At 40.9% G+C, this 72,089-nt stretch overlaps 1 protein-coding gene, 2 long non-coding RNA genes and 1 pseudogene across 5 annotated transcripts; 1 reads left to right on the forward strand and 3 right to left on the reverse strand.

The window, feature by feature from the left end:
- Nucleotides 1-8,011: 8,011 nt before the first annotated feature.
- On the reverse strand, nt 8,012-18,560 carry LOC311082120 (tripartite motif-containing protein 16-like; annotated as a pseudogene). The gene is made up of 8 exons (XR_014609580.1): nt 18,049-18,560; nt 16,202-16,420; nt 14,989-15,084; nt 14,669-14,890; nt 9,291-9,509; nt 9,147-9,194; nt 9,021-9,028; nt 8,012-8,903 (listed from the first exon to the last, which is right to left on the reverse strand). The product of XR_014609580.1 is annotated as a tripartite motif-containing protein 16-like (transcript).
- Nucleotides 18,561-22,513: 3,953 nt separating this feature from the next.
- On the reverse strand, nt 22,514-29,842 carry LOC311080531 (uncharacterized protein). Its single transcript, XM_084110524.1, has 4 exons — nt 29,783-29,842; nt 23,825-24,177; nt 23,242-23,295; nt 22,514-23,154 (listed from the first exon to the last, which is right to left on the reverse strand). The coding sequence occupies exons 2-4, from the start codon at nt 24,063-24,065 to the stop codon at nt 22,604-22,606; spliced, it is 846 nt and encodes a 281-aa protein (XP_083966650.1). The 5' UTR covers nt 24,066-24,177; nt 29,783-29,842; the 3' UTR covers nt 22,514-22,603.
- On the forward strand, nt 26,148-28,058 carry LOC311080538. Of its 2 annotated transcripts, XR_014605632.1 has the most exons (5): nt 26,148-26,402; nt 26,791-26,924; nt 27,107-27,169; nt 27,336-27,430; nt 27,801-28,058. It is a non-coding gene; the product is annotated as an uncharacterized lncRNA (long non-coding RNA). The 2 variants fall into 2 exon arrangements; XR_014605631.1 differs by having other exon boundaries at nt 26,148-26,924.
- An 11,959-nt stretch (nt 29,843-41,801) lies between the features above and the next one.
- On the reverse strand, nt 41,802-42,425 carry LOC311080539. Its single transcript, XR_014605633.1, has 3 exons — nt 42,351-42,425; nt 42,125-42,205; nt 41,802-42,013 (listed from the first exon to the last, which is right to left on the reverse strand). It is a non-coding gene; the product is annotated as an uncharacterized lncRNA (long non-coding RNA).
- Nucleotides 42,426-72,089: the final 29,664 nt, after the last annotated feature.

Raw genomic sequence — 72,089 nt, forward strand, 5'->3', positions numbered from 1 at the left:
CAGACTGCAAGGCACTGCAAGGCAATTGTGTCAACACACATCACACACTGTGAAGCACACGCCTCTAGATAAAGGCAGCCGGCCTCCCCCGTTCCACATCGAATCCCTACCGGCTCCTGGAGACACAGAAAGAGGATTAGCTACTAATTATATGAGAAAATTATACTACTCAAAAACCACCAACCCAAATAAAATATACAAACACAAAGATGGCACGTCAAGGGCGTCCCAGCCTCCTGACCAGGTATGGCCAAGCAGAGAGCAGTGCCTGAATGGTCACCAACAGAATCCAACTCAAAAACGGTTACAATATTAACATAATAAGTTGCACAAAAGAAAACCATAAATTAATATGTAGTGATGTTGAAAAAATAACCCAAAAACCATAATAAAACAACAACTAATAACAAATAACCAACGAGCAGTAGTTGCAAAGGAAATCCAACACGACAAAACAAGGGAAAAGACAGCTGAAATCCCAAAAACCAAAGAAAACCCCAAAGAATACACACTTAGACAATCGAGTCAACCATAATACGCCGCATAACAGTAGCACGAAGCGCGTATTGGTTGACCCCAAAAGAAACCAACCTGCTAAGCTTTAAGCTCAGCACAGGTTTTTGTCCGGTGGCAGGGGGAAGGGACCTCAACATCAGTCTCTCCCCTTCTTCGAGGACCTTCATGATGAGCTATCCAAGTCATGGAGAAAACCATATACTTGTGTCTTTGTGCCCTCGACGTCGACTTTTTCGACTATCGTGGGTGCGAAGGCGCAAGGGTATGTGGAGATGCCCCAGGTTGAAGAGACGCTCGCGAGCTATCTCTCGCCTGGGTCTGCATCTTCGCTTAAAAAACCTCCCCTCCCCTCGAAGCCGTGTAGAATAACATCTTTGCTCGTGGGTAAAGCTTACCAAGCTGCAGGTCAGGCTGGTGCTGCGCTGCACACAATGGCTGTGTTACAGGCGTACCAGGCTGACCTCTTGACCTCTGAAGGACCTGAGTGCAGGTACTACAATAGACGAGGAAGCGTTCTCTGAACTGCGCCGAGCCACGGACCTGTCTCTCCGTGCCACTAAGCAAACGGCCCGTGCCATTGGCCGTTCTATGTCCGCTTTGGTTAGCACGGAGAGGCATCTGTGGCTCAACCTCACGGGGATAAAGGATAAGGACCGTGTCTTTCTTCTGGATTCCCCGGTTTCTCCCTCTGGCCTATTTGGCGACTCGGTCAACACAGTCGTCACCAGGTTCAGGGAGGTTAAGAAACATGAGGAGGCGTTTGTTCAGTTCCTTCCTTGCCGCACTCAAGGGGAGGGGCCATCAGCCACCCACCGGTCCTTCAAGACCTTGGGAGGTTAAAAAGCAGAGCGTGGCGAGCAGTGCTCCACCTAGTAAAAACTGGAGACAGGCTCGTCAAGCTCAGCAACCTCCCAAGCCAGACCTCAGGACTATCATCAACAGAAAGAGGAAGTCCTGATGGTCTGGCACCCAGTCTTGTGGGGGTAGCCCCCCACGGGACGGGGCACGTATTACATCTGACCACCCCTTCTCGTTACCCCCACAAAACCTCTCCATCCCCGCCACCTCTGGTGCTTCGGGGGGCAGCGGTTTCCAGTGAATTGTTAGATGTTCCGTTGCTTCCTGCTGTCATCCAGGACACAGAACATCTAACATCCCCTCAAAAGGAAGTGTTAAAATTAATACCACTCTCAGAGAGTCTGGCAGCGTGGAAACTTCTGCCAGGCATTTCTGTGTGGGTATTAAGCACAGTAAAGATAGGATACAGAATCCAATTTATTCATCGTCCTCCGCATTTCAACGGCGTGGTATCCACTTCCATGAGACCGGAGCTGATGCATGTACTGTCGCAAGAGCTACAAACTCTTATGAGCAAAGAGGCCATAGAACATGTTCCTCTTCCAGAGAGGGAGTTGGGCTATTACAGCAGATACTTCCTGGTTCCCAAGAAGGACGGGGGGTTACATCCAATCTTAGATCTTCGAGGCTTAAACCGTACAGTCAAAGCACTCAAGTTCAAGCATACCTATTTCGGGTTCTTCCATTCGGCCTAGCCTTGTCACCCCGCACGTACACAAAATGCATGGATGCAGCACTGGCTCCATTAACCTGTTAACCGTTGCCAGTGCGCCTGGGCACTGAAGCGTTTTTTTTATTTTTATTATTTAGTTCAAAGTTACTATCACATTTAATGTTATACCTTGACAAACTATACATCATTAAAAAGATATAAGACTCAAGTTTCAGTATTTGACCACTATTGTATTTTGAGAAACTTATAGCGACAGTTATTTCTTAATTTGTGTCAGGAGTTATGAAATGAACAAATGAGTCAATACCTTTAATATGAATTATGAGCGTCAGTCGCTTTCATTCATAAAAAAAACTCAGTGCTGTCGCCATGACAGTGCTTCACAAAACAACATCCCTCAGGGCTTTTAGCTCAAAAATGTGCAGATTTGGAGAAATATTGATAGATTCTCATAGGTTTACATCAGATTTCTATAGACAGGAATAATATTTATTGAATTTATACCCAAATGCGTCGATGTAATCATTATGAGCACTGGATACTGATGTAATGTGTTTTCAATCCATACCAACAGCCTGAGGGCGCTATATGCACAATAATAGTCCATATATGGAACACATGAAGAAGAGCCATAATCATGTGACATTCCAGGACGTCACTGATACACACACAGCTAACAGAGATCGTTGTAATGGATGTAACATGCAGATAAAGATGTTTTGAAGACAATAAACATGATTGCAATGATATTTGAGTTACCTGTGTTCTTCAAGCCATGTCAGGTATTTTCATAATAATAGATTATATTTATAATGTAATGCTAATCGATATAGACTTTATCATCGTGCAGAATACTATAAAATAATATATTTTCTGTCTGATTTTTGTATCTGAAGCAAAATTAGATCACAGAAGATTATTTAAAACACTCGACTTGCGTTATAAAGTAAGTTTGGAGCACAAACATGGTTTTAATCTCATAAATGGTCGTGTATTGATGGTGTGCTAAGCTAACATGCTAGCTAGCCCCAGATGCACCTGCCACCTAACAGTTATTCTTTTATGATTTTTTTCTAAATAGGAATGCTTACTGAAATGATTCTTTATTCCAGAAGGGCATTTGATACAGTTTCAAATGTAAGTGAGAACTTTGATAAAAGAAATTAGGGATTGAAACCCTATGAATAGCCTGTGAATAGTCAGACGTTAGTAACTATAATGCAGACAAAAAAAATGCATATTTAGAGCCATAACCAGGCTGGAGAGGTGTGAATGTGTGCAGGGGGGGACTGAGACTGAATGGGGCTCGTTTGCACCACAAAACAATAGAGACAAAAGACTGAATGGATGCTTAGATGATTACTAAACATCAGTAGCATTTTAGAGTCTAATCAAAATAAAGTCATATGACATGATCTTGAAAAACATTTAACTAAATACAGAGTTTTAGACTTACCATCTTCAGATTTTAAATATAACATGGTCACACATATGGCTTTAGCTGCAGTGCATTTCTAGATTGCTACAGTGCCAACTTCAATTTTATTTTCATGAAGATGTTTCATAAAAATAAATTTCTAATAACTTTACAAAACTTTGAAGCTATTTATAACAATTTTTTTCATTATGACAATAATTAATTCTACATTTACAATGAACTGCCAGGTGTCAGCTTTCAAATGAGATCATACTTGTGTTTTTAGTGCAAAGGGTTCATGAACTGTATCTGTTTCAGTTTGGGTATGTCATTTCTGGGGATTTTTCAAAAGTGGTATTGCAGCTTAACAGGTTAAGACTCCAGGGCATTCGCATTTTGAATTATATAGATGACTGGCTAATACTAGCACAATCGCAAAAGGTGGCGCTTCAACACAGAGACATTGTGTTAGCTCATCTAGTTTCTCTAGGGTTGAGACTCAACATCAAGAAAAGTGTTCTTTCTCCTGCCCAGAGAATGACTTATTTCAGGATCGTTTGGGATTCGATCACGATGCGGGCACAATTGTTTCCCGCTCGAATCGAGACCATTCGGCTAACCATGAGCAAAGTCAGGCTAGGCCAAGACCACACTGTTCGTCAGTACCAAAAAATGTTAGGTTTCATGGCCTCAGCATCCACGATAATTCCTCTGGGGCTGTTGCACATGAGACCGTTTCAGTTGTGGCTAAAAGCCAGGGGATTTCATCCAAGGGCCAATCCTCAAAGGCAAATAAAAGTGACGCGCCGAGGGCTTCGTACACTATCTCTGTGGCTCTGAATGTGGGAGCGGATTTACTGTCCAGACAGAAACTTCAGATGGGGGAATGGAAACTCCACCCAGAAGTAGTAAAACAGATCTGGACCAGATTTTACGAAGCGGAGGTGGACCTCTTCACCTCCCAACAGACAGCTCAATGTCCCCTCTACTTCTCTCTGAGTCACCCAGCCCCCCTAGGTCTGGATGCGATGGCACACACATGGCCCAAAATGCGCCTGTATGCATTTCCTCCAGTATCTCTGCTCCCGGGAGTTCTAGCCAGAGTTCGCCAACAAGGGTCTTGCCTCTTACTGATAGCGCCGCGTTGGCCGAACAGAGTATGGTTCTCGGAGATAATATCTCTCCTCGACGGCTCGCCATGGGCGATTCCAGAGAGGAGGAACCTTCTGTCCCAGGCCCAACCTGTGGAACCTTCATGTTTGGCCCCTGATGGGTACCAACTGAGGAACACTGGGCTTTCGCCTGCCGTTATTGAGACCATTCTAAGTGCTAGGGCCTCCTCCACTAGAAAGAGTTATGCCAACAAATGGGGTGTCTTTGAAAGGTGGTGTGTCATAAATAATGCAGATCCGGTCAACTGCCAGACTGCTTAAGTTCCGGAATTCCTGCAGGAAAAATTATCAACTCTCAAGGTTTATGTGGCCGCTCTTTCGGCTTGCCACGCCTTGGTTGACGGGGTGCCACTCGGGAGACATCCTCTGCTCGCTCGCTTCATTCGTGGGGCCAGACGACTGAGGCCTCCCGTAAGAACCAAGATCCCTTCATGGGACTTAGCTATCCACGACTTTCCCGAACTCTGACCTTTCCCGTGATCGCTATGGCAACGTAGAACAAGCCGGTAACGAACTTCCGGTTTACGTTAGCCTGAAGATACCGCTATCAGAGAGCCTCAACAAGCCCAAACAATTTGCTTGGATAATGAGGAGTAGAGCTTAGATCGGGCCCAAAAAATCAAGCCCGATCCTACCTGAGCCCGTTGTGTCCGAGCCCAGCCCGACACATTAACTGTAATTATGAGCCCGAGCCCAATTTAGACCCAATCATTTTTAATACGTGGGCCGTTATAACCAGGGGTGGCGCCAGATAATTTTTTAACGTGTGCTGAGGGGGTGCTATATATATTATATATATAAATACTTTTAATAAATGAGCAAAATTGGCCACTTAATATTTAATATTCAATTATTTTAATGATCACAATTAAAGTATTAATTTTATTAAATTGAACAAGCACAACATTCGGCATTCAATCAAATATTATTAAAGATTTATTATTATTAATAATGTTATTTCAACACAATATCTCGTTATTTCGACATCATATGTGTGCCGAGTGTGTGTGCAACAAGCAAGATGTGCATTTGTAAATCCAGTGACACTCGTGCATTGATTTTTATTAATAAACTAGAGTTTTCTGTCAGTGTCTGCTGCAAAGATGAAGATGATCATGGTGTTCACTTTTCATAATCAACATAGATGGAAAAAATTACATTATAATATTTGAACATATGAAACTAAATGCTCTTATTTAATGGCTACAACAAATATAGTAGGCCAACATACTCTCTATTTGTACAAATTGCTGCACATTCAAGTTAATTCTCGAATTAATTTTCAAATTATTGAGAACAATAAACATACCACTGAAAAATATATATAAGGTACCTTTCTCGGCTGTACATCCAGCCTTCTGCCCTCCACCGTTCACAATGCCGGAGCAGGAGAGATCTCACAGACTGTGTCCAGTCCGTGCTCTTCAGACCTACGTCCACCGCACTAGCCAGTGGCGTAAGTCAGAGCAACTGTTCGTTTGTTATGGGGCAGCAACAGGGGTGTTGCCACCACCAAACAGACTATGTCACATGATATTGCTCTTGCCTATGAGGCGTGCGGCCAAGCTTCCCAACGGGTCTAAGGGCTCACTCCACCAGAGGGGTCGCTTCCTCTGCTGCCTTGGCAAGAGGTGCCCCCTTGCAATTTGTTTGTGATGTGGCAGGCTGCTCCTCTCCACACACATTCGTAAGATTTTATAGCTTGGATGTTCATGCCACTCCGGGCTCTCATGTCCTTGAGTCAACGTCACAAGCTAATGTCTAGGGCTTTTTTGCGTTCTTGTGAGCACACCTACACAACCGTAAGGAGTCCAGACACCTTCAAGCACGGCGGCGTGGGCATTCTCGTTCCCAATGCGCTAAGCAGCGCAGCATCGATTGTAGCTTTTGAAAGGGAACGTTCCGGGTTACTTGACTGTAACCCTGATCCCTGAAAAAGTGGAACGAGATGCTGCGCTGCATTGCCGTGCTGATGATGTCCCAGGACTGCTCTTCAGACAAAATATCCTGACGATGCACCTGTGGCTCATCTAATTATAGCCTTGTGTCGCGGGTGCGCGCCGATTGACCGACCGATCACCGACTGAGGCTATATTACTTCTGGTTGATTCCATCGACGTGTTTACACACTATATTCACAGCAGGTCACGATTAAAGACGTTCCCAATGCGCTAAGCAGCACAGCATCTCGTTCCGCTTTTTCAGGGAACAGGGTTACAGTCAAGTAATCAGGAACGTTTCTCTGCCTTGTTATTTATGAAGGATGGCATTGGCTTACAGTAGCTTACATTATTTTATTTTTTGGATCTGATGTAGTTGGTTCCTCAACTACATCAGACGTTCATAATAATAACAACAACAAAAAAAAACTTGCCATAGTTTTGTCCTTTTGTCCTTTGTGGCAGTAGCCAGTTTTGGTGTAACAAGTTTTACATGTTGCTGCCAATTATTAAATGTAGTCAGTGTATTAAGAGGCTACAATTTCCAAGTATGCCTAAGTGTAACTTGATCCCATCTCATTAAGCTGATCTAATGTGTGTTGGTCTGCCTGACCCCTCTTTGTTTGGAATAATTTTATGTTACTCTGCCTTATTTGGGAAAGATGGCCTACAGTAGCCTTAAGTTATCTCATTTTCTAAATACAATTAATTAAACACTTGGTGGTTCTTCAAGATCTTGACTGTAGCCTATTTCTACTGTTTTTTCCCCCCCAATACAGTTAATTCATAGTTTGTTTAATTTCTACAAATGGTGCAAACTCTGCTAGATTATAGATAAAAGATTCCCATTCACCTGCCATTCTGTGATCAGCAGTGATCAGCAAACGGCATATCATGATTTTGGTGATCGGTAATCAGTGATCGGCCCCAAAAATGCTGATCGGAGCATCTCTAGTTACCGTTTCGGTCTTACCTTGTTACTTCAACTGTAGCTACTGTTAAAATTATTTTTTTTTGCAGCACACACGAAGACAAACGATTGAGCCTGTTTGGGGTGAATATGGAGCAGGTGGGGGGATGGTGACGTCATCGTCTAAAATTCAAGGGATTGGCTCATCTTTCAGGAAGGTCAAATGTCATCATATAGATCACATTGGTCAGGTTACAGTTTTCTTTTTTTCAAACTTCATATTGGATATAATATCTGGATTTAACTGATGATGATTCGACTCAATCCTTGTTGTTTTTATCTCATCTCAGTTTTGTCAGTCTCAGGTCTGTAAATTCAAGTTTATTCAGTTTATTCATATGTAAACTGGATTAGATTAGAATAATTATGCTCATACTTTTACTGATCAAAGGTTTACAGTATGATCAGATGATCTGGGTTTATATATTTTACATTTATTAATAAACTTACATTTATAAATTTTACAACAAATTACTTTTTTATTGAATGATACATTTTAATAAATCATATGTGTGATAATTTCAATTCAAAATTAATTTTGATAGTAATATAAAATGATTTATGTGACACTACAATAAGAACTGAATGAATACACAAATAGAGTTTGAGAAAAGCACAGATACACACCGTCACTCATCATGACTCACAATCACACACTGATCTTGCTGTCTATATAAGGATTCATTACACACATTTATTCTGAAATGTTATTTCACTGACAGAAGTTCAGCTGTAGAATTAATGTAATGAAGAGAAACTAAAGAGACTCTATAACATCTCACTGATAATGATTTATCATGCAGCTCAAAGCATTATGGGTAGAATCTCTCTACAGTCTGTTCTGATTCATCAACACAGTTTCACTGATGATCTAGTATAAACCCCAAACCCAGAATAGAGCGGTTGAGTGAATGTGGTCTGGACTGTGTGGATGAGGCTCATTGTGTCAGAGACGCTGTAGAAGGACAGAGTTCCTGCACTGTGATCCACATACACTCCTATTCTACGTCTGATGGACTTTACAGGCAGTTCAATCTGGATGCGACTGTGTCTGAATGAGTATCTGGAGGAAGAGCAGAACAAACTCCAGGACTGATCATTAGATCCAAACACACTCTCATTACTCCGTCCCGTCCTGCTGATGCTCTTATATGACACTGATATTTCCACACTACCACTCCATTCAATCTCCCAGTAACAGCATCCACACACTCTCTCTACACAACACCTGACGATAACTATCAAATCTGTCTGGATGATCAGGATACGGCTGCTCTGTGTAAGTGTTATTAATCACTCTGTTCCTTTCAGACAGACGGAGGCGTTTATTCACTGTGTTCAGATCCAGAGTGAACTGATGGGAATCTGATGGAGAGAAAACACATCAGAATCAGGAATTATGAATCTGTCTGATCTTTTATTATAGCTGAACTCTTCATGTTCAATATATCAGCAGTGTCTCAGTACAGTTTACCAGATATCCTGTGCAATCATCATTTACATGATCAACTCTAAAACTATTCTATCATGTTTTCTTTCACCTTCTACAGGAAGAACATGAAGACAGTGAGTTTTTCTGCTTGTTTTCTTAGTGACTTACTTTGTAGGAAGTCTTTCCTGGTTCTGGGAACAATGTTGGTGAAAGTGACTGTGGAAATCAACAGACATGAAGAGTGTGATTATCATGTCGAGAGAAAATGATCCCTGCATCCGTTCCTAAGACATTTCTAATATGATCTTCTACATGATATGAGATGATGGAGGATCATTTGTGAGAGCTGATGAATCTCCAGGACTTTACCTCTGTCAGAGATCTTTTCTTCAGCTCCTCTTTGCAGAAATCCTCCAGTTTGTCTCTCAGCTGACGGACAGATTCTCTCACAACATCAAAAGAGGAGAGAGAACTGAAGGGATTGTCATTTACGTCTGTAGATTCAGGAGGAGCTGAGAGAGACTGGAAACTCTACAGAAAACAGAAATCAAAGCTCATCACCTCCACACTTCATCAATAACACTTCCTGCACTACTGTAAGATTTCAGCGGCTCTTGTTGATCTTGACATCTTTAGTAACTGAACTAAATCCAGCTCTTTCACAGCATCAGATACATTTTTCTTCATATTCATTATATGACATTGGAGCAACAAATTATAGAATGTTTTGGATGATAAAACATTTGCTATGAACATAAATGTTGAGTAGTTTGAGGGTTGAGTAGATTTGCTCAGGAAAAGCAGTTCAAAGGCTACGAGTTACCTTTTCCAGGGTAAACTACAGGAGCTGCGTGGTCAAAAATCAGAGCTACAGAAAACTGCTACGGTGAATGAGAGGCTCTTCACGCTTCGTTCATTGTCTCATTAGATTGCCACAACTGGGAAGCCACACAATTTAGCCAAGGCTTTTTTCCTACCCTGTGCTAAAGAGACTGTTTCTGTTATGTGTGGACGAAGCGCTGCTGATCAGTTACCATTGATATCAGTCTTAAATGATGCAGGTTAAACATTTTATTCTCGTGGTGATGCGCTGTTCTAACATGCGCTTTTCTGAGCGCGTACACCCAAAGCTCACAGGCACTAAAAGCCTGTCAACAGCACCTGGTTACAGGACTAAGTTATCTTTCGAGTCTTATTGAGCTAATACTGTCAGATATATACTCACAAGGTTTACATAAACGCAGTTGGTTATGTCTAAAGTGAAAGCAAACATTTGAGAGAAAATCAGGTGCATGTCATATGCGTGTATATTATATGCGTGTCTTATGACAATAGCCTAATAGTAAACATGCTGCCGCTTGTCCTTAAATGGACAGTTCACCCAAAAATGAAAATTAGGTTCTTATTTACTCTCTAATGTTGTTCTCAAATTTCTTTCTTGTGCTGAACAAAACAAAAAAAAGATATTTTGACGAATGTGGCTAACCAGACAGTTGCTGGTCCCCATTGACTTCCACATTAGGAAAATATATACTATAGAAGTCACAGGGGACCAGCAACTGTTTGGATACTTACATTCATCAAAATAACCTTTATTTTCAACAGAAGAAATTTCAGTTTTATAAATTTTGTGGCATCTTCATTTTTAGATAAAAGTGTTCATTGACACAATATGCACTTCATATATTTCAGTGTGTTCACTGTTCAGTGACACTGTGCAATACAAATAGCTTTGCTAATAAATTGGAATGGAAGTTTTATTTTTTTTTGCTGAGTTATCAATATAATGTGATACACATACCAGAATACCTCAACTGGTACAAGTTGTATTTTCACCTCTATTCACAAGTTCACACTTACATGTAATTAAGTGGAGTAAAGGTTATGTGTATTTGGCCCGAACCCAGAGTCCTCCCCCCGGTTGTTGCAAGTGAGGAGAAGGTGTGGTGGAGGGATGCTGTTAAACTGTCAACGAACCGAGGTAAGTCTGCTGTATATATACACCTCTTATTTTGGCAATTGGTTGATTAACTGAGTGCGCTCCTCGTGTGTTGATTTAGGTTAATTATCTGAACTTGCTCCTCCTGAACTTTGTTAATAAAACATAATTTCACAAGTTCACACTTACATGTAATTAAGTGGAGTAAAGGTTATGTTTATTTGGCGTGCTGTCGGGGGGGAGGGCTCCAAGCTCGAAATTTGGCCCGAACCCAGAGTACTCCCCCAAAAGCAAAAAGAGCAAATGACAGCCGCCAGACTAAAGACCCCCCAAAAGTAAAAAGAGCAAATGACAGCCGCCAGACTAAAGACCCCCAAAAGCTCTGAGATTTGGCGGGCTGGCGTTTTGAGAAGAAGCCTGGTTGCTTGACAAGTAGGGCAGCTCACAGTGCTGGGCGGACGGTCCCTGCTGGCCCATGAACGGGGAGCAGCCATAATTTGGGACAACCAGTCTAGAGGGCTTGCGCCGTTTCTTGACGGAAGCCGCTCACGACGTCGGACGGGCGAGCCCTACCGGCTGATGAATGAAGAGCAGCGCGATTTAAGCCACCTGACCAGGAGGGCCCATGTTGCCTCTGACGGGAACAGCTCACAGCGTTAGGGCCCTACTGGCTGTCGAATGAGGAGCAGCACAATTTAGAAATGCTCGATCGGGATGGCTCATGCCGCTTCTTGACAGGAGCAGCTCACAGCATTCGACGGCAGAGTGATAAATTTTGGAAACCGGGCTGGGAGAATTCTCTTGCTGTACGGAGAAAGAGGAAACAGATGCCAGCTACATCCGCTGGGAGATCAATACTCGCTGGACGGAAAGAGAAAACATGGGTACTCGACCGGGAGAGTTCTCGTTGCGTCCGCTGGGAGACCAATGCTTGCTGGACAGAGAAAGAAAACATAGGTGCTCAACCGGGAGAGTTCTCGCTGTGTCCGCTGGGAGACCAATGCTCGCTGGACAGAAAAGAGAAAAACATAGGTGCTTGACCAGGAGAGTTCTCGCTGCGTCCGCTGGGGGATCAACACTCGCTGGACGGAGAAAGAAAATCCAGGTGGACGTCAAGGAGGGTTTTAATCAATGAGGGTTTGGTGGGCTTTTTTAATGTGGAACCGGTTGGTCCTGATGTAGCTTTGGAAAGCATCTGAGGACTATCTTTTCCGAGAGCTTAGATCTGCTGCTGGGAAAGGCCTTTTGGGCTGCTGAGGTTGCTGCCCCGATGCGAAAAGAGTAACTGGAGAATTATTATTTTTTGCTGGGATGCTTGACTTTTGGAGAATGGATTTGAAGTGTTTCTTTAAGGTTTTAACCTGCGTATATTCACCTCTGATGCATCAATTTGATACTGTAGCCGTTGTTTGATGTTGGGTAATCATCAAACAGCAAAGTATAATCTGATTTAGATGATCGTTTGTTCCTTTCTGTTGCTGGTTTGAGTGGCACACACACTTTCATTTAAAGAAGTTCAAAAGAGACTAATTTATGGTGAAATACAAAGAGCTTTTCATAGAATTTTGCACCTTGAATTTATGCAATTGTGTTTGACAATCACTAAGGATTACTACACTTTGCCGTAAAAACACTACTTGTATGAATTATTTTTAATTTTTTCCCAACCTGGAAATTATGTGAAGGAACGCTCAACATAGTTTATTTTCATAATTTCTATGTCAATGGGTCACATTACTTTACGATTTTGTTCGTTCTGAATCAGATTTGGATGAAGTAGAACGATAAGATTACATTTATTTGAATGCATGAGGGAGGACGATTGCGAATGAATTTGTCCTACCAGTCTGTGCTGCATCTCTTTACCAATAGGTAAGCCGTGGGTTTAAACTACTTAAAAAATAAAACATACCTCTATGCCATTTTTTAGATAAATTGCAGCGTTAATGAAAGGTACTTAATGATTCTGTGCCTGATTGTGCGTGCAATCTGCACGTAATGTGCAAGATACTGGGTGTTTCTCAATATGCGTTCTTCAGCGATCTTGTGTCCTTGTGTTCTCGTTTTACGTCATCATTAACCGTCGAAGTTCAGACCCAATTCTCAAGAACGCAAGTACAGAGGACGCATGAAAGAACCCGGATGTGTTCTTGATACCGAGGAAGCATCGAATGCAGACTTGAGCTAGTACTCGCCTGGTGTCCCAGAAGTCATTGCGGCCGGTTCCGAGTTCGTTCTTCCAAGGAAGCTTGGCAAGACCGGTCTCCACGAGAACACAAGTCCGTTCTCTGCATTCTTGGAATTGAGAAACAGCCACTGTTTATACATGCGAGTTTAAGCCAAAAGCAGCGGGTTAATGACGGCAAATGATTTGTACAGAAACCATTTAAAACGCGTATTACCTCGTTCAAAATGAGTATGCCATAAACTGTGCTCGTGGTTCAACGACTGAAGCGATGCGAAATTCAACCAGGGACAGAAAACAAGAAGGTTTTGAGCTGTGCTTTTACAGAATTCAGCCGACAGGGGTTGAGAGTGTGAGCTGGTGAGAATTTGCTCACTGAGGGCCTGCTGCGGCAGCCTGACGCTGGAGGAAGGCCTCTTCATTCGTGGGAAGAGGGTGGCATTGCCCGAGACGCGAGTGTGGTGCTCAGCAGGCCTCATTGTCCATTTCTCTATGGCAGGATAGAGTTTTTGAATGGTCCGGTTTAGAGAAGTACGCGGAGAGATTGCAGATGTTTTGTCTGCGGTGGCAAAGACCCGTTTGTTTGGCCTGACGCCCGCGAGATAATGCCAGAGGATTGTGGCAAAGATTCCTCAAGGACGGTAGATTCTTCATCGGATGATCGGACGGGAAGAGCTGGATTCAGACATGTTAGGGCGGGGCCAAATGCTGTTAAACTGTCAACGAACGGAGGTAAGTCTGCTGTATATATACACCTCTTATTTTGGCAATTGGTTGATTAACTGAGTGCGCTCCTCTTATGTTGATTTAGGTTAATTATCTGAATGTGCTCCTCCCGAACATAGTTAATAAAACATCATTTATTTAAAAAAATTTTTTTTTTTTTAAAGGATTGCAATATATATCAATATGTTTCGAATCGTGAGGCCCTTGCGATACCCAGCCCTAATAAAAACGAGTGCAACACACAAGTGGATTGTTTCCTTATACTCAAAAGTGTTGGGCACCACAGCCATAGACAGTTTGCCAATGTACATTTTATGTTATTTTGACAACTAAATAAAATGTCTCTCAAAAGTTACAGTTTGGTCTGGTTCTGTCTTAGAAGTAAACACATGATTTTAATTTTCTTTTTTTTTCTGTGTTACATTAATTACAAATTATTTCATGTTACATTACCTAATTGCAACCAAAATACAGCATTGTGAAAAGTTGTAAAAACGTTTTGTGTTTGTTGGATGGTACCATTAAGTTCATGGATTTCACATTGTTGTAAAAAAAAAAAAAGAGTTTAAATATTAGTGAAGTTTTGAGATGTTGCTGTTTCGAAGCTCAATATATCTTTCAGAAAAAAGTTTCCTAAGAGATTTCCAGAGCTGAACTGCATTTATAAGTGCGTCTCTTTCAATAGAAGAAGATCAGATGAGAGTCTGACTGATGATGATATAATAATCGAACACACAGATCAACACTTCAGTCGACGGCTCATTCTGCTCTCATTAAATGTTTCTCTGTGAGTCTCTCGCTCAAGTCCACTATGACCCTGTTCTTCTAGATCTCTGTTACCTGCAGGAAATGGATGTGATCCTGTGTGTGTGAAAGCTGCTCCAGCTCAGCGTCTCTCCTCCTCAGATCATTGATCTCCTGCTCCAGTCGCTCCAGTCGTCCTTCAGCTCGACTCACTGTAGTCTTTTCCTGATCTCTGATCCGCTGTGTTGCCTCAGAGCGGCTTCTCTCAATGGAGCGGATGAGCTCAGTGAAGATCCTCTCACTGTCCTCCACTGCTGTCTGTGCAGAGCGCGGTTAGGACACACATCACAATCACACAGTGGCTTCAGTGAGTCCTGACTGAGACATCTCAAACTTCTCTTCTTCTCCAGACTCACCTTATGAGACGCCACAGCCTCTCTCAGCTGCTGAAGATCTTTCTCTCTCTGCTGGATCCTCTGCTGGAACGACCTCTGCGTCTCCTTCAGCTGGTGCTAAAGGACAAACCAATGACAGTGACAGTAATACTACCACAAAATCATCATGTGAACAGCTGATATGAAGCAAATATTGATGTGAGATCTAGTATGGAAATGTTCAAAGGCTCAAACTAGGAATGTACCGATAGCACTTTTTCCAGAACGAGTCCGATACTTTCATTTTTTGTTATTGCCGATGCTGAGTACAGATAGCTGTATATTCATTGCATTTGAATTTTTTTTAAATATTGTGTAGAGAAACCAAAAGAACATGAATCAAATTAGTTGCCTTGCTTTAGCAAATATTTTCTTATAAAAGTTATTTTCACTCTTAATTATGCCTGTTAAAATGTTTTGTAGGAGCTTCTGTTACTTTCACTGTTCATTCTATTGCTTGTATATTTTATCTCGGTCATTTTCACTCTTACATTCTTTATTCTGACAAACAAGAATATTTTTTGACAGTCTGCTTAAAACAATATCAGTAATCTCTCTGGCCTCAGATTCACATGTCAGGGTGACGTTCGGATGTTTGCACTCAGATAACATCATGTGATTATTGTACTGCCTTCCTGTAATATTGTAGGGAACCACTCATTATACATAAATCATGTAACAGTTCATATATGACAGTGAACATACAATTTCGTTTTAATCCAAATGACACATGAATGCAGAAGTGCTCTCTCTCTCTCTCTCTCTCTCTCTCTCTCTCTCTCTCTCTCTCTCTCTCTCTCTCTCTCCCCCTCTCTTTACCGTCAATTAACATTAGTTACCTAATATGTTCCTCGTTTTGCTTTCTTACTCTACTTATTGACATATCCAACTGAATTACAAACTTTCCATCAATGTCTTCTCTCGCGAACAGCAGAAATGTGTGAACATTAACATGGTCTCATCATTGTCTTTTCTTAAGGTATGTTTACACAACAGTGATGTACCAAAAACAGACAACAACGTTGTCAAAATTATCTGTGAGAATTTTTTAAGTTGAAAATGGTGTTGTATAAATATTCTCTTAGACATAGAAAAAAAGGTCATCTATGAACACTTTTCGTCATAGATTTCTTTAATTAAATTAACACTACATAAGTGTGTCTACATTATTTCATCAGTAGCTGTAAGTTCATACCTGTTTCTCTGTCCTCTGTGCTGCCGCTGATACAGTGTCATGGTTTTTATGTTCATCCATACACAGCACACATATACACTTCTGATCAGTGCGGCAGAAAACCTCGAGGAGCTTGTCGTGTTTCTGGCAGATCATCTCCTGCAGTCGTCCAGTGGCATCAGTCAGATTGTGTCTCTTTCCTTTAAACCCCTTACCCGTCACCCCCAATTTTGGCAAGGGCTGCATACATGACATACCCAAAATAAAAAGGTTGCTGCTCATAAGTCATTCTGAATAGACACATAACCAACATATATTTAGAAAGCCAACCCTTGAGAGTTTACAGTTCAAGACTCAAAATTAACCAGACTGTTATTAATATTGAGATATATAAGCTCAAACATAAAACAAAAACAACAAATATTAAGAATATATTTATTAAATGTATAAAAATATTATGTGAATTTAGGATAGCAACTTATAACCACAACTAAAGTGTAGCCACAACTGTGGTCATGCTTCATTTCAAGTCTGAGAATGATATCTCTAAAATTATGCATTTTATGAAGCCTATTGTGAGACCATGTCAGGGGAGAATTTGGAGAATTCTCAGAGAAAGCAAACAAGTTTCTCAACAAATAGTTTATTGCCCTCTAAACACCTATTTACTGTCTCTGACTATGTCTGGCAATGAGAACTGGCCCCATTCATGTTCTTTTCATTTAAATCGACCAAGCTTTCACACCTGTGATGGTCTTCATCATTCTTTTATTCTTGTTCTTTTGTTTGAATGCAGCCATTATAGCCTTTCTTCTAGCATAATGCTTAGCCATTGACACATAATGTGTAACCCCCATAGACAAATAATCCACCTATTAACGTAAGCCTGGTTAAAAAACAAACAACTAAAAAATATTCTTGGAACTTTTAATTGCGAATTATTTAAAAAAAATGATTGTATGGAATAGACAGCTCCTGCAGCAGGTGCATTAGCACAACAGTTAGCCTCAAGCTACATGACACAATTTAATTTATTAATATTACACTTTTATTTAAAGCTCACTTTAAAACACCATCGAGTGTTTGTATCATATTCCGGTCGCGGTTTACAATGGTTTCAAGTCAGAAAACGATTTTGAAATATGTTATTTTTAGCATTTTATATGAAGCTATGGGCTATGCTTATCCTTACCTTTATTTTTTATTCATATAAAAATACCCCAAATCGCACGAAAATAACACACAAAACACACATACTTAAATCGTGCATTTATTAGAACTTGTTTCGGTGAAGAAATGTCACGTTCGCTTTGTTTATCATGAATGTGCAGAATCAGGAAGTATACACAGGACACGTCATGCAGAAGAGGTCACGTTGAATCACATGTGATGATTGACAGCTGGACAGCCGAATCATATTTCTTCGAGGTCAGATCTCACGCAAACCAGGAAGGGGAGATACACAACAAGCTCCGTGCGCTGTTTCAGCTGTTCAGATCGCATTATTCAGTGGAAAATGAATAGAAATTGTATTCTGTATTGGCAAAATATTTTACTAACATATGATAATTAATCAATATTTCTCCAAATATGCGCACCATTGTAATAATTGCCCTGGCGGATTCTGTTTATTATATGTATTTGAGCACAAATAAACCGGAGAAGACGAGAATGGATGTTGTGTGAGTGATTAATTCTATTCAAAATAACGAACGTTACAGATGAATTATTTTGCACTCCTGTCATAAATTAAGAAATTAATGTCACTGCAAACCAGTTTAATCATAAACAGTGGTCAAATATCGAAGCTGGAGTCTTAAACCTTCCTTATGATGCTGATTTTGTCCAGATCAAGTAAGAGTGTGATGTTTTAAAAGAGTAATGCATTTTGAACAACTATGATTTGGGATCACCAGTGATCCCTGCCAGGCAAGGGTAAACCAACTCTCATGTTGCTCAAGGTGATTCTGACAGTAAGAGTTCAGACACACCAGACAGGACTTGACGGCTTTGCGTTTTCTTCCAGTACAGACGTCACACTGCACATCTCCAGCTCCAGCGTAACAGTCAGCAGCAAGTCTTCTTCAGTTTCTCCACCATTTCAGCCAGAATGGTGTTTTTAGCTAAAGCAGGTCTTGGCCTGAAGGTCTGTCTGCACTGAGGACAGCTGTAGACTCTCTTCTCATCCTCCTGATCCCAGCAGTCTGTAATACAGCTCTTACAGTAACTGTGTCCACAGTGGATAGTCACTGGATCCTTCAGGAGATCCAGACACACTGAACACATAAACTCGTCCTGCGAGATTCTGGCTTCTGCCATTTTACTGCATGAAGACAGAGACAAAAACACACAACAGCTCAACTACACTTCAGTTTCAGTTTCCCTGAACTCATGTGTTTCCTGTTTCCTGGTTCTGTGCTTGAATGACATGTGTAAAAGATAATAAAACTTTGGACAGTTGGTGGCGCTAGAGGGATTGAGTTAGAGACTCTTAATTTGCTATGGTGACTGTTCAGACTGTCCTCTATCAGTGTGCCAAATTTCATAACTTTCCTGCAAGTGGTTCTATGGGCTTGGCCCCTAAAAAGCAGAAAGACTAAGAAAGAAAGATGCATAACTAAATCAAGAGGCAGAAAGAGTCCGAGCTTGAGCTTTGTGAGAGAAAGACAGGAAAAGGCATTTTCTGAAGAAGTAACAGGATTACAGAATTCAATTTCCCCCACAGAATTCACCTTTTAAATCAAGACAGTCTCTAGGCAAGGCAGTAAACAGTAAACTCCAAACTTTACAAAGCAGCTCTTGAGAAAAATATACAGTTATAAAATATAAGTAAAAATCACAACATCACTGTCCCTTTTTAAAGAGAAAAAGAAAATGAATAATATGACTGCCACAACTACTACATATGATCAAGTCAAGGAGTTCTATGAGAAATGACATATCAAGGCAAGCACCAGGGATGAGGGATGTGCTTTAGAAAATCCAGAAATGGTATTGAACAATGTCTATTCTAGAGGCCTAGCGCTGCTTCAAGAGTGAACATCTGCAGTCTAAAATTGGGAATTCCTAATTTGCTGAGCTTCGACCATCTCATGTACTCCGGTGTTCAGATACTCCAAGAAATGCGTGTCTTTGCCGTTATCATGAAAATATTAAGTTATCCATGGACAAAGGATTTTGTTGAAGCTGTGGCCTGAAATACAGCCAGTTCCCACTGCATGTTTGGTCCGTGTGCTGAATGCAGGAGTGGCAAGCTCTTGGAAATGCATGTCCTTAGTAACATCCCAGAGGAAGACAAACAAATTAAGGTGACCTGGTACACATGGGAAGCAAAAGGAGGACTGCCGAATAAGGTCCAGAAGAGTGGCACACTAGGAGATGTTCTGATGCACTTCAGAAATTTCTGCATCACCATTTTGTGAAGAGAAAACAAAGCACATTTTTCAAGGCCAAAAAATAGCAAACAAAAACAGACAAGGAAACTGTGGTGCTGCTGGTAGACTTTGCCGAAAACTACAGGGCTGCTTGCCAAAATCAGATCCGGTCGGAAACAGGTGACAGTGTTTCCCTCTGTTCTGTGGTTTGAAGGAGAACCAGAGTCATATGCCATAGAGATCGTAACAGACCTCTTGTCATGTTTCAAGCTGTGAAAAAGTTCCTCACCAGGATTGAGGAGGACATTCAAGAGAAACATCCTGCAATGAGAGCGATGCACATATTTAGTGATGGATCTGCCTCTCAGTTTAAAATCAAGTTTGTCTGGTGTTTCATGTCATCCACATTCAAGGAGCTGTTTCCAACTATAAAAGTACAGTGGCACTTCCTTGCCACAAGCCACGTGACGTGGTCGTGGGGGGGCTATATGGTCATTTTTGAGGGCCTCTGTAGCGCACCGCTTTTCACATACACTAACTAATTTTCATATACTTATAGATCTCATCAAACTGAACAACCACCAGCCTCGTCTGAGCGAGAGAATCCTGCGGCTTTGCTTCCGACCTCTGATCCTTTCTCTCCACTTCGGCCCACCAGCCTATTGGCTCAGCCTTGGCTCCTCCCACCTTCGGCTCCACTAGTGACCCTCTGCCTTGTGGCTCCACCATGTTCCCTTATCCCACCGGCTCCCCCTTGGTCAGTAGTCACTCTTCTTCCCCCACGGACTTGCACACCGGAAAGACAACTATGCGTTCATCCTACCTAGTATAAGTTTAGATGTGTGTCTAGCGATCCACAGACTCTTTTGAATGTCTTTCAGAACTTTTCAAATTAAAAGCTTTCAATTCATCTCAAAATAAAACATTGCTGCAAAACATTCTCATACTTTTATTTTGAAGGCAAAATCACTAAAGACGAAGTGATTGTGAGTAACTGTTGCTGTCATGACAGATCTATTTCAGAACCAGTCGCTATCAAAATAATCTGGCTGCGGGCGCAGGCCAGATATTATTGCTGGCGTGCCAGTTTTAGCTCTCCGTCTGCGCCCTCGTATCTGCTTTGCCTCCGTCAGTCGTCCCCTGGATGTCATCAGCCACATCTACACCTTTGCTCCTCCCTCGACTCGCCGGAGTCTCGTCGTTCCACCATCACCATCCCTTCTCCATCTCCCTGTCCTCCATCTAAGCCCCCTCCCTCATCTTCGCTGTCACAAGGTCGCACCTTTCCGGAGTGGAGTGTAATGTCTCATTAATGTTCTGTTAGTTCCATTATTCTGGGACTTTTTAGTTTGTATTCATTAGCTCATGTGTTCCTTCCTTTATTTTCCCCACTTCTCCTTGGTTTTACTTTACTTCACTTTACTTGAAGGGGTGTTTATAAGACTGACATGACACCTTCATAACCATGACATGACACATGTCATGAATATGAAGGAGGTTTTATACATGTTTATGACAACTGTCATTAAGTGTCATTCGCTCAATTATGACATTTTTTATGCAAATATGACATTGTTTGAGATGTCTTTGTCATGACAACTTGACATAAACCAATACATCATAACCTGTCATACATGTGTCATAAACCTGACATAGCAGATTAATTATCAAATTTAAGAAACTACTTAGCTTTATGGGTTAACATTACATTAAGCTGTCATGTGGTTGGTTTTGACATTGGCTGTCATGAGGCCATTATAACTGTGTCATGAATATATTTCAAACCACTTTTTTTTTTTTTTTTACAGTATTCCAGTATTAGTTATAAAATAATTTGACAGTATTAACACTTAATGACATTTTAATGACAAATTCAATTTGTACCACTGCAAAAAAGGTGGTCAGTAATATAATGTAATGTTAACACACAAAGCTTAGTAGTTTCTTAAGTTTGATGATTAATCTGCAATGTCATGTTTATGACATATTTATGACAAGGTTATGTTGTCTTGGTAATGTCAAGTTGTCATGACAAAGACACTGACAGGATATGATGTATGGGTTTATGTCAAGTTGTCATAACAAAGACATCTCAAACAATGTCATCTTTGCATTAAAAATGATATTATTGAGCAAATAACACTTAATGACAGTTGTCATTAACTTGCATGTCATGTGTCATGTCATGATTATGAAGGTGTCATGTCAGTCTTATGCACACCCCTTCACTTCAAGTAAAGTGTTACCGTTTTTCCTTCAGCTGTGACATAAATTACCCAATTTTCTTTACTATTTAATGGGCTGTTTACACGACATCGTTTTCAACTAAGAACTTTTTATGCATTTTGGCCTTTCGTTTACACGACAACAGCGTTTTGGGTGCCTGAAAATGCAAAGTTTTGAAAATGGGTTTCAAAGTGCACGTTTTTTAAAATGGTCTCCGTGCAAACAAAAAAAACGTGAATTTCTGAAGATGATGACATCATGCACATCCGTATTACGAGTTCAGTCTATAGTGTTTCATCTCTATCTAGCTGGCAGCAGAATACAGTGTTTTTAGTCGTTTTTCGCGGATCCGTGTAAAAAGTGGATTGTTTTGACAATGGTGTCGCCTGTACGCAGAAAACTCAAAGAAAAAACTTCTCCGTTTTATGCATATCATTGTTGGGTAAACGTACCCTAAGTTCTTGTGTTTTCAGTGTTCAGTTGTCCTGTCTCGTTTAAGTTATGCACTGTGTAGGTTGCATTAGACAGTAGATAGATAGTATATATCTATCAATCTGTGAATAATGTGAATCGTGTAAAGAATTAAAACACCCAGAACTCTAGTTAAAATAAAAATATAGTTTTATTATGTGTACAGTTGATATTCATAACATTAATGTTGAAATTAACCAAAATAAACTAACTCATCACTGTTGTCATTTTTGTGTTGGTAAAGATGAAGTTCAGGAATATATGTGAGGTTTTGTTAAATGAACTTTATTTAATTGCTTCACAAATCTTTTGAACAAGTCAAGTTTTTGTTGAAAGATTTTCATGAGATGTTTTAAGTACGTTTTGCACGCGGTGGAAACTGGCAAAAATGCCAGAGGAAACGCTGAAAGTATGAAAAAAGTTTGTGTTTTCCCTCTTGATTGAGGTGAAGTCCGTCGTCTTTGTACAGGTTTTGGATTATTTTTCCATTTTTGAGAAATGCTTTTGAAGTGTTTAGAAATAGAATATTTCTTGTTTGTGAAGTCCAGTGTTGAATCAAGCTGTTGCTCTGTTTGATTGTAGTTTTCAGTGTGGAGTCGTCATTCAATCGTGGTAAAATAGCGCTGATTGCGAAATACAGAGCGTGTGGATTGACCAGTGAGATTCTTGCTATGAGAGTTTTCATTCGCTGGACGACAGTCGATGCAGACGCTCCACTTGCGATGTCGTTTGTTCCTATGTGGAGAATCACTATTGTGTAGTTGTGTAGTTTCTCAAAGTGTTTTATGTGTTGTTGAACGGATCTTAGGAGAGTTGTTTCTGGATGAACCCAGCATTGAGCGTTTGGAAAGTAGTCCTCAATATCCCGACACATTGAGTCTGTGAGGAAGCAGACCTGAAGACCTGTGAGAGAGAAGACATACTTGCTTTTACTGTGTTCACTATATGAATTATGATTATATTTTTTTTTATTAATATTGCATGTGTTACCTTGTGGTATGACGAATGTTCTTCTGTTGATTGTAGTTGTTATTGTGCCTTTTTCTAAAAAACAAAAGTAGTAATGAATGATTTTGCAAAGTTATTGTAATCTTCCATATGGTTTTTTAAATTAAATTAAGAGGATTTGTACAGAAGAGCTTAGCGACAACTGTAACATTGATTGCTCAAATTTAACGGATTATGCAAAATGTTTCTTAGATACTGTTGCATAAATAAAAAATAAAAAAATTATATATATATATATATTAGTTTTAATTACTTCAAACCCAAATCAACATCTGAGTGAAATGTTGCACATAATATTTAGTTTGGGTTACTTCTGTATTATTTTTCTTAATGTGTCGTAAGCGAATGTCCATCTTGGAAGTGGGATCTTCTCAGGTTAAAGGCAGCATTAGTATTTATCATGTGATGATAAACATGTCTGTCCATATGAGGCAACCCAAATAAATAAAACCACTTTAATTAGGACACTTGTATGACATTATTCAAAAATATCATTCATTTCTGTAGAGCTGGACATTTTATTAAGGATCAAATGACAGAGTTCAGCTTTGAGAAAGAAACCAACCTGTTTGTTCCTCAGTATCTTCATGTTTCACTCTGAATGTTTCTTCAATCTTCACATCTTCATGTTTCACTCTGAATGGTTCTTCAATCTTCACATCTTCATGTTTCACTCTGAATGGTGATTCAATCTTCACGTCTTCATGTTTCACTCTGAATGTTTCTTCAATCTTCACATCTTCATGTTTCACTCTGAATGGTTCTTCAATCTTCATGTTTTCACTCTCCTCTTTAATAAATGCCATCTTTATAAAAGTGTCACGTTGATCTCAGTTGCTTCACCAGTAGCGCTGCAGTCTTCAAGTGTGACTAAAGCAGTGAAACATTGTGGTTTTATACAGATTTCAGGGGGCCGTCCTTACAGGTGAAGATAAAGCAAACAAAGCATGTAAATTATTTAAGCAGTTTTAGGAACTTTCACCAGCTCTAATCCAATCAGCTCAACTATAGCAGTGATTATCATAGACATCAGGAAGAGTCACACCTTCATCCATTCATTCACACTAAACTCAGCTATTGATCAGCATCAACAACGACACCAATTACAGTAATGAGACAGAAGCAGCAAGAGCCATTAAAGACAAAAGCTGAAAAGCCTCACAATTTACATTAGTATTCACACACACCTAAAACGTGTGACTTGTCGCTGTAAAATCATGGTAAGTGTCGTTTTTGTCTCTGATGCTCTTGATGCTTCTGCATCATTACTTTAATTGTTGCAATTATTCTTGCTAATAAATCTGTAAACTACAACAATCTGAAGGGTGCGTACCATATTTGCCCTCTACAGTTGTGTAAATTAGTTGATTTTGAAGTTAATTTAATTTGGTTACTTTGCAATATTTCTTGAATAGTATAGAAACAACCACACTGGTTTAAGAGTTTAACAGGTATTAAGATCTTGAATTATATTTTACTGACTATTTTTTTACTAGTGATGGACACAATGTTTCATGAACCCAGCTGGCATTCGACTGACCTTAAACGTTTAAATGTGGTTGAAATAATGTCAGTTTATGGAAAAACATTAATTCAACGTCAAAACAATGTTAAACACCAAATGGTTGAAATGGTGTTGTTAACTCACTGTGGATTCAACATAGAAATATAAATAAAATTTGAGTTGTACGTCAAATCAACATTATTTTTACAACCATGACTTTTAAACATTTTGTTGAAATATATCAGTAGAAAAATAACGTTGTTCCAACATCCAAACAATGCTGATCAATTAACTGTTGAAAAAGTGTTGATGCATGAATAATGATACAACGTTGAAAGATCAACTCTGAATTAAACGTTTGTTAAGTAACATTAATTCAACGTCAAAACAACGTTGAACACTAAATGGTTGAAGTGGTGTTGTTAACTCACTACGGATTCAACATAGAAATAAAAATAATTTTTTTAGTTGTACGTCAAATCAACATTATTTTTTTACAACCATGACTTTTAAACATTTTGTTGAAATATATCAATAGAAAAATAACGTTGTTCCAACATCCAAACAATGCTGATCAATTAACTGTTGAAAAAGTGTTGATGCATGAATAATGATACAACGTTGAAAGATCAACTCTGAATTAAACGTTTGTTAAGTAACATTAATTCAACGTCAAAACAACGTTGAACACTAAATGGTTGAAGTGGTGTTGTTAACTCACTACGGATTCAACATAGAAATAAAAATTTTTTTTTTAGTTGTACTTCAAATCAACATTATTTTTTTTACAACCATGACTTTTAAACATTTTGTTGAAATATATCAATAGAAAAATAACGTTGTTCCAACATCCAAACAATGCTGATCAATTAACTGTTGAAAAAGTGTTGATACATGAATAATGATACAACGTTGAAAGATCAACTCTGAATTAAACGTTTGTTGAGTCGTGATAAAAGCGCTTTCTAACGTTACATCTTTTATTTTTCTTTTTTTTTATTGCATAACACATTTGTTACAATTTGCCGAAAAAAGAAATTGATCTTGTAATACATCATTTAGATACAATTCATGTTTTCATAAGGAATAAAAAATAAAAATAAATACACATCAGCCAAAAGAGAATTGAGACGCTTTCTACATCTCCTGGCGTACTTTGAGAGCAACTCCAGTCTGATTGATCATTTTGGAATATCGTTCAACACAAGAGCTTGATTGGAGGACGGCGGTTGTCCATCACACAACTGTGATTCTATTGGCTCTGACGGTTCCAGACAACACCCGATTGCTCATGCGCGAAGTGGGTCTGTGTTGTCATCGTCAGGCAGATTCTGACCTGGACGGGTTCGGAATGAATTTGGTGGTAACATCTCAAACGGTAAGCAAAGTTTTTGAAGTCACATTTTATAACTAGAAAATTCCTAAATAAATGTTGTGTGTGCCTGACTCTGTCACATATGGGCGTCGTGACGTCATACTTGGCGTGGCGGCCATGTTGATGGCCTCGCGAATGTAAACATACAGCAAGTCGAACGAGGAGAAACAGAGTAGGGAGAAGAAAAGAAAGAAAAAAGATGCTAGAATCCCGAAAAGGATGTGGAATTTACCGGGATACGTTAAATGGGGAAACCAGGGACCAGTATGTGGACAAATTTTCCTGTAAAATATCCCGTATTTTAATACCTTACTCTCATAACATTAATGTTAGCCCTTCCATCGGACCTGTCAGTCTCTGCACTGTTGTCCTGTTTCTACCCCCTTGCCCTTTCAGCGAAACAGATGTTTTCAAAGCATCGTTTTGCTTACTTGAAGTCAACCTTAGCGTGATATTGGCCTTTTTAAGATAACAGCGTGGTTGTTGTGAGAGCACGATTTCATGCCAATCTGTAAGCAAAGTCACGTTAGACCTAGCTTCACAACTCGCATAGTTAATGCTGCAGTTTTGTAGTACGAATTTTTGCTGTCAGCAGAGGGATAGCAACAGAAAGATGAATGTTGAAATTTTCATTTTTCGGGATATTTTATAGGAAAATACTATACGGGAAGACAGCGGGAAAAGAGCTCTGCTGGAACAAGTTATGAAGTGAAGCCGGCAAACACTAAAGAAGAGCTTGAAGCTTTAGAGAATCACTTGGAGGACAAGAATGAGGGAGTAGAACTGGTAAGTTTTAAATAATTAATCTTGTAAAGTGCTGGCAAAGTTTCATTATGACAATTGGCTTGTTCACTTTGGTGACCACTACAAACTCCTCGTCCTCATCATGTGCCTGCTTTGTGGAGGTCTGACTCTGACCACATTTTCTGGTTATAATTTTAATTTCTTGTTTCTTGTTCTTTTCCGAGTAAACAACTGAAGATGTTGGGAGGCGTTGATGCTGCAGACCATGTGAAGAAGTCAATGGCTGCGTAAGTAACTTTATGTTCCTTTTTTGCATTAGTTTACAGTGATGTTCCCTGTCATATACTGTCATGCACTCCCCCCACACACCCACTTACTCACTCTCTGCTACATTTTCATAATGAACTTGATTGCAATATAATATTCTAATATAAATCTGTTTAACCATGGCAGAACTATGACAAATAAAATGATGGCCATAATGAGCCTCAGAGGAAGAAGTGGGAAGGTTGCCTTCATGAAGACCCGTCTCTACAAGATAATCTGTGGTGAGTTTGCTTTAACATAGTAGTTTTGTAACAGTGTTTTAAATAATTGAATATAGTAAGCAGAATAATAATTCATAAGAAATGAAGAAATCATTTTAGTTGGAGAACTCTACAGAGCATGGTCTAATATTATATACAGTACTCCATTCTGGGCTCTAGACTAACTTCTCTACCGGCAGCACTGGTTACTACCAACTGCCTTTTGTTGCTTGCCCAAGCACATGATTATCAATGACCTTGCACATTGATCAATACTAATTTATATACTTGAAACATTGGCAATTCCACAAAAGTTGATATTTGCAAAATATTTTAATTTGAGAGGTTAACGTTTGCTAATACTGATCTGTTTCCCCCCCCCCCTCATCAGACGCTGTCTTGAGCTCATTTGATACAACTACAACAAAAGCAGACGAATACATGGCCAAATACTTGAAATATGCACCAGAGAGGATAGGTGGCGGTGGCAGAAAGAAGTAACAAGAAGGGAAGATTTAACCAGCCGTGTTCAATGTTGCCCAATGTTTGGGCCGTTTTTCTAAAGGTTAAAGTTCGACACGTGTAAAATGATGTTGTGTGAAATGTTGGCACACTTGCAGCCATGCAATAAAGCATGTTTCTTACGTCAGTGAAATGTCTTTATTAATCTTCTTCCTGGTCTTGCTTTGACCAATTGGCTTCTTCCTAGCTGACTGTTCAACGTTGATTAGATTGACGTTGTAATGACATTGCTATTTCAACGTTGATTAGATTTGCAAAATCTAAACTAAAATCAATATTGATTCAACGTTGGCGAATTCACCTATGTTGAGAAACGTGACATTGGAATGACATTGCTATTTCAACGTTGATTAGATTTGCAAAATCTAAACTAAAATCAATATTGATTCAACGTTGGCGAATTCACCTATGTTGAGAAACGTGACGTTGGAATGACATTGCTATTTCAACGTTGATTAGATTGACGTTGGAATGACGTTTCTATTTCAACGTTGATTATATTGACGTTGGAATGACGTTGCTATTTCAACGTTGATTAGATTGACGTTGGAATGACATTGCTATTTCAACGTTGATTAGATTGACGTTGGAATGACGTTGCTATTTCAACGTTGATTAGATTGACGTTGGAATGACGTTTCTATTTCAACGTTGATTAGATTGACGTTGGAATGACGTTTCTATTTCAACGTTGATTATATTGACGTTGGAATGACGTTTCTATTTCAACGTTGATTATATTGACGTTGGAATGATGTTTCTATTTCAACGTTGATTATATTGACGTTGGAATGACGTTTCTATTTCAACGTTGATTATATTGACGTTGGAATGATGTTTCTATTTCAACGTTGATTATATTGACGTTGGAATGACGTTTCTATTTCAACGTTGATTATATTGACGTTGGAATGACGTTGCTATTTCAACGTTGATTAGATTTGCAAAATCTAAACAAAATCCAACGGTTATCCAACACTGACACCTGACGTTGATTCAACGCTGACTCTACGTTAAAATGCCAGCTGGGAAGCTTCAAAACTTTTACAAACCTTTTATTTCAAATCATTGGTTCTGAGCATGCATCAAACTTTCCATCAACAGCTTCAACACTCACAGGGAGTTTGTAGATCGTTCTCATATATAATCAATACAGCAGCAAATATACTCTTAACACAATCACTAAGCTATGTCATAACATCAGGTTGGATGATTCTGATTGGTTCAGACACAGATAAATGTAGAAAATGTCAACATATAGATGCATATCTAACTATTCATCTCCCCTGCCACTTGCTCACCTCACACTCCTGTAGCATTTCTCAATACTCAGGTCACAAGTGTTAGTCTTTCAATTCATTACCATCCATTCAAAATGGAAACTTGGGAATTGTGTACTGTAATGTAAACATGGACCATATAACTGCAGTGAATTATAAGCAGTCAATCGTGTTTTATAAAGAAATTTTACACACACAAAACATTGTATAATGCTGCCTGATGTTAGTGTTTTTTTGGTCTGTGTTTTATGATTGATAAAGTGTTTTTGTTGGGAGAAAACCTTTGCTAGTGTTCTGGAAGAATGAGTTGATTTGAGACATGAATGAGTGTTTTGGTACTTTTAGTGCATTATGAATGTGAAATTACTGATGTGAAGCTGAAAGATGGTTTGGAGAACTGTGTGAAGAGTTTTGAAAAAGTGACCTAAATATTGAGAAATGTGTCCTAGCGATTGTTAAAATCTTGTATTCCATTAAAAAAAAAACTTACGATGGACATGAAATGAAAAGATTATTCCTTCCAACATAATTACAGCAAAAGATCATTATTTTGGTGAAAATTAAATCGTACCGTAGAAAGTCAGCAGAAGGGTAAATGTTTAAAATGAATCTCCTTTGCTTTAGGTGTGTGGGAATACTAATGTAAATTGTGAGGCTTTTCAGCTTTTGTCTTTAATGGCTCTTGCTGCTTCTGCCTCATTACTGTAATTGGTGTCGTTGTTGATGCTGATCAATAGCTGAGTTTAGTGTGAATGAATGGATGAAGGTGTGACTCTTCCTGATGTCTATGATAATCACTGCTATAGTTGAGCTGATTGGATTAGAGCTGGTGAAAGTTCCTATACCTGCTTACATCATTTACATGAAGAAACATGATTATGTTAAGATTGAAGAAACATTCGGAGTGAAAAATCAAGACGAGAAGATTAAAGAAATACTCATATGGCCGGTGATCGTACAAACTAGGGCTGGGAATCACTGGGTACTTCACGATACGATACGCGATACATTGTTCACGATACCGATAATATCACGATATGGCGATACTGCGATAATCTATATATTATCAGTAATAACTCACAATACATCATGTTTTAAGAAATATATATATATTTTTTTTAATTAGGAAAATTAATCTCCATTTATTTTTTTGGATGAAACACAATAACAAAAACAACTTGTGTCTTATCAGTTGCAACAAAACAGTCACAGACAGTAACATTGCTGCAATCAGTAGTAATACTATGTCTTCGACAAACGGTGACACCATTTTGGTGCAAAATAGCTGTAAGGCTGATAGGGCTGTCACTTTTGAGAAAAATCAAATTCGAACGGATATCGATTATCAAGCAATGTATTCGAATATCTACTAGTAAAATGTAAAATGAAGTTAACGAATAACCTCGATCCATCAGGAAACGCCACATGGTCGGAATTTCATTGCGCTTCATGAAGAGTTTTTCTTTTGCGTGAAAAAGCTGTTCGCCGGAGATGTGTTAAAAGATAGCGGAGTGCATTCATGATTAGGCTACCCGTATAATAATCCTCCTGGCGCCAGGTCTAAGTGAGTAATTTACTCTGTCTTTGTTCTTTGATTAACATTAATGACACTTTAAGACCAGCCGCTGCGGACAGAGACGCGATCTGACACGCGTCGCATTTTCTAACAAATCTCTTCGTTCATTTAAGACTTTATTTAAATAATTTAAGACTGCTCTTATGAGGACACTCGACAAAACGGACATTTGGCATAATTTGTGTTGTGGTTTGTTCAAGCCTGAAAGAGAACTCGATACTGACACGCGTCTTTTCTGTGGGTCGTGTGTGTGTGTGTGTGTAATAGGCAGGAATTACAGCGCAGTCTTGTCGTTATCTTCCATTTTCAAAACAAGCTAAAAATATTATTCTATTATTATGCTATAATTCGGTTGATTTGGTCATGGGCCTACGCTACAATACGTTTAGAGCGGCCGCTACTGGATGAGATGGCAAACAATAAAATAAAAAGCAAACGGTCTAATCATTTACTGTAAAAAAAATGTGCAAAACATGGCACTTTAAAAACCGGATAGTTTATTTATAGTTCGATTTCGGATATTTCACGTCATGTTCGAATGCATATTCGAATATCGAATAAAAAGTGACAGCCCTAAAGGCTGAGGACAGATTCAGTGTAAACAATACTATATGACTGTAAAAAGGTGTTTACGCCGGGGTGTGTCGGCTTTGAGCCAGCACCAACCACGGCTTTCTCACAGAGCTCCGGGTCCGCCATTTTCAAGTGTGTGTACATCTTCAAAAGCTCACAACAGCCAAACTCGCAACGCGCGCACCTATCTACTTCTGGAGAAGGGTCTCATCAAGGGATAATGAATAGAGCGTTTTATAACGGCTTTTAAGATCAATACTTGGCAAGAGCGCATCGAGAATCGATCGCGGGAGTAAATATCGCGAGATATCACCATATCAATATTTTGGCGCACACCTAGTACAAACAGAGGAGAACTCCTCAACTGGGTTCAGAAAAGGCTTCATTCACAAGGCAAGAGTGGTGGAAGGCAAGAGTGGTGGAAGGCAACATTGTCCCAAATTATGACATTCAGAGTCATGCCAGGCCTCAATAGCCCTCTCTCTTCTTCAGGTGGAACCAGCCTTTCATTCAGTGCATCAAGAAATGTGACGAGGCGTTATATAATGAATGGGCCAATAGTTGGTATGTGGCAAAGGACAGACTGTCTCTCCTGTTGTTCAATGTCTTTTTTGCTTTCAAGTTTGCTCTTCTCTTCAGATTTAGAAGATGAATCTGAAACAAATATACACCAAAGGTGTCACAGTTGTGTTCTGTTTGTGTTAGTCACATGTCTTTTGTTCTGTTTTCCCGCCACTCATCCGTTTCCATGTCAACCTTTATTAGTTCTTCTGTATCACCTGTTCAGTTAATCGTCGTCATCTGTGTCACCTGTTTCCAGTTAATCATGTTCATCAGTGTTTGTATTCAGGCCACATCCACACGAAGCCAGAGCTTTCACTATCCAATGTTTTTTTTCCCGTTAAAAAAAAAAATTCCATAAACACGGCGTCGTCTCAAGAAATATCTGCGTACACACAAAACCACTGAAACGACTCAAAACGATGTAGTATACATACCAGACCAGTATGTGGCGCTGTAATTCTGTGACAGACATACACTAAAAACAGAGAAGAAGACTTAGAGCATGCATAAACCTTGCGCGCTGTATACAATAATATTAGGCACAGTAGCTTATTTTTTTCTTTTCTTTTTTACCAAGAACTTTATTGAACAATATGAACAACCATAAATGGCCTGGTACAAAATATGAGTCACGATATTCGATAGTTAGCAGACGCATAAAGCTTGCCACAAAGAACCGGCAAAAGTAATCATTATGAATGTGTCAAATATAGCAAGGAGACATTTTAAATGTTAATTAATAAACTAGTGTTTTCTGTGTCAGTCTCGGCTAAAGATGTTGACGATGCTGACTCGCCACCTTCGCAGTATTGTGAACGTGCCTATAGAGAGAAATGCACACTTCATACGGATTACATAAGAGAGTTGTCAGTTTCTTTTCGTTTTGAATTGTTTTGTTTAAAAGTAGACATTTCAAGCTTTCTATATTTCTGAGTTTCGGTTCATTTATGAGACGAGCTCCAGTTCACGAGCAATGCAAGTTATATCGCGCCGGTGCCTCCATGTCCTGGTTAAATCGTCTGCTATATTTGCTTCTTATTTATTAAATCCAGGCAATTAGTTGATGCAACATTGATTAAAATTAAGATACAATTTATACAAAACGAAATTCACTTTAAAGAAAGGCTTTATACAAACAAAACTTAATGTGGTCAAAATTATGTCTCCCGATATATTGCACATCTTATGATTAGGCCTACTCATGCTGTTCACTTTTCATATAATTAACAGATGAAATTAAAAAAGAACATATTATTTACACATAAATATGAAACTAAATACATTTTCTTTAATGGCTACAACATGTAGGCCTACAGTAGGCTACAGAGAAATTTAATGTCAGAATGGAATTTGAGCGAACGCCGTTTTACCGGTTATCATGTGGGGCAGGGGTGCGTTTTTTGAATAATAATCAAATAATTCTCAGCAATCGTCGAATATTATTTTTGCTTGAAACGCTACAAAACCCTACAAAATACGAAATGTCTTAATCAGACAACAGACAAGCATCATAGCATAAGAAAGAAAATATAAATAGGCCTAAATAAAGAAGTAAAAAAAATAAATGAAAAAAAAATACATTCAAGTAAATAATAAATAAAGAAATAAAAGAGGCTCAGTAGCTTCTGCAGCACGAACACAAGCATGTAGTCGGCAATTGCTGCTGTGACTTAGCGGTGTCTGACTAGTTGACACTTGGTGTGATGACATCATCGTTTCACAAAATGTACGGATTGGCCGTACACACAAAAACGCAAGGGTGGCGTTTTCAGATTTATCCACCTTGGGACCCGGTTTCAAAAAATAGCGGTTTCAGTCTCCGAAAACGCCGGATCCGTCTGGACGAAACGCCAATACGATACAAAATTTGTACGGATACAACTAAACGCGTCGCCGTGTGGACAGGGCCTTAGTTCCTTCAGTTCAGTCAGTCCTTGTCCGTAGTTAGTCATATTAGTCCTATTTTGGTGTATGTAACCTTCTGCCTGTCTGTACCCGTTGGATATTATTATAAGTAAAAGTTTGTATTGGAACTTTTGTCTCCTCATCTTCTTCTGCCTGCACTGGGGATGGGAAAATGAAGCCTCATGAAGCAATGAGGCTTTCCCCTGATTGTTCCGGGAAAAGATTTGAGGCATCAAGAGTGTCGAAAACAGCGCCATCTTGTGGCAGGTCAAATTTGTGGCAGGTCAAATTTATAGCAGCCAACCCGAGTGCGTATTTCTCCTCCGTTGTTTTATCCATTAAACACAAATAAAAGACTGACTACGCTAAATGTTCAGTTCTCTGATAATTTAATTCACATATTAAAGTGTGTCAATAAATTAAATGTAACAATTATATTAATACTAATTATAAAAAAAATCAGAGTTGCTTGATGCAAGTAAATGATGGTTATTATTAATGGTTTCTATGCTGTTTATGTCAGAATATGATCATGTAACATAGGCTATAGGCTTATTTATAAAAAATAAAAATAAAATGTTAGTAAATGGACTTAAACTTCCAAAAACCTGTAGAGTAGTGGTCAACATCCCGACACGCAAAGTGAAGCATTCACGTGACTGGAAAGAAAATGAGGCTTCATTTTTCGTTGACCACGTGTTTCTCTGAAAGCAATCCACGCTCCGGCACGGATCTTCTTGAGAAATTGCGCTGCGAACTCGATACGTGCTTTGAAGCTTCAGTGTCAAATGTAACATCACTAGCCTGTACCACACCGTGACAGAACTACGGACCGCCCAAAATGGATGAGAGAGCTCAGTTTATTTCGGTGGCTCAGGAGAGCACCGAATTTTTGAGCTTCACTAAGAACTTCTGTCATCTTGCATATACCAGCCTGCTCGACGACGAGACCCTAATGACCATGTTCTGGATCAGGGGAAACTTCCACAAACCCATCAACCTTCCAGACACCTCCGGGTTTGTCTTGGAGAGACGCTGTGGTGAGGTGTCTGGAGAGCGTATGGCCCCGATCCAGAACCTGGCCAGACCCAGAGCCCAGCCCGTCGTCATCCCTATCAATGAAGCCATCATTTGTCATTTGTACAGAGCCTGAGAATCTTCACCTCATGTCCACCGAGTCTGAGAATCTTCACGTCATGTTTTTCGAGCCTGAGGATCTTCACGTCATGCCCGACCAGCCCGATCTTCACGTCATGCCCGACCAGCCCGATCTTCACGTCTTCACGTCATGCCCGACCAGCCCGGTCTTCACGTCGTGGTGCCCGACCAGCCTATTCACGTCGTGCCCGTCAGGCCAGAGACTGTTCACGTCGTGCCCGCCGAGCCAGAGCCTGCACTCCACGTTGTGCTCGCCGAGCCAGAGCCTGCGCTTCACGTCAGTCTGGTTGAGTCTGAATCTTCTGTCCCCGAGCCTGAATCTGAATTCCCACCCAGCCTCCCTCTCTCACCTCCTCCCATCTGCCTCCTCTCAACCCTTCTTCCACCAGTGCCAGTCAGCCCCTCTGCTCATCTAACAACCTTCGAGGAGGTGGAGTCGCCGTGGGTCTGCCTGTCACCCACTCCATCAGGGTCGGTGGATCCCCGGTCTCCGCCTCCGACCTCCTCGACCCGGACTCCGCTGCAGCCTGTCGGACCATTGGCTTCGCCGTGGCTCCAGCCTCCATCTCCGCCATGGCCCATAAGTCCACCAGCTCCGCCGGACTCCCTCATCCCCTCGGTTCCGCCTTGGTCTTTCCTCGCCTCGGGACTACCCTCCTCTGGCTTCGCCTCGTCCCTCTGGCTCCGTTGAGCTCCTCTTTCCCTCCAGCTCCACCTTGGTCCTCGGTCCCTCCGGCTCCACCGTGGCCTTCTGGATCCCAGCCTGCGCTTCAGTCGCAAGAGCCATCTGCGTCGCCAAGTCCCTCCAGATCCTCTGCATTGCCCTGTCTCATTGGTTCTCCGGCTCCACCCTGGTCCCCTCTCCCACCTGCCTCGGCCCCGTCAGTCGGCCCCTTGGAGTCGTCAGCCCTGCCTCCATCATGGCTCCTCCATCCGTCGGCTCCGCCCTGGCCGCCAGCACTGCCTCCTCCACCCTGGTCCCTCTTGCCTTTTTTCTGCTCTCACCTACTCTTAGTCCTCCTCCTGAGTCCCCTCCCTCCCCAGTTGATCTTCTACGGCGCGAGGACGCGCCTACCTGGAGGGGGGAGTACTGTCACAGTTGTGTTCTGTTTGTGTTAGTCACATGTCTTTTGTTCTGTTTTCCTGCCACTCATCCGTTTCCATGTCAACCTTTATTAGTTCTTCTGTATCACCTGTTTTCAGTTAATCATGTTCATCAGTGTTTGTATTTAGTTCCTTCAGTTCAGTCAGTCCTTGTCCGTAGTTAGTCCTATTATGGTGTGTGTAACCTTCTGCCTGTCTGTACACGTTGGATATTATTATAAATAAAAGTTTGTATTGGAACTTCTGTCTCCTCATCTTCTTCTGCTTGCACCACACCGTGACAAAAGGTAAGTGTAGCTTCATTTCAAAACAAAACAGCAGTATTTAGATCCAGGTCAAATGTAATGAAATCCAAATATCATTGAATAAACAGCCCACTAATACAGTCCTGCTGTTTGGAGGTCAGCCTGGTTTTCTATTTCTTGTATGTACTTTCAACTATTGTGTTGCTTTATTGGTAGCAGGTGTAGACTAAACTACTTAACTCTTCTTGTTATATCAGATTCGTTCAAAGACCTGGTCACAAAGAAAAATGTATTCCTTTTGGGTAACATTGTATGGACCAAGGATAAAAGCAGGGATGTGCGCATGAAAACAGAAAAGGTTTAAACCAACAACGTGGTGGAGGCTAAAAAAGCCAGTCTGGAGAGTCTTTATTTAATATTGGCCAACTATACATCATTAGAAAGGTCAAAGATTCAATTTGATCTTATAATAAATCATCTTACATCTTAGTCCATGCATTTAATATTAAATGAGCTTCTAGGCATCCACTGAGGAAAAAACTCCTTAACACTTGTCATCAGAGTCCTTTACTAAAGTCTGGGACATATTCACGAAACATCTTAAGGCTAAAAGTAGCTTCTAACTTGCCGAATGATGAAGGCAGAGTGGCTGTTCACACACTACAAAGTGGGGTTAGGGTTATTGTAATGTTTTTTTCCTCATTATTAATGAGATAGTCTGTATACTGTATAAGCATGTTCAGGATCATGTGCAACTGAAGGTTTTAAGAAAAAACTCTTACCTAAAAACTTTTACTGCTATTTAGGAGAACTCTTAGTGGTAAGATAAAATGTTTTGTGAACACGGCCCTGGGCCCGTATTCATAAAAAATCTTAATGCAAAGAGTAGCTCCTAGTGACAAAATTCAAAGAAAATTTAAGATGTAGCAAATCAACAATATTTCTCAAGAAACAGAGGTAAGTGGGTATGCCCTCACCCTGCTTTACACCCAGATGAGCAAAGAACAAAGCGATGGCTACACCCAGAGTCTCAAGTCTTCAAGGCTTTACGGACTATTGTAGAAGATAAAAGACTTCTGAACGACCTAGAGCAGTTGACTCACTTCAAACATACAGGTATGTAGCTTTATGAAACAAGTATGCAACTTTTCAACCTATGTAGTCACTCTCAATGTCTAATAAAACACTTTCATTTACATGTGCTTTGGAGGTGTACCACAACGTTATGCTAAAGTATCTGCCTAAACAACTGCATTTTGGATACGACACCATGGTAGCTCGAACACAACTAGCCATCCAGGACAACAATTACAATGTTGGCCGAGAGCAGGCAGAAACTTCTGAAGTTATTGAGATTTCATAAGTAAGTCCCTAATTGTGTTTGTGTAACAACTTGACTAAGAAGTAATGTTCTCTGTCTAGGACTTCCAAGATACAGTATGACGTTACCAAAACAAAGCAAGGAATGGATAGTCAAGAAGATCTATGAGCCTACAAGTCAGTACTTCACGCAACACCTTGTGGAACGCGTGTTGGAGAGAAGGGAGGAAAGAACACTGGAAAATATACCACATGTCCAGCGTCCTCCAAACATTGCCACTAAGGAGAGACCCACCAAAGAAGATCTCATCAAGAAACATAAATCCAGATTCACTCACCACACTGATGCTTGAGAAACTAAGGGCCTCCTTACATTATAGGACGTTCGCAGTCTTACTGTGCGTTCATACCGGATGCGAATAGCGCGTCAAATTCACGCCTACCGCGTCTAGTTATACGCTTGACCACTTTATGTCCATTCGCACGTCAGAGGTGAAATCCAGAGGCGAAAGTTTCGAAACCCGTTGGCGGACATCTTTTTTAGATGTTTATCAAGCATTAGCATTAGCATTAATCAAGAGAGTCACCGCTCGTATATGCTCTGGAGAGCAGAAACCGCTGCGTAGGGGACATCGTCGCTGTACTCGGGTCCACCAGACCCTCCGGAGGGTTTCAGGAGTTTAACAATTTGCTCCAGGAGCTAGGTTTGGTGGACCTAATGGTGAGGACGCTGATGAGGACAGCGTAGGCCGTATAAGGCCTCGGCCTCGAGTGGTCGCTGCCTGACGAGCCCGCGCTCTACAGCCCGGCGCGAGGTTCACCCTCGCCCGCACCCACCTAATCTGTCATTTATTTTTCTTTTGATAATAAATGGAGCCAACGAGGACATTGTGGAGAGGGTCAGTGATTTTAAAGTCCTGGGAACAAACATCTCACAGGACCTCACATGGTCTGTTAATACCAATGCCCTTGTTAAAAAAGCACAGCAGCGACTGTACGTTTTGAGGACACTGAGGAGAGTCAATCTGTCTAAGGAACTGTTGCTGTCTTTTTACAAGTGTTCTGTGGAGAGCATCATCACCTATGACATCCTGGTGTGGTTTAAGAGCTGCACTATGGCTGATAAAAAGGCTCTGGAGAGAGTCAGGAAGTCAACACAGATCATTACAAGGGCACAGCTTCCCTCACTGACTAACATACACAGAGCCAGATGTCTGTGTCATGCAGCACGCATAATCCAGGACTGTTCTCACCCAGGAAACAGTCTGGTCACACTGTTGCCTTCTGGGAGGCGCTACAGGTCCATTCGGGCCCACACCTCTAGACTTACGATATTTTTATCCAAGTGCCATAAAAGTACTAAACTCATCAATGAACTAAGTATCCGGACTGTGCAATATAAACTGCTTATGGGACTGTGCAATACATTGACTGTTTATACACATGGGATTGTGCAATATACTTTCTACTGTTTATTTTCTATTTCTTGTCGCTATGTTGAGTTGTATGTTGTGTGTACCTTTACTTAGTGGTTTGTATTGTGCTTGTGTGTTATTTTACCACAAGGAGTTGCACTTAACAATTTCGTTGTACAGCAGTGCAATGACAATAAAGTCATTCAATCAATTAAACCTGCATTGATTGCTTACCTCCACTGGAACTGATTTCCCCACACAAATGTTTAATGCTTTGATGTTAAAGCTAGAATGTCCACTAATGTGTTTATTTACAAAAAGGCATGAGTGGAGAAAAACAAGGCAATTTTATTTTTATTAAAATTTTCATAAAACTGCGATTTAAATATATCATTTCTATAGCTTATACAAAAAAAAGATAAAAAAGGACAAAATAAATAGGCTGAATAAGCTGATCTATAGCAGGTTCAATGGTGGTAGCCTAGTCTATGAACGGTACACCCCCCTAAGCTCACAGAAATGGTTAGACCCAAGTCTTCAGCAGCCAATGACACTGACCCGTTCAAACAGAACGTGTATTTCACGTGTATTATACATGTATTTACGCGTTGAATACGCGTATTTAACGCACTGGTTTGTCATGCGTATTCAACGCGTATTTAATTCAGGTGTTTTTGGCCCTCTTGGCTTTCCATACTGCTGTATACGCACCGCTCCTGGAACGCATTGCCGGACCGCATCCGCGTGCAGTGTGAAAGCTCTAACCTGATAACATGGGTACGGAAAAAAATATGCACCGCATACGCACTGCAAACGGAGTATGTGTGAAATGGGCGCAAGTCGTTTGTCATGGTTGTAAAAAAACAATGGCTATCTGAACATCTTTGCCAAGCGCAAACCAGTACAGAAGTAATCAATAAATTATCGGGGAGGGTCATGCCTTTTTTCACAATCATTTTGGAGGGTCATAGAAAACATTGTTGCTGGCGAAGGGAGGATCAAGTCTACGCATCAACGCATTTTTAGTCAATAAAATGTTAACAAAATAGTACATATTTGAACATTATTTTTTTGACATTATAGGGGAAGCTGAGCTTCCCTTGCAGTCTTAAAGAAATCCCCACTGATCATGACATGGATTGACTATCACAGTATAAGTGGCCAGAAGTAGCATTGACTTCTTCAGTCAGAAGTACAAATGTGATAAACTTCCTGACATCAGTTTTCAGCAGACCCTGAAATCCTCATGGCATTGGATCTGACTGTGGATGTCAATTCAAGAACGTGGAGTTTGCTGCATTCAAAGGTTTCTATTTACAGTGTGTTTTTGCAGCGTTGAGCTCTGAAGCCAATCACAGACATGTCTGTTGATCTCCTGAACGCGATGGCCAATCAGAGGCGTTTAAGTTATGCAATCATGCAATTTAATTATGCAGTGTAGACAGCTTCATTGATTATAACAGAACTTTGTGAGATCGCAATGGAGTGAGTCTGAGATGAGTGACAGCTTTTTAGTGATTATAAATCGAGCACACTTTGCTCATGTTTATGCCAATTAACATCCTTTTAGCTTACTTTAGGTTACAATATGTTTATGAGAACAAAGGTGACATCAACGGAAAATGAAATAGTCTACAAAATGTTACGTTGGTCTAATTTAAACACTGCCTGCATCATGACATGATTATCAAGACTTTATTATACTGCATTATTTATGCATGACAGCACAGTTACATATCTTAGTTTTGTTATTAGCATTCACAATGTATATGTTTTAGAAAGAAATGAGTGAAATCTTAAGTTAACGACTCTTCATGGCAGACATTGATGTGTGTGTGTTATTCTAATATAGCTCTTTACTAGAAACACTAACACTGTGGGCCGTTTTGCTTGTTTAAACTGCAAGTGAAGTGCTTAAAATTTTTTTCGCAGTTATATTGCTACTTGCTTTTACTTGACCAAAACCTCCTAAGTGTCTTTTAAAATAAACCATGGCTAGGACTGTAGTCTAAAGCATTCATGAGCTGCAATCATTCAAGCTTATGTAATCTTCCAGTGTTTGCTCATAAATAGGGATGACAGGTAAGAGTCTAGTTCATTGCTCTTTTATTTCTAGATTTGTATTTTGTCTAATTCTTGTGTGATTCTGTTTTCCAGATTTGTTAGCGGTTGTTTTTGATCATCATTCATTTACTTCATACTTAACGTTGAGCATTATTCATATTATAAGCTCTAAAATGCTTATATTATGTGAGCATTTGTAAAGTCCCATTTGTAAAGACTTTAACATCATCAGCTCCTCCTGTGGTTATTAACTTCCTCTGTTCTGACCAACTCAGTGTTTAAATTCTGCTAGAGTTGCTGTTGGTGACACTGTCCCACAGTGTTTCTTCATATGTGTGAAACGTGTGAGACGTGCGTATACTGTTAACTACACTATATCAACACACATCTGCTCTGAACACAGTTTATACACATGGAATATAACATTAGTTATAGTTATAAAACAGATTTTAAAAGTATTGTAAAGTAATTATTAGCATCAGCTTGGTAAAATAAAACCTGCATTTGCACATGAGCGTCTGTAAAGCAGATATTAACTGTCTTCAGGGAGTTTCTATAACGTTCTGCTTTACTCTCTCCAGCCTTGAGAAATATATCAGATCCAGACTCCTTTATCAACACTACAAATGCTCTGGAAGATCTGGCTTTTTATATGTACAAAAAACAAAAACATTTTAATCTAAACTTGATTATGTCACTATAAGTGCTCAGAGTTTTTTTTCTCTGTTTTCTGAGAAGAAGAAAATAAAACAATGAACAATCCTCTGTAAGTTTTTGCTATTGTAAATATTGCTGCAGATTGGCTCTAAACTCATCAGTATTTTATTCTAATATTGTCGGCATCTCTATTTCCTCTGGGTGCTTCGAGTCCTTCCTCCCTGCAAAATAAAAGCATTGACTGACCGCTCGTATGTGTTTTTATCATGATTGCAGATTGTTCCAGATCAGATGAGTGTGAATCATCAGATTGTGTGCGGCTCAAAACTCACCAGCTCTTCTTGCACAGATGATCTGAAGAAGAATCACAGTAGGAGCAGCAAACACTGCGATCTCAACAATAATCACAATCACTGCAGGAAACATGAGAGGAAGAAGAGAAACTGTACATGACTGAAGTCAAGGGTATTCAACTATCAACAGTTATTGATGAAGCATTTACAGACTGACTGATAGTTTAATGTTATAAAGCTGTCAGTATAAATGAACGTGTCGTACCTCTGTATAATGATACAGCAGTCACACTGACTTCAGTTTCTGATGCTCTATCAGCTGGATCTGTGGATCACGTCTGTTAGTTCAGTTCAACACATAATGCCACATATACACAACATCATCATCACATAATACTTGAGCTTCACATCACAGAAATGATGAATATGTGCACAAGTCTGTCATCTATTATCTTCTTACTTCACTCTCAAGCTGTCAGGAGGAGAATGACTATCGCCATTCACCAAAAATAAATCTATTTATACAGTGATCATGTGATCATGAACCTTGTGTAGGAGATGCTGCTGTAGTTCGGCTTGATTTCTTCTCTGATTCCAGTCAGAAGCTCAAACTCTGTGTTGGTGAAGCGACTGGAGCTTCAGAAGATGAATGTTCAGACGCATCATCTGTAGGACATTAACATCATATTTTACAGTGTTGTTTCTCACCTGAATACTTGACAGTGTATCTGACTGAGGTCAAGAGTTGATTTCTGTGAGTAAGCTGACATCTCCACACTCTGTTGTCATCTTCATTCAGAAGTGTTGTAGTTAGAGTGATGATGCAGCGATCTGGAGCTGATAATGATGATAATATCTGATATCTGGAGTCTGTCTTCAGATCAACACCAGCCTGATTCACCCACAACAGCTCAAATCCCTCAGAACTGACCCAATAATCACAGGAGTATATAGTATACAACTGACAGGAGAGAGTCACTGAGCGGCCTGGACTGATCTCAGTCTGTGAGGATGATGATGAAGATGATGATAAAGATGATGATGAAGATGATGATAAAGATGATGATGAAGATGATGATGATGATGATGATGGAGAAACTGAAACTGAACACAAAACACAAATCACAGACTCTTCAATCATCATCTGAGTTTAAAGGGAGAATCTGCCCTTTTTAAATTGACCACATAATCATAAACTTACCATGAAGAACATGCAGAGAAACATAAGCATCAGTTTCTTGTTGTTCTCCATTCACATATTGTTTGCAGGTGTATAATCCATAATCTTCTCCTGTGACGTTCTTGATGTTCAGAGAGCAGTCAGACTCCAGACTCAGTCTCTCATGCCTCTCTGTGTATTTATTCTTTATCCTTCCAGTAATCAGTTCAACTCTCCATGAATGATAACTAGTGTAGATCCATGTAGTTGATTTGCAGTCAGAAAGAGTTTTATTACAGGACAGAGAGACATTTTCACCCGAACTGATAAACACATCATCCACTTCACTGGTTCCTGAAACAGTGTATATCTCAGTGATCATTATGATATATATTAATAAATGAACCATAAAACATACCAGCATAAAACGCAGAAGTTTTAAATCATAGTATTTTTCCTGACTTAAAGCAAACAACACACTCTCCAGAATAAACTATTAGTCTTTATCAGAGAGCTGTTCAAATCACTGACACACTCTTAATATGAAGATAATTCTTCATCATCAGATGTTTGAGTGACACTATGTCCAGTATCAGGAATAATACAGTATGATCTGTGTGTATCAATACACAACTCTGAGATCACAATGTGAATGTGTGCAAGAATAAACTGAGCATGTTCAAATGAACTCTTTCCAGACTAATTCCACTAAATGTCTTTAGAGAAAATACAGATTTTTTTACCTGTGAGAAGTGAAGAGAGAATGATCAGTCCCAGCAGACACATATCACACTTATCAGCCATTTTCTGTTTCTGTCAGTCTTCCTCTTTATTATATATAGTTACAGCTCCTCCTTTAAAAGTGTGTGAGCTTTTGATGCCTTTATAACTATAAACTTAATTTCTAGTTGGGACTTTTAAAAGGCCAGATCCAGATACCATATCTGAGAAAGACTTGGAAGTGGACATTGTGAAGTCTTGGTCCAATCTGAACAAGTCACAAATTGCAGAAGGACTCATATCAGGTTTGTACTGTATTGTGACATCTATCAATATGATTTTGAATGTAGAAAGCTGTGGTATGAACATTACACTTTTAGGTAAGGGAACACAACACAATCAAAATGTTTAAACAAATGCATTTACAATGTTGTGTCTAACTAATAGGAACCAGTGTGGCAAACCCATTCTCCACATCTGTTCGTCATTCCACTTTGGCACCATGGATGGGAGAGCACACCAGAGTTGGAAACGTTCTCCCCAAAACTGAGGACAAAAAGGCAATGAAAAAGAAAAAAGATGACATCAAGCACCCACCAAAAAACATAAATGAGGACATAATACTACAACTCATTGAGTCAAAGAAGGTATACATTGTACAAATCTTAATACCTTCTCAGTATACTTTCAATGTGTAGATACAGCCGTCATTCTTTATAAGGTTATTAGTAATATTTTTTTCTTTATTGTGTAAGTGTGATATACATGTAACATACACAGATAATATGGCCTTCACATGTTTTAAAAAATAAAAATAATAATTTTAATAAAAGGTCTTTTAAATTTATAGCCTCAAAAAAAAGGAACTCCAGGATGCTTGTTATGCCTTGGGGGTGTCCTCAGAGGGGTCCATTGCTGACATGCTAAACCGGCTCCAGGAACTATTACATTTTAAGGATATTTACCCAAAACTTTTTGTGAAGTTACAAAAAACTGGAGGTGAGAAATTGCTTGCATTATTTTTATTATATTTTTTAAGCGGTTAACTTTTGTAATATTCTTTAGGTGGTGTCCTTCATTTTTCCTGTGTACATGGTGTTGTGTACTACCTCAACTCTCTCTTCTGGACGGAGTCAGCAAGAGACCACACGGATGGGCTTCTGAGTTTCAAGCACTTCCCAACATGCTACATCTCTGATGTAGCAGGACAAGTTGCTCGACACACGAACAACCGCACGCAACAGCTTTATTTCCAACCACATGATGGAAGACTCTGTGCAGCATCATCAGATAATATAAAGCTGGCAGCTAACAAGGAATTAGAGGTTGATTTGCAATGGGTGAAGAACTTGAGGTCACCAACTCTACTGCAGGGAATGCCGGATAGCGACAGAATGTCAGCAAGACATCCAGTCACAGGGACATGTGAAAGATACTCCCTATATGATAGGTTTCATCAGAAAAATCAAAAACGTCCAGAAGAAAAGCTGAGAAGCATCAACATCTGCCCCACCCTAAGAAGAGAAGTGAACTCAGCAGTTGCAGAGCAGTTTAATCGCGAAATTTCAGCAGTAAGGTACTCAATGTGCCAGATGAATGAAGCCCACTTCAAACAAACTGTAAGGGTGCTGATTGACCTGCATAACGAAAAGATAAATAAGAATTTTAAGGCTGAAATTGAGGGATTGTGCAATGCGCAGTTGTCTATCGGCCTGCATGGGATGCTTGGACTGCACTCCTCTGGTAGGTTTTGTTTGATATATGATGCTACACAATAGTAAGAATGTAGAAATTATGGAAAATCCAAAATAAAATTAAAAGGTAATCTACAAATTTATGTAATTCTTTTAGCGTGGGCCAATAGGAAATGTTGTACCAAAGCATGTTTTAAAAATAAATGTTGTTCTTTGTTATTTTTTTTAGAGGGAAGGAAAAATAAGCAGCCTTCGGGTGTTGGTCTTAACATCCAGCCAGACAACACCGTGACATCTTCATTTGTGGCACAATCATATGCTATCAGTGATAACGACATGGTACACTGTTTTATCAAGACTTGTGGTATTTTGTGCCTTATATCATGTTAACAATTTTATGTTTTAATAACAACTGTTACACTGCATTCTTTGGATATTAAGGGAAAACTCAAGACCTTATTCACTGGATCTCGTGATAAACGTCAAGCCTTGGCTCATGTCTCGAGGCGATTTCCAGTATCAATAAAAGATATCTACAGTGTTTGCCCCCCAGAGTTGTTGGGACTGTCTTCTTTGAACATGCCATGGTTGACCGATGATGTAAGTGTAGATAAATAAAAAAATTAACATCTGACATTAACTCATCTTTGATGGCTGTGACTGAAATGTTTGTAAAGCAGAAATGGGTACCTTTTCATATATATTAAAAGTTATATTAGCAAGAATTAACAGTACTGTATTGCAGGCAGTGAACTATCGACTAGCACAACTTGCTGAAGACAACATGGTAATATATTTTAATTTCCTCAATGTATAGGATTTTCTCACTTTGATGTATTGAAATATTAATAATACTTTTTTGGTTTCAGTGTGGTTCTCTGGCTACATTTTATTTTATTTTGTGGCACCGGAAATGGACAAGCACTGGAACAGTCTGTGACCGAGTTGTGAAACGCTGTTACGATCTGCTCAGAGACACAAAGTAGGAGATCCAAATGCAGCTTTATTGGCTGGGGCAATCCAGAGGCGTAATCCAAAGTACAGGCTAGGGTCATACACAGGCAGGTAGTCAAAACAAAGAAACAAACAAAACAAACAAAACAGGCAGGGACCAGAGGCAAGAGAGTAATCCAGGGACCAGAGGCAAGAGAGTAATCCAGGGAACAGGGCAAGATATCAAAAACCAAGAAACAAGAAAACCAGGGAAACGCTCAGAAATGCTGTGTAACACTTAACAAGACTTCGCGGTGAATGAATGAATGAACAAGGTATATATAGACAGACTAACAGGATGAGACAGGTGAATGCAATCAGTGAATGAGGTACAGGTGAATGTGATCAGTGATAAGTGATGATGAGTCCGGGCAGTGAGTTATGGGAAATGTAGTTAGAGAGTGAATATGATAGTCTGATGTGGACTGCCCTCTGGTGGCTCACAAGGGCAGCTTCAGCTGGTGATCGTTACATAGCCCCTCCCCAAAGAGCGGCTTCCAGACGCTCCAAAACTGTCCAGGTGGGAGGTGGCCCGGAGGCGGATCCGGGGGCGGGATGGAGGGCCAGGTCCGTGGAGCGGAAGAGGACCTTGAGACTGTGGTAATACGGGAGGCCAGGACGGAGCAGGCAGTCCATCGGGCGGCCAGGGCGGAGACGACCCCTCGGGCGGCCAGGGCGGAGACGACCCCTCGGGCGGCCAGGGCACAGGAACAGGCACCGGCTCAGGAACAGGAACAGGAACAGGCACCGGCTCAGGAACAGACACAGGCTCCGGCTCAGGAACAGACACCGGCTCCGGCTCAGGAACAGACACCGGCTCCGGCTCAGGAACAGACACCGGCTCCGGCTCAGGAACAGACACCGGCTCCGGCTCAGGAACAGACACCGGCTCCGGCTCAGGAACAGACACCGGCTCCGGCTCAGGAACAGACACCGGCTCCGGCTCAGGAACAGACGTGTCAGCGACCATCTTGTCCGTAGAAACTGGCTCGGCGGAGACCATCTCGTCCTGAGACACTGGTTCGGTGGCGGAGGTCATCGTGTCCGGAGACACAGGCGTGGAGTCGGCCATCTTGTCCGAAGACACAGGCGTGGAGTCGGCCATCTTGTCCGAAGACACAGGCGTGGAGTCGGCCATCTTGTCCGAAGACACAGGCGTGGAGTCGGCCATCTTGTCCGAAGACACAGGCGTGGAGTCGGCCATCTTGTCCGAAGACACAGGCGTGGAGTCGGCCATCTTGTCCGAAGACACAGGCGTGGAGTCGGCCATCTTGTCCGAAGACACAGGCGTGGAGTCGACCATCTTGTCTGTAGACACAGGCGCAGAAAGAGGAAGAGGAACAGATTCAAGCTCAGTATCCGGATCAGTTTCAGGCTCAGGAACGGATTCAGTCTCGGCGGGACGAGACACTTGACGGGCGGACGTGACGTGAAGCTCAGTCTCTGGATCGGCAGAAGTGACGTGAAGCTCAGTCTCTGGATCGGCAGAAGTGACGTGAAGCTCAGTCTCTGGATCGGCAGAAGTGACGTGAAGCTCAGTCTCTGGATCGGCAGAAGTGACGTGAAGCTCAGTCTCTGGATCGGCAGAAGTGACGTGAAGCTCAGTCTCTGGATCGGCAGAAGTGACGTGAAGCTCAGTCTCTGGATCGGCAGAAGTGACGTGAAGCTCAGTCTCTGGATCGGCAGAAGTGACGTGAAGCTCAGTCTCTGGATCGGCAGAAGTGACGTGAAGCTCAGTCTCTGGATCGGCAGAAGTGACGTGAACAGTCTCTGGATCAGCAGAAGCGACGTGAACAGTCTCTGGATCAGCAGAAGCGACGTGAACAGTCTCTGGATCAGCAGAAGCGCACTCTAAGCTTGACGGGACCAGCGGCGGCGAGGGCTTTGAGCTGGGTAGGACCAGCGGCGAAGAGGACTCTGAGCTGGTTAGGACCAGCGATGAAGAAGGCTTTGAGCTGGACAGAACCAGCGGCGAAGAGGGCTCTGAGCTGGACGGGACCAGCGGCGAAGAGGGCTCTGAGCTGGGCGGGACCAGCGGCGAAGAGGGCTCTGAGCTGGGCGGGACCAGCAGTGAAGGCTTTGTGCTGGACGGGACCAGCAGTGAAGGCTCTGTGCTGGACGGAACCAGCGGTGAAGAGGGCTCTGTGCTGGACGGGACCAGCAGTGAAGGCTCTGTGCTGGACGGGACCAGCAGTGAAGAGGGCTCTGTGCTGGACGGGACCAGCGGTGAAGAGGGCTCTGTGCTGGACGGGACCAGCGGTGAAGAGGGCTCTGTGCTGGACGGGACCAGCGGTGAAGAGGGCTCTGTGCTGAACGGGACCAGCAGTGAAGAGGGCTCTGTGCTGGACGGGACCAGCGGTGAAGAGGACTCTGTGCTGGACGGGACCAGCGGTGAAGAGGGCTCTGTGCTGGACGGGACCAGCGGTGAAGACTCTAGCTTGGCGGGCATGTCGCTTGCTGTCTTGGCTTCGGCAGATCTGGCGTGAAGTGCGGGCTCGGCTGGACTGGCGTGAAGTGCAGGCTCAGCTGGACGGGGGTGCCACGGAAGGAAGCTCTCCAGACATCTGGAGAGTGCCTCTCTCCAATCCAGACCAGAGAGATCGGGGAGCTCCCTCGGGTCGACCTCCTTAGCCCCCAGCCGGTAACATAACTTAATAGCCTCGTCACCCAGAGAGCAAGAGGCAGCGAGAGGAAAAAACCCCCAGGTGTACTGGAACAGATCGAGGCTATCCAGGGCTAAGGCCGCGATCTGTCCAGCGAACTCCCGGCTCATGCTGGGAAGATCAGGTGAGATCCGTACTGCTGTATTACAGGAGGTCATAGCTGCTGGATCTGAAGTGTGGCGAAGTCTTCTGTTACGAACTGCTCAGAGACACAAAGTAGGAGATCCAAATGCAGCTTTATTGGCTGGGGCAATCCAGAGGCGTAATCCAAAGTACAGGCTAGGGTCATACACAGACAGGTAGTCAAAACAAAGAAACAAAGAAACAAACAAAACAAACAAAACAGGCAGGGACCAGAGGCAAGAGAGTAATCCAGGGACCAGAGGCAAGAGAGTAATCCAGGGAACAGGGCAAGATATCAAAAACCAAGAAACAAGAAAACCAGGGAAACGCTCAGAAATGCTGTGTAACACTTAACAAGACTTCGCAGTGAATGAATGAATGAACAAGGTATATATAGACAGACTAACAGGATGAGACAGGTGAATGCAATCAGTGAATGAGGTACAGGTGAATGTGATCAGTGATAAGTGATGATGAGTCCGGGCAGTGAGTTATGGGAAATGTAGTTAGAGAGTGAATATGATAGTCTGATGTGGACTGCCCTCTGGTGGCTCACAAGGGCAGCTTCAGCTGGTGATCGTTACAAACGCATCCCTGTAGGTCCCTTTCTTTATTTTTGGTTACAATAGAACACAGTTTAGAATCGGCCTACCTTGAGTTGTTTCTTTTATAGGTTTCAGACAAGATATTCCTCCCTAGAATTGTGGGTCATTCCTCGCCTGAAACAGGGATTCACTTCATTCTTTGGGTGAGCTACCATTACAGTTTTATTCTTGTAGTTGGCTTGAATGCAGGTCAAATAGGTTTCTGACCTAACATTTTTGGTAGAAGTGGACTTGTTAAGCAGTATACAATAAATGATGCAGAAACAGCAAAAGCCACAAGATTAACCATGACTTACATGTAAACATTGTCATTTCAGCTAAAAAGAATTGTATGTTTTGTAATACAATTGATGACAGATGTATTTCCTTGTAGGTGTTTGACTTCAATGCCAAACAGATTAGAATCTATGATTCACTAATGCTTTACACAACAATCAGCAATAGTGACATGGACCTCCTCAGGTAAGGGAGAGTCACATGGAATCCAGCATTTATCAGTTGTATTTGAAATACTGTGACAATATGACCATCCTGCTACCTTTTTCTTTTTTAGAAATGTCTTCAGACTATCTGGAGGCCTTCACGGTTGGACTGTCACATGTCCTCCACAGTGGAATCAGCAGGACTCTGTTAATTGTGGCATTTTCGTGTGCTCTGTGAGTTGCTTTTGAGCTGCTTTGCTTCCTCTTTAGTGCAAGTGTGGTCAGTGGGTTCATCAAAGTCTATTATTTTGTTTCCAAATAGGCAGCTGAAAATGAAGTGTTAAATCATGAGGTCAGTATGGAGGTTCTGACTTTAAACCAATGCAGAACTCTCCGTCTGCACCATGCCACCCAAATGCTGAGAAATGTGAAAGCTGAGGTAAGACTGGTCTCTTATTGTCAAACCTTGTACTGGTAATCACAAAAATGCTGTGTTACACCAAAGGTACTTCTTACACAGGACTTCCCACGTACCACAGAAGAAATTCTAAAAATGGAAAAAAAACGAAAGTAGACTACAGGAAGCTGAGGCCAAAAAGACAGACTCCAGCATTCATTGCCTGGCATGGAAAATAAAGTCATGTTTGTTCCAGCGAGCAACAGGGACAAGCAAGTATGTACAATAGAACCAACATATGACATTTTTTCGTATGTCTGTTGGACATGCATGAATAGTGAAAACACGTTAAGATCATTGTGAAATAGCCAAAGCTCATAGTAATTCAAAAGGAAATGTGTAACATTGGTAAAGCTGTCCTACTTGTGTTTTTCAATAGTGTTTTCCATGACCACATAAGGAACTACCAATGGGTGCAATACACATCATGCAAAAATTGGCTGCATTTTCAGTGTGCTGGTGTGGAAGGGGACTGGACGTCGAAAGATTTCTTTTGTGGATGCAACCTTAACCCAGACGTGTATGTGTTATTTTATACATGTCAAACCTATGGCTGCCATTGCAATAAAAGCTATAATTTTTATAGTTGTAGTTTATAAAGTCTAGGGATGCCATTTCCCTTTATGTGTCAAGTACAGATTTAGTCATTTAGACAGTGTTTTTGTTAAAAACAGAAACAACATCCTGGAGTCTGTCAAAGTAGAAGAAATTCTCACAGATGAAGAGATAAAGGTAATAGACTGTAAATTTTAATGACATCAGACTGGTTCAAACCTTAATGTGCATCTAACTATACATTTAATATTACAGGACTTGGAAAAAAAACCTGCAAAGTGGGAATATTCTTTCGAATCGAATGTATCTGTGGAAACACAGAGGATTTGATCCACCCCTTCGTAAATATTACTGTGACCGTCATGATTTATTTAATGACACTAAGGTATGTGGGCTGGGTTTTTTATATAGAAATATATTACATATTTTAATATGTATGTGTGTATATATATATATATATATATAAATATATGTCATATAATTGTAACAATTTTTCCATGTTTCTTCTTTGCATATTACCCTAGACAGAAGACATAATACAGCGACTGGAACGAATCATATCTGTGCCTGGAACTGCAGCTGAGAAGCAGATGTTTCTAACAGAAGTGATTTTGCCTGAGGTGAGCTATAGAAGATCTGTACTAAATTAACAGTTATAATAGGAATTTCATTTAAAGCAAAAGTGATGGCTTTGACACCTCTAAAGCTATGGGTGTCAATATAATTTGAGGAGGAACAATCAGAGATTATATACCAAGTACAATAAAATGGAATCATGTCTTCACACTTCTTTAATTGTTGGTTTCCAAACTGCAGTACTTCAATATAAGTAGCAACTTCAGTGAAAAGATTAAACTGAAACCTTAAATGTTGTTACAGTTGTCATTTATCACATTAAAATGAATACTGTACATTTCTTAGGTTCTGATTTATTGGTTGCAAACCAATGTCGATATGTGCCGGTATATGGCCGAATCTGTGCTTCTGAAGTGCACATCTTTTGAAGGAAAGAAAATGTAGAGGAAATATTTTCATTGTGGGTGTTCATACTTATTCTTTGTATAACATCACTAAAGTACATTCTACCTGTCATGGCATTAGGGGATTGCCATGTAAAGCCGATGCCATTGTAATTAGGTACCGATTTTATTTCTTTTTTTTCCCCCAGTGTTGCAGAGATCAGAACAGGTGATGACACAGAAAGCACCGAAGAGGTAAGAACAGGTGATGACACAGAAAGCACCGAAGAGCTAAGAACAGGAGATGACACAGAAAGCACCGAAGAGGTAAGACATTTTCAACAACAGCCCTCCACCCCCCAAAAATTAAACTCACTTGATTTATTTAATGGCAACACCTTAATGGGGGAAGCCTATAACCCATTTACAAACATAAAAAAATGAAGTAATCTTAAATAATGATCCTTGAGACTTTGCTTTGTATGTTTTTGCTTATGAAACTAATACAAATGGAGAATAATATAAACATGATTCATGAATGAAATAAAATTTTTGTAATATAAAATATCTGGCAAATATCTGTTGGATTAATGATGCATAACAGTTAAATTAATTAATTCTGAAGGAACATGATTTGATTAAGATCCATTAAGGTCATAAATGACACAAGAACTGATAGACAGCATTAAATATTTATTTCTTAATGTTGTAAGAGCTTTATGTCATCTACATGTTTGAAGAATTGGCATACATGAAATACTTTGAGCATATTTGTTATTTATTGCAGGATATCCTTCTGAGAGATGCCAGGACTGCAGCTGACTGGTGCAGAAATAGAAATTGGGATGGAGAAATACAATTTCCCAGTGTAATTTCACTGGAAAAGGAGGAACAAATTGCATGCCGAAGCAAATTGCAGAGCTGGATGGGTGACTATGATGAAAGTTCTCCAGCGGAATTTTTCACTTTTGTATTTTCGGAAAAAAAAGATTATGAGGTGTTCTGCACAGAAATGATTGATAAATCAAAGTACAAAATCTTCGCCAGATTTGAGGAAGAATAAGTCATCATAAGTCATAAAAAACCAATCAATGATCAATAAAAAAATCAATAAAAACTTGAGTGTCTCAATTACAATGGTCTCATGATTATTTCTATGTATGTATATATATATATATATATATTAGGGTGGCCCTTAATTGTAGGAAATTTTTTTTTTTTCGTTTTTCTGCAGCCTGACCCCCCAGAGTTGTTTCATTTAGGCTAAAAACACCCCAGAAAAAAATTGGGCAAAAATATTAATATTTAGAGGTAGCTCAAGCACATCAAAGTTCGCTGTTTTTGTAGGCAATTCAACAAGTCAGCAAAATTCTTCATTCTAAAACATTTAGCATTGAGCATTGTATTCAATGCATACTATACACAGTTTGCAGAAAGCATCAAACCACGTAGCCTATTACTTGATCACAGTTCAATGTGAGTACAATATTTATTATTTAACCAAATATATCTTACACAACATACATTTGACTATTGTAAGATAACTGATGATATGCATCTTTTCACAGTTTGCACAGTTCAAAGTCAATAGTTCAGAGTTTCTTAACACCAAGCAGTGTTGATTTCTTGGCATCTGGAAATTGTATTCGGTTTTGCTCAATGACTTGCAGAGCATACTGCAGCTGTTCTTCACACCTAAAGCGCCCGGATTGTGACGCATCTTGGATGAGCGCAACACCACGTTCTACGTGGTCGTTTGTTACTGCCAGACTATTGATTATTGCCTCCGCAGCTTTGAAATCATCTCTACTGTTCCATGATTCGGGATCTTCAGACAGGAATACATCAGGTATACTCAGCATTGAAAACAGGTTTCTGTTTTCAAAGTTATCGAGCGTTTTCTGTTTTATAGTCAGCATGTCCACTTGAACACGTTTCGGCGGATCCTTCTCACCGCTCTTCTAATGCTTTGAGAATTGCTCGCTTCGTAGTGAAATCCACCTGCTTATCGAACAGGCTGAGAAGTATCAAATTCTAGGACAAGTACCAGTGATGCCCAGCTATCTTACGTGATGTATCTGTACTGATGTCTTGATCAGGATATGAGTGGAGTGACTGTAGTAATTGTAGATCATTCCTAGGCGCAGTGGCAGCCACAGGTGCCTGAAACCAGAGCTTGATGTATATCTTGGCAAGAAATATGTTCAGATGTAGCAGTCCACGAGATTCGCGTGCCGTCAGCTTGAACTGGGATCGGAATAGCCAGACCTTGATGCTGTATATGGCTTTCGCCATCCAGCGAGCTTGATGCATTGGGCCAGGGGCTCTGAACTTTGTATCAGGTGATTTCACTCCCATGAAGATTAGCATTAATTTCAGCAGCTCTCTATAATCATCTCTCGGCTGAATATCCTGCAGCTGCTGTTCACAGAATGCGATGACTTCATCTCGCATAACAGAGAGCTCAGATGAGGCAAAATCATCTGAAAATGCATCATCATAAATTTTCTGATCAATGGATGACCATTGTCCTTGAAAGCGCTTGAAGATGAGGACTTCAGGTGCATTGCTGGATCCCATACAAACTGCAAATGCGGCAGCCAACTAACTCCAATATATGATGCTGACAACCAAAATGTAGACGTGGCCGTCCAAGCAGCTGCTCTAGAAGGATACAGGCTCCAGACAGTCTATCGAAGCACATACCACGAACAAGATGGTCCAGTCCCCATTCTCTGATGGCATTGTAAACTGTCTGGGCCTCTGCTTGCCCTGTTCCTGTGGAAATCTTTGGAATGGCCAACAGCTTCTTTTCCCCCATTGTTGAAACCAGAATGGGCAGCCTGTTCACCTTTTCTTTACCTGTTAAGTCAAGCATCAACTTGCCATCCCAGTGGACCATTAGCGCCGTGTTTGGTATGAATGATTCTACAATGCCAGCGGCGGTTGCTTCTCTGTGTTTTCGACGTTGACGCTGGATGGTTGACCTGTTTAGAGCAAGAGCTTCTGGGTCTTGTCCGAGAGCCTTGGCAGATTCGAAAACAATCATCATGGCAGCCCTGTCACTCAGTAAATTTCTATCAAGCATTGCTGACAGAGAAGCTGATATAATGTGATGGCGACCCCGTTTCCGTGGTGGTGCACCAGGCCTACTTGTGGTGGATAGTCCAGGATAGTCCAGGATTTCCACTATCCGATTCTGATTCTGATGAACTATTCTCGGAATTATTGCTGCTGCTGCTCTCCAACACAACTGACTCTGAGAGAATACTTTTTTCTTGTTCAGAACGATGGCGTTGGCTTTGCAATTTATCCTGCTTCTCCTTCTGCTTCTGTTGCTGCAACAACAACACTTTGTCGACACCCAACATGCAACCAGGTTGTCCTTTTTGCCGCTGAAGTTCGAGGAAGAGCTTATCCTTCTCTCTCTCTTCTTTCGAGTAATTCTCTGCATCGATTAGTTCAATAGCATTTGCATGTGCAATGTCAAACAACCCTGCAATCATTTCTGTGAAAGTGGCTTCGATAGCCCGTTGAGTCTTTGTTTGGCGATTCTTGTTCTTTTTCAACCCCTTCCAGTCACAAAATAATTGCTCGAGTTTTTTAACGGAGTCCTGTCGATGCTTGACCGGAATTCTTGCCCGGAACCAAAATTCTTCCACTCTCTGTATGGTATTGTTTGCTGCTGATCGAATATCCTCTTTCAGAACATTGTGACGATGTAAAAAATGGCCGAGAACGATGGTCCCTGTGGGTAGCTTAGTCCCTTCAATTCCTTCCACATGGCTAACAAGATAATCTTGCGAGCGCGTAGCAACTGTCCCTCCCGTCGCCATTGGGTTCTGCTGCTTGCGAAGTGCTGAAGTGCCGACAACCGCAAATCACAGCCAGTAATGACAAATACTTGAAATAAGTCACAAAAGTGTCACAAAAAATTCCTTGTCACAAAAAATATTCTGGCTGACCCCCCAGCAAGGCGACCGTTATTTAGAATGTGTCACTTGGTTTCCATGGTGACACGTCATTGCTTGTCATGTGACACACCGCAGCAACAACAGAGCTGAATGAATGATGATCTGCTTTTATGTCATTTTTCCTTTTTTATTCAAAATATTCACAAATTTGTTAGATATGGCATGAAATATCTGATATTCCGATTGTCAAATATATGCAAGTGGAAGTGTTTTGTTGTTTAAACACCTTTATAACGATCGCGTTAATTGAGCTGTATGCGTATGCACCATCTTAGTTTGTGCTGCAGACGCAGTTCAGAAAATAGGATCTGTTGGATTTACAACACGTGAATTCATCCACTTCTCCCAAAATACATAAAAGTAAGTGGCAGGTGAACTGGGAGAAGAATAGAGTAAACTTTAAAGTTACTTACACAATGTGTATCTGATATGAAAAAACTAATTATAATAGAAAGGATTATTATTGCCTCTTCCTTTGACATCAGTGTGTATTTTACAAACTCTAAATGTATTGTTTTTTAGTACTTATATGTCTGAAACCTAAAATAAACATTAACACATAAACGTGGTTGAAAACACTGAAAAGTTGTGATAGACAGCTCTGAGCGCGCCTGTCTCTGGCTCAGCACCAGTCAACCCGCGAAAGCACATTTGAATTTAGCAGCTGATCACGTCATACACTGACCGTTCTAATCACACCGGTGTGATCGTAAGCTCCAGGGACCAGCCTAGACTGATCACACCGGTGTGATCGTACGTGTGAAAGGTTTAAATAAGCAAGTATGTAATTTAAATAGTTGAGATAAAATTAGGCAAGTGGTAATTATCACAAATTGAGCATAATAACTGATTATACAAAATTTCAACGTCATCGAGCCACCTCTAAATATTGTTCAAATGAGCTCATATTTTGCCTGAATTATTTTTTCATGTATTGGAACAACTTGAGGGGGTCAGACAATTATAAATCAAAACTTGAAAAATAAGGGCCACCTTAATATATATATATATATATATATATATATATATATATATACACTCACCTAAAGGATTATTAGGAACACCTGTTCAATTTCTCATTAATGCATCTAATCAACCAATCACATGGCAGTTGCTTCAATGCATTTAGGGGTGTGGTCCTGGTCAAGACAATCTCCTGAACTCCAAACTGAATGTCAGAATGGGAAAGAAAGGTGATTTAAGCAATTTTGCAGTTCTGAAGGCAAAAGGGGGTCAAACACAGTATTAGTATAGTGTTCCTAATAATCCTTTAGGTGAGTGTATATATATATATATATATATACACTTCCTATATATTTGTCTCCATTTCTCACTATTAACTAACTATTGACTTTTGCCTCAAACTCCTAATTAGCCTACTGTTCAGGTATAGGGTAAAATGTAGAATATGGTCACGTATAATACGGCATTAGTATGTGCTTTATGAGTACTAATAAACAGCTTATATAGTAATATGCAAGCAACTAGTTAATAACTAGTGTTACATTAAATACATAAAAAAATATGTTTGTGTGTGCGAGCGCGTGTGCATATACAGTATTGGCTAGCAGCAGCTGGGCACTCCTTATCTGTGTGTATGTTCATATGTTCTTTATTAAATACTTATGCAATTTAGTTTATTGGGTTCATATTCTGATCGCATCTGCTTGCTGGTATATAATATGCATAATCAAATCTTTCATTTAAAAATAAAAGGCGACAAACGATTGTGACTCTTGGTACTAACTCTGGCAGCTGATCCATAAAAATGTATAATAATAATAATAATAATACAACAACTACAACAAATTAAAGCTGCAAGCAGCCTCAAAGGGGCCAAGCCCTCCAATGGTTCCCTGGGTTCAAAAAGTAGCTAAAAATACTCTGCTTTCAAAACTTTATAAGAAACTTTAATAACCAAAGTATTCTTACTATAGCAGTGCGGAGCCGCAAGAACAAAAACAGCACAAATTGAATATACATGTAAATGTACATCAAGCACAATAGCATTTCAGCACCAACAGCAGTGCAGAGCCAGAAGGAATTTAAATGACTATTTTATACACAATTTCAAAGTCACCCCACACTGGTCTCGAACCCACGACCAGAATGGTTCGGGATTCATGACGCATGGTTGAACCGCTTGCGCCACCCAGAGGACATGTTTTACCAAACTGCAGAGGAGAGGCTTCAGTGTATGAATGAGCACACAAAATCATGTTAACGAGATTAGCATGCTAAGCTAGCTTAATGCTAATGTAGCTTATGGTTATCCTGATAGCTGAAGAGCCACATTAGAAAGAATGGCATCTGGTTAGCATGCTAACCAATTATTATGCTAAGCTAACTAGCACAAGGCAACAAACACAGGCTAGGTCAACTTTGGAGACGAATATCTCGGGAACGGTAGCGAATATCAAAAATCTGTTCGGTCATTTCTGTGCGGCTTGGTCCAAAGATCATCTGAGCAAACTTTGGGCAAAATTGAGCAAGATTTGAAGGAGGAGTAGCGAAAAAACTGTTTACCATTTGCTTCAATATGGCGGACAGCCACATTGTTGGAAAATGACAAATGAGATATCGTCGGAATCTGCATAATCCAAGGAACGTAATGACATAAAGAAATCAAATTTTAACCTATGTTTTCAAAAGTTATAAGCATATTTGCAAAACACCTTATACCTCTGGAACACTAGGTGGCGCTGTGTTCAAAGTTCTCAGGTACCTTCAGGCCATGCTAATGATGATCCTTACCAATTTTGGTGCCGATATATCAAATACTTAATAAGATATTGCAATTTATGACAAAAATCAAAATGGCGGACAAGTGGTTCTTTGAATCCTGGCAAAATCAGTATCCATGGATTCAGCATGACCCAAGGAATCCATAGATACCACATTTATGATTTTCTGACAAACTGTTCAAAAGTTATTGGCCAAAATAGCCATTTTCCATATCTCATGACCCGTAGGTGGCGCTGTTCCCAACTTTGGCATGGAACCTCAGGGCATACTTCCGATGAAGCGTATCAATTTTCGTTTCGATTGATCAATTTTTGGCTGAGATACAGCCTCTGAACCAATTTTGGGTCGACCTCGTTAACTTTGTGACACCATAACTTTTGAACAAACTTGAATAAAAAAAATCTGTTCAGTCATTTCTGTGCGTCTCAGTCCAAAGATCATTTGAGTAATTTTTTGTCAAATTTGGTCAAATTTTGAAAGAGGAGTAGCGAAAAAACTTAATACTGTACTTTTCAAAATGGCCACTACTGTAATGGGCGGAGTCTTAATGGACTATATTGGTCTTGATCACCATGACGAGAGGAATCAAGTGTACTAAGTTTCATTTTTCTAGATCAAATGGTTCAAAATTTATAACCCTTTGAATGTTGAATTTTTGAACTGGTGGTGGCGCTATAGAGTTGATCCTAGAGACTCCAAAATTGGTCCAATTACTTGTCATGACCATATGTACAAGTGTGCCAAATTTCATCATTTTCCTACTTACGGTTCATAGGGCTGCCATAGACTTCCACTGGGAAGAATAATAATAATAATAAGAAAACTAACAGATACAATAGGTGCCTCAGCCCCTTCGGGGCTTGGCCCCTAAAAACACCACCACACGCCACTGAGAACAGTGTAGTTTTTACCGAGCAAACAGCAAAAACAGCGAGAAAAACCATGGCATCTGCCGCTGGAAAACCAGAAACGACTGGCAGCTGCCACGGCATCTGGCAATGCCACCGGAAGTGGCGCTATGACCTGCCACTGTCAGCATTTGCGCTTGCCCTCTCTCAATACGCGGGTAAATACGCAGTTTTCAAAGAAACACGGAAGAAGACGAGTTTACAGAAAGATGAGCAACATGTCGTCAAGAAAGCAATGGACTCAGGTTTTGGAGCAAAATTTAATCGAACTGTGGCAGGAGCATGAATGCCTTTATGATGTTGGACATGAGATGTACCACAACCGCTCCGAGAAAGTGAAAAGGTGGACGGAAATTACAAACGCTCTCAAACAGCCATGTGAGCAAAATGTTATTTTTACATTATCTAAATGTTATAGGTTGAAATGTAAATTAAATATTTTTACTGTAATTCTGTTTATTGTGATATATATTATTGTGTAGTAAGAGGATATTCAGTTAAAGTTTAATTCCAATCTGCCTTTTGTACCAGTCGAGAGATACTTTAAACCAGGGAAGGATTAAATTGTCATATTTAGTTTGAAACAGACAAATAAAATAAATTAATTTGTGGGGGTGCATAACTGAAAATAATGCATTTTCTTTATTAATTGTAGAGTTTACTGTTGAGGACATTAAGACCAGGGCAGTATCTCTGCGAACGCAGTACTGTCGGTTACAGAAACCCAAACCAAGTGGGAGTGGCAGCAAACCCTTGACTCCAAGGCAAAGGTGGCTTCTCAGAGTGATGGATTTCATCAAAACATATATTGCCCACCGGCCATGCGAAACAAATGATGTTTTATAAACAAAGTTCGGGAGGAGCACGTTCAAATAATCAATCCAATCTACTCGTCATCAAACAATTATGTCTACCCTAATCAGCATGACAAGAAGTATATATATATATCCAATCTGTCAACTCACCTAATATTCCTTGACAGTTTTCCAGCATTTGGTCCCGCCCATTTGTCGTAATGTCAGAGATCGAAGTCGAACTCTTCCCGTCTGATGACGATGCCCTCGCTGCCCAGGATCCATCGCAGTTTCCCAGCACTGCAACGAGCTCCCAGACTCAACAGGACACCGCAGCTGAACCTCCAGCTACACAGCGAGGCCGCTGGCCTAGCCGAGCTGCTTCCCGTACCCCGAGGCGCCGTGGCTTGCCCTCACCTCCACCATCAAGATTGCCACCACCTTCTCCAGCTTCATCCTACACTTCAGCACAACCGACCATTCCGGCAATAGAAAAATGGACAGTATTGGGATTGAGACAAGCGCTAATCAGCGCTGATGTTCATTTTTCCAGGAGAATGAATAAAGCACAACTGTACAACCTGTATGTTTCACTCCAGTCTGCTTTCCCGTCTCCAAAATCCACTCCATCTGCAAAATCCGGAAAAAAGGCACGTTCCCAGAAAACTCCTACTCCCTCTCGCGCAGGGCCTAGTTTTCCGCAGCAGGCCTTCTGCTAGCCTGAGCCGCGCCCCAGATTCAGCCGCCGCTGCCAGGCCCCAGTCTCCTCTCCGCTCCGCCGAGCTACAGACCGCAGCTTTCTCCAGCACCGCGCCCCCCGTCTCAACGCCATTTCTAAACGAGACAGGCGGCAGCGTGAGTATGCTTCCACCAATGGCGCAGGCTCAGCTACCATATAATTTTCCTGTCTCTTTTTCCAACCCGTTCCCCTGTCCGTGGCCTGCAGCCCCACCTCCAGACTCTAGCGCGAGGCTGCCTCAGCTAGAGTCGCAGGCCCAGACACCATTTCTACCTCCCCAGCTCCCTTCCTTTCCCACTTTTTCTGTTCCTCCACAAGCTCCAGGGGTCGACCCAAGTGTGAGGTTGCCTCCACAAACGGCCCCGGCCCCGGGGTTTTTTCCTCCTAACACTTTTCCTCAAAATCGTTCTCCTTTCACTTTGTTTTCCGCAACGCCGATGCCCATCCCGCCGAATGCTACAGCTATGGAACCGCCCCCTGTTGCCAGTAACATCAGAGCTCAGATCCTCACAGGTGCGGACATCGATTTATCTTCCTTTCTCTCTTTACTTCCTCCCTCTGTGTCAAACCGTCAAATCGACTGCGGCGATTTTGAAGTCACCCTCAAAAACCCAGTTAATAATTCATCCCGCATTCTTTCGTTCTCTGAATTTGCTATTGCTTTCAGCCGTTATAGCGAAATAATTTGTGCCGCACTACCCCACAGGAGAAGAGAGTTAAACGATTATCTCGCCATAATCGCGGAACTCGCGCTATCATACGGAGGAACCCATTTTTACACTTACCATTAATTGTTCTCTGCAAAGTGCGCCGTCCGAGTAGCCCAGTGGAACCAGTGCCCTTACTGGGGCGCTCTAGACACAGAGCTACACAATAGAGTGTTCCTAGGCTGCCGTAACATATCCTGCGCGGTTTGCAGATCCGTTTCTCACTCCACCACAGCTTGTCCCTTGATTAACCCTCCTCCCCGCCCAGATCCATCACCAGCTGAAAAATCAACCAGTTACGTCACACGGCCAGCAAACATCAATTTCAACGACTCCGATTCCAAAAGAAGAAATTTCTCATCCAACAGTCAAGTTTGCAATAACTTCAACTCAGGATGTTGCACACGTCAACGCTGCCGTTATTTGCATGTTTGCAGCTATTGTGGCGGCGCTCATGCCCGCAACTATATGCCCTGTTAAAAGGTCTGTAAATAAAGATTAAAAAAAAAATTACTTGTCGACTCCTGTGAATATTTCCCGTCTGTCTTCTGAATTGTCCCACCACCCCAACACTGATTTTACCAACTATTTACTGTCGGGTCTCGAGCATGGTTTCAAACCCGGCGTTGAAAGCCTCCCCACTCAAAGTATCATATGCGATAATCTCCAGTCCGCTCTCGCTGAACCCGACGCAGTCGACATCCTGATTAAAAAAGAAATCGAATCAGGCTTTATGATTGGTCCTTTCAACAATCCTCCTTTCGAGTATTTCCGCATCAGCCCCATTGGGGTGGCTACCAGAAAATTTTCAGGCAAGAAACGCTTAATAATCGATCTCTCAGCCCCACACAATTCCCTGTTTCCAAGCATAAACATCCTTATTTCGCTGGAACAATTTTCTCTTAATTACCACACCATTGACCAAGCTATAACCTTGATTAAAGACGCAGGTTACGGCGCTTGGCTTGCTAAAGTCGACATCACCTCTGCTTTTAAAGTGATGCCCATTCACCCAGATTCATGGCATTTGTTCGGCGTACGCTGGCAAGAAAAATTTTACTTCGCTGTCCGTTTAACTTTTGGCTGCAAAAGCAGCCCCAAGATTTTCGACATGCTATCAGAAGCAATTTGTTGGATTCTTTCCAATAACTACTCAATACCCTACTTAACCCTTTAGGCGCCAGAGGTTTTTTCTAAACCGTTCGATTTTGACATCTTAATTTCAAAAGGCTAAATCTTAAAAGTGATAAAAGATAGAGACTTTCTGTAAATTAGAGAAACATTAAGGATGACCCAAAGTTTATGTAGGGATTACATTGTCCCATCTAATTTGCATATTATGACGTCATATGGTGGCGGCCATCATGGATTATAGAATTTTCATGAAAAGTTATCATGTTTAAATGATAAAATGCAACACTTCTTTCCCCCCAAAATGCCCCTCACCTTCTGTATGCTATATTGCACAATACTGAATGCTCAGGTAATTAGTAAGTAGTAAACAAACTGTGTAAATCATTACTAATAAATGATAGAAACAAACCGAATGCATGTAGCGGTTGGCCTTTTGCTGTAGAGATTTTCCATTTACTACATACAGTAGGCACTCTCATTCCATGTATGGGGCACATATATATTATTCATATGACACACAAAGCTGGCATTCCCATCAGCTTGCAATAGACTATGCATAATAGCCCCTCTGCCCCGTGTCAGGTGTCACACACGAGCAGCGCGGGCGCGGCCAGATCTGCCTTGCGCGCACGCCGAGTGTGCACAACTCGGACTACTGTCATTGTCATTGCGACTCCCCACCCTGCCTCCACGTTACCCCCTAACTGTCCTATGAATACTTCGACCTCGTCTAACATACCCAGTGGCATTAGACAAAGCCTCCACCACAATACTGTGGCCGCGATTGCGGAGAGGCACGCGGTCAAAAGACAAAGCTGGCTAGCGCGGTAAAAATCAGTAAAAATCTCCCGCCTCGTTCCCCACAACACTAACACACCTGCTAACTTCGTGATGAACACTCCGACCCCGGGAAACATTGTTCCCAACACTGACATTGGGCAAAGGTTTCACCGTTTGTGCTTGGTGTATGGCTACTTTCACTTTCAGAATCACCGTCATCATCAGAGTCCGCGAATAGAAGACCCAACACTTCATCAGCTTTATTGATGCCATTAAATAATATTATATTTATATTTATATTTATATAACATAAATAATACTAATAATAATAATAATCTAATGCAAATACTCGCTGCACGTTGACAACATTGCTCTGATAAAATGGCTCACTCGCACACTAGCTCCGCTTTTGTTTGCACTGATTCAATGCGCTCTAGCTTGAAGATTTTGTATAGAAGCATGACTTTTTTTTAGTCTGGGATGAAGTATGACTTTTCTGCAATCTAGTGGAGGGGAGGTCGAACGAAATTTGACACCCTATTTGACAAAATCGGCCGTTTTATTCAGTGCCGCATCTTGTCGAGTAAACTCAACCGTGGCGCCTAGAGGGTTAATTCACCTATTAGATGATTTCCTAATCATCTCACCACCTGACCTTGTCCCAGCCGCGCATCTTCTCACAGTCCAAAAAGTCTTCGCTGAGCTCGGGATTCCAATCGCCCAAGATAAAACTCTGGGTCCAGCCACATCCATCGAATTTATGGGCATTAATTTGGACTCAGTTAACTTCCAGGCCTCACTACCCAAGGAAAAAATCGACAGGATTATTCTGGTCGCATCCGCCCTCATAGAAAATCCACATTGTTCCAAACGAGAGCTACTTTCTCTACTCGGCCACCTAAACTTTGCGATGCGCATCATCCCGCAAGGCCGCCCTTTCATCTCACATCTCCTCTTCCTCACATCATCAGTGCACGCGCTAGAGGACCAAATCTCCCTAACTACTTCATGTTGCAATGAGCTCAGTTTATGGATAACTTTCCTTAAACAATGGAACGGCCTGTCTTTTTTCTATTATGATCTGATTTCTCTCCCTGAGGATATCCAATTGTTTACTGACGCAGCTCCCTCCATTGGTTTCGGAGGGTATTACCAAGGCCGTTGGTTCGCGTCTACATGGCCCGCCCAGCTGTTAGACTCACCGCAGTCACTAACATCCTCAGCGCTGTTCGAGTTGTATCCTCTAGTGGTAGCAGCTTTCCTGTGGGGAAAAGAATGGTCAACTAACAGCATAATGGTGCACTGCGACAACGAAGCAACTGTGCATTGCATCAATAAAGGCCGCTCAAATTCCCCCGCACTAATGCCTCTCCTAAGACGCCTCATTTGGATCGCAGCTTGTGATCAATTCATTTTAACTGCCAAACATGTTCCAGGTTCCAGAAATCAAATAGCTGACTCTCTCTCTCGTTTTGCTTTCCAGAAATTCAGGCTGCTGGCACCAGATGCGGACCCATTTCCAACCCCAGTACCTCACTATTCAGAGCTGATATTCCCATAAACCACCCATTGAAACCACTTCTCGATGCCTCTCTTAATTCCGTTCTTCAAGCCGTTTCAACCAGCACCCTCCACTCCTACTTAACCGCATGGAAGTGTTTTCAGTCTTTTCACTTCATATACAAGCTGCCTTTTCCAAATTTTTCTCTGCTCACCATCACTTCATTCATAACCTATCTCGACAGCATCAAGAACCTCAAAGCCGGCTCCATCAAGGGTTATCTAAGCGGAATCCAATTCTTCCACAAACTCCTTTTTGGTTCACCCTCCACAGAGATAGCAAATTCTCAGACATCAATGCTCATCAAAGGTATTCAAAAAACCCAACCCACCCGCCCAGATGCCAGGAAACCTATAACGTTAGACATACTCACTAAATGCATCTCCACCCTCCGCAGAGGTTACCATTCCACCAACACAGCCCGCACACTGGACGCAATGTTCATTTTGGCTTTTTTCGGCTTTCTAAGATGCTCAGAACTCACCATAACTTCCAGCTTCAACCCAAAAATCCACCCCACAACAACAGATCTATCAGTGCTAGACAACGAAACCATCTCCTACTTCATTAAGCAAAGTAAGACAGATCAAACCAGGAAAGGCCATTTCATATATATTTTCTACTCCGCTCCGGCAGGTGCTCCATTACTCCATCTAAAATTGCTCCACTGCCGCAGCAGCGTCATCTACTCCGCTCCCGCAGAAGCTCCATTACTCCATCTAAAATTGCTCCACTGCTGCAGAAGTGTCATCTACTCCGCTTCCACAGGAGCTCAGTTTCTATGTCCAAAATTGGTTTAGATATTTAAAAAGCAAGTCGAAGCAAGTTTGGTCCACTGCCGCAGCAGTGTCATCTACTCCGCTCCCGCAGGAGCTCCATTACTCCATCTAAACTTGCTCCACTGCCGCAGCAGTGTCATCTTCTCCGCTCCCGCAGGAGCTCCATTACTCCATCTAAACTTGCTCCACTGCCGCAGCAGTGTCATCTACTCCGCTCCCGCAGGAGCTCCATTACTCCATCCAAACTTGCTCCACTGCCGCAGTAGTGTCATCTACTCCACTCCCGCAGGAGCTCCATTACTCCATTCAAACTTGCTCCACTGCCGCAGCAGTGTCATCTACTCCGCTCCCGCAGAAGCTCAGTTCTATGTCCAAAATTGGTTCAGATATTTAAAAACAAGTTGAAGCAAGTTTGGTCCACTGCCGCAGCAGTGTCATCTACTCCTCCGCTCCCGCAGGAGCTCCATTACTTCATCTAAACTTGCTCCACTGCCGCAGCAGTGTCATCTTAGTTCCGTGTCCAAATAATTTGGATATTTTAAAGCTTTGAAAGCAAGTTTGGTCTACTGCAGCAGCAACATCTCCTCCTCTACCGCAGGAGTTCCGTTCCCCGTAGCAGTGTTTACTTTTCCGTCCTTTTGCTACCAGCTAGTTGGATAGCAAGCCAAAATAAATTTGATCCACTGCCGCAGCAGTGTCATTTCTAGAGCTAGTTCTCCATCAACTTGCTTTCACTGCAGCGGTTATTCCTTTCTACTCCGCTTCCACAGAAGTACATCACATATGACCATCCCCAGCCTACCACCTTAGAGGCACACCCATCCGACGCCATGTTAGCTTTGCACTCTGCAAGTTTTGGGGGGGTCACTAACATCATGGCGGCTGTCCGGCATTTATTTGCAGCTTTTGGGGGGAGTACTCTGTGTTCGGGCTGAATACCGAGCCCGGAGCCCTCTCCTCGGACAGCACGCCAAATACGCATTTATTCTATCTGACTTATTTGTAAGTGTGAACTAGTGAAATGATGTTTTATAAACAAAGTTCGGGAGGAGCACGTTCAAATAATCAATCCAATCTACTCGTCATCAAACAATTATGTCTACCCTAATCAGCATGACAAGAAGTATATATATATCCACTCTGTCAACTCACCTAATATTCCTTGACAGTTTTCCAGCATCCCTCCACCACCCCGACTCCTCACTCTTGGCTCAATCTTTTACAGCCAGGATTACGGGAGGAGTACTCTGGGTTCGGGCCGAATACCGAGCCCGGAGCCCTCTCCTCGGACAGCACGCCAAATACGCATTTATTCTATCTGACTTATTTGTAAGTGTGAACTAGTGAACAGTAAGTTAAACAGTCAACAGAAGCAAGAAATGTATTTGTAATAGCATGCATTTGTAACACTCCAACACCAACACATGATGTTTTCTTAACAAAATTCGGGAGGAGCACGTTCAAATAATCAAGCAAGCAATCAATCAATCAATCAATCAATCAATCAACTCATCAAACAATTACCATGTCTACCCTATCAGCATGAGAGGAAGCATATATATATTCACTCTGTCTACTCACCTAACTTCCTTGACAGTTTCAGCATCCCTCAGCCACCCCGACTCCTCACTCTTGGCTTGTTCTTTCACAGCCAGGAATACGGGGGGAGTACTCTGGGTTCGGGCCAAATACCGAGCCCGGAGCCCTCTCCTCGGACAGCACGCCAAATACGCATTTATTCTATCTGACTTATTTGTAAGTGTGAACTCGTGAAATACATATTAAAACGAACGAGGCCCGTGAGCAGTCTTGACGCGTTTTTGTTTACAAACTATTAAAAGTTTACAATGTATTAAATTGATGAAGAAGGGTATTAAACTAGTCATGCCAAATATCATTACAAAGGTGAAAGGGTTTAGATGCCCTTTCTTTTATAATACATTTTATGCAACAAGGTCATATCTAAATGCATTCATTCTGTGCGTCCGTCATAACTCCAGACGAGATTGCTCTGCTGAAATAGCCATGTCCACAAACGTATTACAGATGAGAAATATTGGTTTTCCATCGGATTTTGTATAAAATGATCTATCTAACAATTTACATTATGCAAGAATGTGTATTTGAGGACAAAAGCTTATTAATAGTGGCAGATTTGGCATATACACAAACATGCACACTCGCTCAGTCACAGACTGAAAAAATCACTGAAAAATACAATACCACACACATACACACGCTGTGTCACACATGCTACAGTAATACTTTATTCTGCTCTCTTGACTCAAATCTTACACTGTGCTGAACTGGGTAATGTAAGTGCATGTTGTTAATGTAAGTGCATGTTGTTGAAGCAGCTCTTTCTTAATCCTATCGCCGTCTTCTCTGTTCCAGCTTGGTGCATCATTCAGTGGGCAGAGTGATGCAGAGGATACGGACCTCTCAGACCTAAGGCCTGATACACCATCTGTGGGCAGCTCCCCATGTACTGCGTCCACCCCAATTCCGTCAAATCAAGAAGCCTTTCTATTGCCGGAGGAAACTGCTTCAACTGCCTCAAGTGATAGCGGTAAACAGCCACGTTTGAGCAACAATCCCCAAAAAAGAAAGAGGGTGTCCGAGGATGCTGTAGAGCTGCAGAAACTGGATTTGTTGAAACAGATGGTTGCTCAAGTGGACTCACAAACACCTCGGGATACATTAACTTCTTTTGGGAACCAGGTGGCTTTGGAATTGAGGGATATTCAAGACCCAGTTCTGTTATCACGAGTGAAAAGAAGCATAATGATTACGATATACAACGCCAAGGAGAATGACAGAAGCAGGTCATTGTCGTCACCTGGACAACCTACCCCATATCAACCTGTCAATTCAGGTCTACCAACGGCCCAGTCTCATTCCCAGCAGCCTTATTATGCCTCAGGTCATGGGTTTCATAGATCACTTTTTGGAGACACAACCCAAACATGCCTATGACTAGACATTCTAATGAACCTGTAAATAATTGTGGATTTTTACTATTTTAAACAATATTGTTCTATTAAATTTTATTTTATTATAGTAGTGCACTACTTGCAGTTTAAACTTGTTTGTATAGTGTTCCTTTTTTCTTTAATGTAAACATACTTTTAAAAAAATAAATAAAAACACAAATTCTAAAACAGGCTGGCTGTCCATTTCTCAAAGCTTTTATATTCTAAAGTGAAGTGACCTAATTGACTGTAATTCAATAATCAACAATTTGAGCATTGAACAGAGTATCCTTCACATCGTTCACATTATAATATAATTATTTTAAAAATTAAAACCTTACAAGTAATAAAAGGAAAAACAACTATTTACAACGTGAAGACCAATTGTTTTTTATTATGTACACTCTTATGGGGAACAGTGTATATATATATATATATATACATTAAATTATAAGCATTATTTACACTTGCTTTACAGGTTTTTAACATTAGCCTACTTCGAAAATGCTGCAATTTAAAGTTTGAGATGTTTTTCATCTGTTTTAGAAAGTATTTTTAGACTTGTTTTTTTCAGAATAAAACTTGTTTTACAATCTTTTGCATGTGTTATATTTTTATTAAATGTGTTTAATTAAGCCATTGCTGCAAGTAATTTGACAGTTAACAATATTTTAGTGTACAGTTAATCACAAATTCAGTCAGCATTGTCTTGACTCATTATCCCATGATGGACGGTGAAACAACGTCACGATATCAACGTTGATTCAATTTGCAGCAAAACCGAAGCATAATTCAACATTGGTTCAACGTCGACATACAATCTTTGTTCACCCATATTGAAAGAAGAGACGGTGAAACAACGTCACGACATCAACAGTGAAACAACGTCACGATTTCAACGTTGATTCGTTTTGCACAATCGAAACATAATCCAACATTGATTCGACCTTGGTCCCTTACGTTCACCGGTGAATTAACGTTGAAATGCCGGCTGTTTTTTTATAAGTTGTTCCAATCAATGATCCAGGCAGCGCCAGCGCGTTCTCGTCTCCCTCCTTCATTTTACAGTCGAATGGTGGCTAGAACTGCTCCAGGTTCAAAGGTCAATACGGAATGGATTAATCTGCGTTATTTTTTTTAACACGTTATTTTTTCTCAGATTAATTAATCGAAATTAACGCGTTAATGTCCCAGCCCTAGTTAGTATTTATCACCCCAGCCCTAGTATAGGCATATTAATAATGTTCCGTGAATAATGAATGTGGATTAATAAATAAGGGTAGTATAAGGTACTTAATTGCAACATACAGATTGCCTTTATTTGTTACATACCTGCACCGTTGGATTTTGTATGCAATTGAAATAATAAAAAATTGAATAACAACACTACAAATTGATAATAACAAAACAATATTCTTTATTAATACAGGACTTTTGAACACACAAGAAAATAAATGTCCTAAACTGACTTTAACCTGCTGTTTGCTGGGATAACTCTACATCAGTTCCTTTTTAAATGTGTTGATCCTGCCAAGAAACACTTCCTGCTGGTGAGACAAAGTCCCGCATCAGATTGCGTTGCATTTTTGCTGTCGCTGTACAATTGCGATGTGAGGTGTTCTCCATCGGTTGGAAAGCACCCATGCCATGATTCCTCCATTGCCCATCAACCATGTTGTGGTCAGCAGTCTCCCAGTCTGCAAAAACTGGAGGGGTATATGCTTCTGACCTGCGCTCGCAGAGGAAGTTGTGGATGCACAGGGAAGCCATTGTTATCTTCACCACCTTGTCTGGCTCCAAGCATATGGTTGACCTGAACACTTTCAACCGGTTGGCAAGAATGCCAAATGCATTCTCTACCACCCTTCGTGCTCTAGACAAACGATAGTTAAAAACCCTCTGACTGTGCTCCATCTGCCTGAATGGATATGGCTTCCTAAAAAATTATCAATTTAAAAATACAAACATAAAAATATAAATAACTGTATAAATGGATATAATAATAAGTGTTTATTTAATTTGTTTTAAAATGTAAATAAATAGAACAATTAAATTGTATTTTCCACACACATTTGCATAAATCCTCAGGTACTCTTGTCCTCGATAAGAAGTCAAAATATTGAGACTTGCACACACTTTTCTTCAGCGTGTGGTGAATCCCTTGTGATAGCAACACTGGACCTTTTCACCCTCTTTAACTCCTAATTTCCACCCGAATGAAATGTGCACAAAGTTTTTGTTCTAACTTTGTCAGGCCTGCAGCAACATCCTTGTGTAGGGCAGCTGTGTCCCTCTCTGGGAAGCCTTTTAGTTTCATCTTTGTAACCTCTCCATGTCTCGCTGAACAGTATTATTTTACTTTTCCCATTTCCCATTGACTTGAGCTGAAGGCATCTTTTTTAAGTTCTCAGATGCTAATACATAAATCTTTTCAAGATGCTGATGAAGATGTTGTATGTCCTCTGTGAAAGGGAGGGTGGATGGCTTGTTAAAGTGTGCCTCATTCAAGGTAGTCAAAGCTGTGTGAGAAACAAGTTCAGACCACTTTGCATTGTATAGCT

The sequence above is a fragment of the Abramis brama genome (assembly GCF_963993115.1).
Source record: "Abramis brama genome assembly, chromosome: 4".
NCBI classification, from domain to species: domain Eukaryota; kingdom Metazoa; phylum Chordata; class Actinopteri; order Cypriniformes; family Leuciscidae; genus Abramis; species Abramis brama.

Excerpts from the sequence above, each read along its gene's own strand:
- LOC311080531 (XM_084110524.1), bottom strand. The coding sequence starts at position 24,065 with ATGGCATTTATTAAAGAGGAGAGTGAAAACATGAAGATTGAAGAACCA. Across the intron at positions 23,296-23,824 it reads AGATACTGAGGAACAAACAG|AAAAAGGCACAATAACAACT; the intron begins GTTGGTTTCTTT and ends TTTGTTTTTTAG. Across the intron at positions 23,155-23,241 it reads AACATTCGTCATACCACAAG|GTCTTCAGGTCTGCTTCCTC; the intron begins GTAACACATGCA and ends TCTCTCTCACAG.